Source organism: Zea mays, chromosome 2 (assembly GCF_902167145.1).
Source record: "Zea mays cultivar B73 chromosome 2, Zm-B73-REFERENCE-NAM-5.0, whole genome shotgun sequence".
NCBI classification, from domain to species: Eukaryota; Viridiplantae; Streptophyta; class Magnoliopsida; order Poales; family Poaceae; genus Zea; species Zea mays.
In genome coordinates, this window is record NC_050097.1 from 237,892,452 (window position 1) to 237,964,069 (window position 71,618).

The 71,618-nt window shown below is 45.5% G+C and overlaps 2 protein-coding genes across 2 annotated transcripts; both read right to left on the reverse strand.

Moving 5' to 3' along the window:
• Window positions 1-20,496: 20,496 nt before the first annotated feature.
• On the reverse strand, window positions 20,497-44,618 carry LOC114641099 (uncharacterized). The gene is made up of 4 exons (NM_001369810.1): window positions 44,531-44,618; window positions 22,108-22,712; window positions 21,466-22,013; window positions 20,497-21,376 (listed from the first exon to the last, which is right to left on the reverse strand). Exons 2-4 carry the CDS (start codon window positions 22,700-22,702, stop codon window positions 20,786-20,788), a joined length of 1,734 nt encoding a protein of 577 aa, NP_001356739.1. The 5' UTR covers window positions 22,703-22,712; window positions 44,531-44,618; the 3' UTR covers window positions 20,497-20,785.
• Window positions 42,132-48,578, reverse strand: LOC100304375 (uncharacterized). The gene is made up of 3 exons (NM_001165813.1): window positions 47,603-48,578; window positions 44,531-44,683; window positions 42,132-43,429 (listed from the first exon to the last, which is right to left on the reverse strand). Exons 1-3 carry the CDS (start codon window positions 48,543-48,545, stop codon window positions 42,330-42,332), a joined length of 2,196 nt encoding a protein of 731 aa, NP_001159285.1. The 5' UTR covers window positions 48,546-48,578; the 3' UTR covers window positions 42,132-42,329.
• Window positions 48,579-71,618: the final 23,040 nt, after the last annotated feature.

Below are 71,618 nucleotides of genomic sequence, written 5' to 3' on the forward strand. Positions count from 1 at the left end.
AAATGCTAAATTAGAAGTAGCAAACAAATCCAATCCTTGTGTAGAACATGTTGAAATTTGTACTAGGTGTAAAGACTTTGACATTAATGCTTGTAGTGAACACCTAGTTTCAATTTCCAAGCTTAATGATGAACTGGCTAGTCTTAATGCTCAACTTAAGACTAGCAAGAATGATGTCGATAAGCTAAAATTTGCAAGGGATGCCTACACAATTGGTAGACACCCCTTAATTAAGGATGGTCTTGGCTTCAAGAGAGAGGCCAAGAACTTAACAAGCCATAAGGCTCCCATCTTCGTCAAGGAGAAAGGGAAGGCCCCTATGGCTAGTAATGCTAAAAAGAACCATGCTTTTATGTATTATGATAGGAGAAATGCTAGAAATGCTTATAATGATTTTGATTCACATGTTTATGATTCTCATGCCATGTTTGCCTCTAGTTCTTCTTATAAGCATGATAGGGATATGCCTAGGAGAAATATTGCTCATGTGCCTAGAAAGAATGTTATTCATGCTCCTAGGAAAGTAGTGAATGAACCTTCTATAATTTATTGTGCTTTAAACACTTCCTTTGCTATTTGTAGAAAGGATAGGAAAATAGTTGCTAGGAAGTTAGGGGCAAAATGCAAGGGAGACAGGACTTGCATTTGGGTCCCTAAGGACATTTGTGCTAACCTTGCAGGACCCAACATGAGTTGGGTACCTAAGACCCAAGCCTAAATTTGCCTTGCAGGTTTATGCATCCGGGGGTTCAAGCTGGATTATTGACAGCGGATGCACAAACCATATGACGGGGGAGAAGAAGATGTTCACCTCCTACGTCAAAAATAAGGATTCCCAAGATTCAATTATATTCGGTGATGGGAATCAAGGCAAGGTAAAAGGGCTAGGTAAAATTGCAATTTCTAATGAGCATTCTATATCAAATGTATTCTTAGTGGAGAGTCTTGGATATAATTTGCTATCTGTCAGTCAGTTATGTCAAATGGGATATAATTGTTTATTTACAAATGTAGATGTGTCTGTCTTTAGAAGAAGTGATGGTTCACTAGCTTTTAAGGGTGTATTAGACGGCAAACTTTATTTAGTTGATTTTGCAAAAGAAGAGGCCGGTCTAGATGCATGCTTAATGGCTAAGACTTGCATGGGCTGGCTGTGGCATCGCCGCTTAGCACATGTGGGGATGAAGAACCTCCACAAGCTTCTAAAGGGAGAACATGTGATAGGTCTAACCAATGTTCATTTCGAAAAAGATAGACCTTGTGCAGCTTGTCAAGCAGGGAAACAGGTGGGAGGAGCGCATCACAGCAAGAATGTGATGACCACTTCAAGACCCCTGGAGATGCTGCATATGGATCTCTTCGGACCCGTCGCCTATCTAAGCATAGGGGGAAGTAAGTATGGTCTAGTTATTGTTGATGACTTTTCCCGCTTCACTTGGGTATTCTTTTTGCAGGATAAGTCTGAAACCCAAGGGACCCTCAAGCGCTTCCTCAGGAGGGCTCAAAATGAGTTTGAGCTCAAAGTGAAAAAGATAAGGAGCGACAACGGGTCCGAGTTCAAGAACCTTCAAGTGGAGGAGTTCCTTGAAGAAGAAGGGATCAAGCACGAGTTCTCCGCTCCCTACACACCACAGCAAAATGGTGTGGTAGAGAGGAAGAACAGGACGCTCATCGGCATGGCGAGGACGATGCTAGGAGAGTTCAAGACCCCCGAGTGCTTTTGGACGGAAGCCGTGAACACGGCTTGCCACGCCATCAACAGGGTCTACCTTCATCGCCTCCTCAAGAAGACTTCGTATGAGCTTCTAACCGGTAACAAACCCAATGTATCTTACTTTCGTGTATTTGGGAGCAAGTGCTACATTCTAGTGAAGAAAGGTAGAAATTCTAAGTTTGCTCCCAAAGCTGTAGAAGGGTTTTTGTTAGGTTATGACTCAAATACAAAGGCGTATAGAGTCTTCAACAAATCATCGGGTTTGGTTGAAGTCTCTAGCGACGTTGTATTTGATGAGACTAATGGCTCTCCAAGAGAGCAAGTTGTTGATTGTGATGATGTAGATGAAGAAGATGTTCCGACGGCCGCTTTACGGACCATGGCGATTGGAGAAGTACGGCCACAGGAACAAGATGAACGAGATCAACCTTCTTCCTCAACTATGGTGCAACCCCCAACCAAAGATGACGAACAGGTACCTCAAGTGGAGGCGCTTGATCAAGGAGGAGCACAAGATGATCAAGTGATAGAGGAAGAAGCGCAACCGGCACCTCCAACTCAAGTTCGAGCGATGATTCAAAGGGATCATCCCGTCGACCAAATTCTGGGTGACATTAGCAAGGGAGTAACTACTCGATCTCGATTAGTTAATTTTTGTGAGCATTACTCCTTTGTCTCTTCTATTGAGCCTTTCAGGGTAGAAGAGGCCTTGCTAGATCCGGACTGGGTGTTGGCCATGCAAGAGGAGTTAAACAACTTCAAGCGCAATGAAGTTTGGACACTGGTGCCTCGTCCGAAGCAAAATGTTGTGGGAACCAAGTGGGTGTTCCGCAACAAACAGGACGAGCACGGGGTGGTGACGAGAAAAAAGGCTCGACTTGTGGCAAAAGGTTATGCCCAAGTCGCAGGTTTGGATTTTGAGGAGACTTTTGCTCCTGTGGCTAGGCTAGAGTCAATTCGGATCTTGCTAGCATATGCCGCTCACCATTCTTTCAGGTTGTTTCAAATGGATGTGAAGAGCGCCTTCCTCAACGGGCCAATCAAGGAGGAGGTGTACGTGGAGCAACCCCCTGGCTTCGAGGATGAACGGTACCCCGACCATGTGTGTAAGCTCTCTAAGGCGCTCTATGGACTTAAGCAAGCCCCAAGAGCATGGTATGAATGCCTTAGAGATTTCTTAATTGCTAATGCTTTCAAGGTTGGGAAAGCCGATCCAACTCTTTTTACTAAGACCTGTAATGGTGATTTGTTTGTGTGCCAAATTTATGTCGATGACATAATATTTGGTTCTACTAACCAAAAGTCTTGTGAAGAGTTTAGCAGGGTGATGACGCAGAAATTCGAGATGTCGATGATGGGCGAGTTGAACTACTTCCTTGGGTTCCAAGTGAAGCAACTCAAGGACGGCACCTTCATCTCCCAAACGAAGTACACGCAAGATCTGCTAAAGCGGTTTGGGATGAAGGACGCCAAGCCCGCAAAGACTCCGATGGGGACCGACGGACACACCGACCTCAACAAAGGAGGTAAGTCCGTTGATCAAAAAGCATACCGGTCAATGATAGGTTCTTTGCTTTACTTATGTGCTAGTAGACCGGATATTATGCTTAGCGTATGCATGTGTGCTAGATTTCAATCCGATCCTAAGGAATGTCACTTAGTGGCGGTGAAGCGAATTCTTAGATATTTGGTTGCTACGCCTTGCTTCGGGCTCTGGTATCCAAAGGGGTCTACCTTTGACTTAGTTGGATACTCAGACTCCGACTATGCTGGATGTAAGGTCGATAGGAAGAGTACATCGGGGACGTGCCAATTCTTAGGAAGGTCCCTGGTGTCATGGAACTCTAAGAAACAAACTTCCGTTGCCCTATCCACCGCTGAGGCCGAGTATGTTGCCGCAGGACAGTGTTGCGCGCAACTACTTTGGATGAGGCAAACCCTCAGGGACTTTGGCTACAATCTGAGCAAAGTCCCACTCCTATGTGATAATGAGAGTGCTATCCGCATGGCGGAAAATCCTGTTGAACACAGCCGCACAAAGCACATAGACATCCGGCATCACTTTTTGAGAGACCACCAGCAAAAGGGAGATATCGAAGTGTTTCATGTTAGCACCGAGAACCAGCTAGCCGATATCTTTACCAAGCCTCTAGATGAGAAGACCTTTTGCAGGCTGCGTAGTGAGCTAAATGTCTTAGATTCGCGGAACTTGGATTGAATTGTAGCATACATGTGTTTATGCATTTGATCAGGTTCATTCTGCATTTTGTTGCTTATTGTGGTGCTCAAGTTGTACAAACCCTCCCTGGACCTCACAAGTCCGTTGCAAAGTGATGCACATGTTTAGGGGGAGATGTGTTACAACTTGATCCTTTGAGACTAACCATGTGCTTGAGTTTGATAATTTAGTCTCGAAGGAGGATTGAAAGGAAAAAGGTGGACTTGGACCATGAAAGACTTCCACTGCACTCCGATGAGAGGGTAACTAATTCCAAGTTCATCTCATGAAATCTTATTGCCATTTGCTCTTAATTGAAGACTTTGGTGAGGCAATGGGGTTAACGGGCCACGATTGATCCCGTTTTGGTGCTTGATGCCAAAGGGGGAGAAAATAAAGGCCAAAGTGATAAATGGATCAGCTACCACTTGAGAGATTTTGAAAATAGTAGAATAGAGTTTTTGTTGTGTCAAAAGCTTTTATTGTCTCTCTTGTCAAAAGTTGGCTTCTTGTGAGCTTTTATTGTCTCTCTTGTCAAAAGTTGGCTTCTTGTGGGGAGAAGTATTGATTATGGGAAATAGGGGGAGTTTTTGAAATCTTTGATCAATCTCTTTTGGAATGACTCTCTTTATACTTCAACATGTGTGTTTGACTTAGAGATAGAGATTTGAGTTTGATTTGCAAAAACAAACCAAGTGGTGGCAAAGGATGATCCATATATGCCAAAATTGAATAAAACCAATTTGAGTTTTTATTTGAAGTGATTTTGCACTTGTTCCACTTGCTTTATGTTGTGTTGGCATAAATCACCAAAAAGGGGGAGATTGAAAGGGAAATGTGCCCTTGGGCCATTTCTAAGTATTTTGGTGATTGAGTGCAAACACAAGGGCCTAAAAGTGAAAATATGCTCATGGATGAACAAAGTGCAAATCACAAGTTAAGGTATGTTTCTAAGCCTTAGTACATTGGTTTTGTGTACTAATATTCTTGTCTAAGTGTTAGAAACAGAAAGAAGAAGAGAAGAGAAGACTTGGCTGTGTACAGCCAAGAGGCTGTTTCGGTCTGGGGCACCGGACTGTCCGGTGGTGCACCGGACAGTGTCCGGTGGTGCACCGGACAGTGTCCGGTGCGCCAGGCTGCCCCATCCGAAGAGGCCGCTCTCGGGTTTTTCTCCGGCGACTTCGGCTAAAATTCACCGGACTGTCCGGTGTGCACCGGACTGTCCGGTGAGCCAACGGTCGGCCGGGCCAACGGTCGGCCGCGCGATCGGCGCGGGACACGTGGCCGAGCCAACGGTCGGAAGACGGCACCGGACTGTCCGGTGTGCACCGGACATGTCCGGTGCGCCAACAGCGCCAGATCTGCCAACGGTCTGCAACGGTCGTCTTCGCCGTTTAAGGAAACAAATCGGGCACCGGACAGTGTCCGGTGTGCACCGGACTGTCCGGTGCCCCCGACGACAGAAGGCAAGGATGGCCTTCCGGATTTGCTCTCAACGGCTCCTAGCTGCCTTGGGGCTATAAAAGGAGCCCCTAGGCGCATGGAGGAGATACACAAGCAACCTTTGAGCATTCTTGATCATCCACACTAAGTCTCTGCGCATTCGTTTGTGTTTCTAAGTGATTCGAGCTCTGTTCTAAGTGAGAACTCTAAGATAGTCTTGTGAGCTCGATTCTTGGCCGTGTGTGTGCGCTTTTGCTGTGGATTTGTGTGTGTTGCTTCCCTCCCTTACTCTGTGTTTCATTTGTGATCATATACTTGTAAGGGCAAGAGACTCCAATTTGTGGAGATTCCTTGCAAACGGGATAGTGAAAGGAAAACAAAACACCGTGGTATTCAAGTGGGTCTTTGGACCACTTGAGAGGGGTTGATTGCAACCCTCGTCCGTTGGGACGCCACAACGTGGAGTAGGCAAGCGTTGGTCTTGGCCGAACCACAGGATAAAACCACTGTGTCACTCTGTGCTTGATTCTCTTGTGGTACTGTGTTTTGTTGAGACTTCACCTTAGCCACTTGGCAATAATCGTGCTAACACTTAACAAGTTTTTGTGGCTCAAGTTTGAAGTTTTTACAGGATCACCTATTCACCCCCCCCTCTAGGTGCTCTCAGTCTGTCGCCTATAAGCTGGACCTGCCGGCTTCTTCTCACATCCATCTTGTTTTTCATGTTTCCTTGCTGAAGAAAGCATTGGGCCCCCAAGAACAGGTCAGCTCTGAGCTTCCTTTATTTTCAGATGCTTTACAGTATCCAGAATCTGTGTTGCAGCATAGAATGCTTCACCGTAAGGGCACTCAAGTTCCTCAACTCCTCATCAAGTGGTCCTCCAAGCCAGCTGATCTTGCCACTTAGGAAGATGAAGACGCCGTCAAGCATCAATTCCCCAACGCTCCGGCTTGGGGTCAAGTCGTGTCAAAAGGGGGAGAGAATGTCACAAGACCTGTTGGGAGCCTAGAACTGAGAAGGACCAAACGGTCATACAAGCCCAATAGAGCGGTGTATGGGCCGGACTGGACTCAGTAGGGGAGTATATTTAATCCTTTTGCCAGCTTCGTTAGGGTTAGGCGAGGCAGACAATTGGCTGGGCGAATCAGATAGACCGGCTGCTTCCGGATCTGGAGAGTGTTGAGAGTTTTTCTTTTCTAGTTGCTACCCTGGATTTCTATAAACAGAGAACTTCGTGAGAGGGAGAGTACCGGGAGCGGTGCTCATCGTCGCTAAATCCCTGTGAGTGATTACAGAAGGGTGGCTAACCACCAGCAGTGCAACATTTGTCAAATCAATGTGCTTAGTTTGTGTGTCCTGCAGTTTTTTATTCGATGTTGTTTTCACTCTCGATCCCTCTCTTCTTTCTTAGATTTTTTGAGGATCCATCGATTTCTTGAGTTGCGGTTTGTGTTGGAGATGCCTTGGGGTGAAGATTACTTCTTAGACCATTGCAAACTTTAGAATATGTCAATGATTTTTTGTTACATGAGAGGGGGAAACAATATCTGAAATAAGGATGAGCGGCTATAGGGAAATGTCAAGGGTAACATAGAATCTGTCAATGCATTTTTGTTACGTTAAAGGACAAAACAATATCTCGAATAAGGATGAACGACTATGGTGAAATGTCAAAGGTAACACATATAGAATATGTTAATGCATTTCTGTCACATGATAGGGTGTAAAGCAATTCAATGAGCGGATTAATTTGGTGAAATGTTCGTGAAGTCTAGGCCATGTCAAGGAAATCAGACCTACCCTATCGATGAAGTTATTTGGATCGCCAAATTTAAATCATTACAAAAAGTTATTTGGATCGCCAAATTTAAATCATTTCTCGTTAGATGAAGATACGCGTGATGACATCCCGCAAGTACAGATCGAGAATGAGTTGTTGATAGGGAGTTTCTCAGAAGCTGAGATAAAAAAGTGGTTTTCCAATTGGAACACAATAAGGCGCCAGGTCCAGATGGTTTTTGTAACACCCCTGGTGTTACGTGAACTAAAAGTCGGACATGTCATCATAAGCATTTGCATTAACTTGCTTGTTACACTTAGAATGCATTTACTAGGTTAAAACTTTCGATTCAAAAGTGTGATGTGGTGTGTTGAGTATAGGACTTAGGTTGGAAAACTTGCTTGGAATTATGGATAAACAAAATAATTCCTAAACCGAGGACTTGTTGGGAATTAGCTGCATATACTAAAGTTGGATCTTAGACTAGAGAGTAACTTTGTTTTTGATGGATGGATCAAAGGGATGAATCCCTGGAAGAAGCTGAAAAACAAATGAAACTCATTTGAAACCCTAAACTAACCCCAAATGTGAAATTTAAAATCTAGAAGGATTTAGCTAAAAGTCCATATACCAAGGTTGTAGAACTTGGAAAAGTGAACAAATTTCATATCTGGAGATTTCCAAGTTTTATAGACAAAATTGGAGTAATTCACAAAAATTCAGTTTTGGGTTCATTTTGGAACTTCTGAAAATCTATAAACTAGTCAAATTTGGACCCTTGTAACTTCTGATCTAGGACCATTTTGAAGATGATCATTATAACAAAGTCATAGAGCTACATGATAAGTATAATTTTGGTTAAGGGAGAGTGGTCTGTTGCTATGAATAATTGGGATATCAGGGGGGGCTGAACTAGGAGGAATAGAATGGAGCAGCAACACTGATAAGTTTGGTTCAGTGTCTGGTTTAGTAACTGAAGAAGAATCTCCTCTCGGTGCTGTGCTATAATGGTATTTTTAAGCTGTCATGTGGATGAAGTGCATGACTGATATTTAGAGGCCTCACTCTCCACTAAAAATACCCAGTTTGGACTGAAATATGGCTATTCATAGCTGCAGTGTTGTCTGTTTGACTGCTGACCACCATATGGGATCAAGATCAATGCCCTGTGCTGTTTCACACGACTACAGAGACAGAGGTATGGCTGGGGTACAAAGTGAAGGGTCCAGTGATCTCAGCTCTGCTGGAAGTATCCAAGGTTTGGACTGTTGTGTGACTATCTGCAAGGGCAGACTTATCTGCTTGCCCTTGCCTAAATAAATCAGTCCAGGTTCAAAGCTTTGGCTGTGTTTGTGTGCCGGCGTGGGTCAAGGGAGCTAAGCCACGTGTGTAGCCATGAGGTGTTGGCGCCTATAGTGGTATGGATAGGCTTTGGGCTTCAAATATCTGAGCCTAGTGAAGTATACAACTTGTCCCCTAATTGGACTAGCCTGCCTGCCTGTTTCCCTGTCAAGAGCTTCTGCTGTTTGATCTATGGATGCCCTACGGTGCTTCATATGATTATATAAATTGGAGTGAATATGCAGTGCATAGTTAAGGTCTAGAGGTCTCACTCTCCCCTGAAAATATCAAGTCGAGCTGTCAGTTTGGGGGAAAGGAAAAATATCTTTATCTCTCTGTTGTACTCCACTTTGTGCACACACTGAGATAAGTTTAGGGTGGGGTCTCGTGCTCCAGTTCCTGCTGCAGAAAATATCAACTTTGGATCCACTAGTGCCTGTATTCAGAGTTCTTATCTGGCCCTTTTCCCTGTCTATGTTACTGGACTAAGTTCAGTGTCTAGGAAAGCCAGTGTCCTGCGTGGTATGTGGGTTTGGGAGCCACGTTTGTGAGTCCCTGCTGTGTTGTCACCCTTGGAACCCTTCTCCACCAGTCTAGCTGAACTCGAGGACATCTGCCCTATCCTGGTTGCTTTAGCGCCTGGATCAGTGAATCCTCTTCCCTGTCCTTGAGCTCTAGCCCTGGTTTCTTTGCATGTGTGGGGGTGGTCTTCGCGCCTTCAGGTTTGTGTAGCTTCCCTCCCCAGCCCCTGGGTTTGCCCTATCCCAGCGCCTTGCATGCCATGTCCCTGCGCATGGTGACCAAATCCACCCGATTGTTCACCTCACCATGGCCAGGGATCCTCGACGGGTTTTTCAGCCGCGTTGTGCTCGTTCCATAATCTCCAGAGGTCAGTGATGCTCACCAGATTTCCCTTTTTAATGCTGTCGTTGTTTGCTGGATGGAACACGGTTGCGCCACTGTGTATTGGCGCCAGGGACAGCCTTCACATTGACCCGTTCACCCGCGCCATTTCCGGTCATGTTCACACGCGCACCATAGGTTTATGTGATCGCTGAAGCTCTCTGAGTCCTTAGTCGGAGCTCTACTGCACGGGTTCACGGGATCGGGCTTCCGGGCTGAGCTTGCCGCCACCGCCGTCGAAAGCTCGGTTTTAGGATCTCCATGGGACAAACATTATGGGGTGTCTAAATTGGTAAGCTCTCTGGTAAATATGTTTTTGGGATCTTTAGTGCAGTTTACAAATTTTAAGTAATTTAAGTGTGCTCTAAAAAGGATTAATTGAATATTTAGGGAGCAATTGTGAGCACCAAAATTGTGAAAACTTGTGGAGAGTCTTGTTATCAGAAGATAAACTCTTGGTAAAAGTTTGGGGCCGTTTGTAAGCCATTTGCCCAGAAATCCTTGTAGAGTCCCTAATTGAAATAATAAGGAGAACATAATCACATGTGGATTAGAACTTTGGAAGAAGGAACAAGTTTAATAAGTGAAACCTGATCTTTGGATAAAGAAGCAAGAGTGCCTAGTGGGATCTAGATTTTTGGCGTAGTTTGAAGATTGTTCTAATCCTCTAGATGTTCAAGTTGTAGGATTCAAGTCAAAGAAGTAAGTCCTTACTTAATGCAAGCATAGAGTGCTTGGTTTTGGAGGCAGAATTCCCTGGTGTGGTTCGAGAGCTTAGTGATGATATTAGAATGTTTAGCTCCCCTGTTGTTTGGTTAGTTTTGTATGCACCTTTAGTAAGGTGTAGTTTGTACTGCTTTAAAGTATCTTCTTTGTAGTTGCATAAGTATATGCATTCATGTTCATATCATTTCATGTAGAGCTCCCAAAATAAAGAGTGAAGATTCAAGATGAAGTGGTTGCTAAAGAGGAGTCTACTCCAGTGTCTTCTCATCAAGAGGATGGAGCTATCTAATTGATGGTTGGGTAGAGGGATCTAGAACCTCTTCACTTCAACAAAGGCAAGCCCCAGTGCATGCAACCCCTTCCTTGTGTTTATAAATAATTTTTACACACTTTAAGTCTAGCGAAATGTGCATTAGGTTTATAAGAGTTGCTTGGAAACCCTTTGATGCATTGCCTACCTTGATATCCATACCTTTATAGATACTTCTGATGAAGTATCAAAATATGATTTACAAAAATGCTTAGCCCTGCTTAGATCTTGTGGATAGAGGTTGTCTTTTGCATTAATGCCTAGCTCAGGGGTTATCCTGAGGAAGGACGCCTTCTACCTGCAAGAATATTTTCATTGGGAGCATGGTGGGATCTTACTGCAAAGTTCCCTATAATGTTCTTTTCATCCTAAGGAACACAAACAATCCTAAGGATGGAAGTACTTAAATCGGGACTTGGGCTATGAACAGGTGATGTTCTACCCAGGTTAATTAAGGATTGGATGCGTATGTAGGCCTGTATGATCAAGGACTATCTTAACTGGCCACATGCCCTGGATATGGGACAGGGTAAGCTTGAACCCGGCTATTCCATACATGAAAAGACAATCGCGCACTGGGAGTGGAGAGATGGCGAGAGTGGCACATACCCTCCTAGCAAAGGATCGCCTAAAAGGGTGGTGTGCTCTTGGGTGGCGCGGACCTATTCATGCAGTGGAGGATCCGTGGGAATGATTGACATATGCAAGGGTTAAGTGCTACATATGTCGTGTGGTTAGAGATCCTCAGCTGAGTAAATCGATTCGAATCGCCGTTATATCCCCGGAGAGTGGAGACTTGATCGCTGCCCTGCAACCTAAGTCAGGATGTAAACATTATGAGTAAAAATGATGTTGTATTGATTAGATGGTGAAATTAGACTAGGTGCAACCAGAGTCTATTAATATTTAATCTGGCGTTAAAATATTGAAAGTAAGGACTCACTTTAGTAAGCTATTTCTGCAAAAGTATCTAAGTTGATTCTTGCTAAAAGCCTCTCCTTGATTCCTAAATCCAGCATATCCTTGAGAGTCTTTTTCCTTAGTCGGGTAAGACTTGCGAAAGTACACTCCGTACTCTGGGTTTTCGAACCCATGTTGTTGTAGGTGATGAGGAGTACTCTAAGCGTTCCTGTGGCTGGAGGGTGTTTCCAGTTCTGGAGGAGGACTAGCTAGGTTTATGTATAAGCTTTGGAGGGTTTCTACCTTCCTGCTTTTGTAATAAGTTATGCACTTTGAGTATATCAGGACTTGTAATAAATGTAACTCTTCCTATGTAATAACCTTCAGTTTTAGAAATAAAAAGAACGTTTTGTAAAGTCTTCCGCTCTTATCTCCGAAGTGTGTGTATATCGAATGTGATTACTGTAATATGCATGAATGTGGGAGATCCTTGGGATGATGAGTTCAAATTATTGAACTCGTGATAGCCTTGTTAAGTTACCTGGTACACGTGCATAGCCATCTGAGGCCATCAAGGCAAGGATTGGTGCACGTGGGCCCGATAACTTGGGAGGGCTGCCACAGATTGGTATCGGAGCGATCCCCCATTATCATGGATAGTACAGTAATCCTTTGATAGACTTCAAAAGGATTTTGAGTCCAAATTATTTTGGAAAAAAAAACTTAGGAATGAATAAGCAAGTCCTAATAGTCAAAGTGCAAATAGTATATAGTTAAGTTAAGGACTATAAGGTGGTTTAGTTTAGGATGCTAACAACTAACCCACAACTATAATGCAATTTTCTGCAGGTACACTAACTAAACCCTAGGAAAGTGCGACTAGTATTTAATGATGGAGTGAGTAGGTATGCCACCGCCATAAAACGTGAAAGCCACTATATGTTGGCAAAAATTGTGAGGACAAATAGGACGAACATGCGTCATGACATACAATTTTAAGTTAAACCCCCTGTGTAGCTATTATAGTATGTGTTTCATCGACCCTATTCATGTTACCTATCTTTGCTTTTCTATACTATCTTTTCCTATTCGTGAAGCCTTGAAACTCAGTTCATTTGGTGGACCAGTAGTTTATAAGGTACAATTGCCAAAGAATTTGTCAACAGTGCACAACATGTTCCACGTGTCCCAGTTAAAGAAATGTCTTCGAGTCCCCGTGCATGTTATTAAGAATTTAGGTGTTAACCTTGGACCAGATTTAACCTACTTGGAATATCCCGTAAAGGTGTTGGATCTAAAGGATCAGGTCACTCGAAGAAAAGCTATCAAGTTTTACTAGATGCAGTGGAACCAACACCCGGAAGATAAACCATATTGGAATCAGAGGAGTATTTAGAAAAACATTTTCCTGAGTTCTTAGTTTCTTCTAAGCCCTAGGTTTTATGTAGTTTTTTTTGTGAACCAACAAGGGTACACCCCCTGTCTTGTAGGAGTAATGGGGAAAGAAACTGGTGACACATTTTCTTTTCCGTTACTAAGCCTAGAGTTTTAAATCTCGGGACGAGTTTTCTTTTTAGGGGGGAAGGCTGTAACACCCCTGGTGTTACGTGAACTAAAAGTCGGACATGTCATCATAAGCATTTGCATTAACTTGCTTGTTACACTTAGAATGCATTTACTAGGTTAAAATTTTCGATTCAAAAGTGTGATGTGGTGTGTTGAGTATAGGACTTAGGTTGGAAAACTTGCTTGGAATTATGGATAAACAAAATAATTCCTAAACCGAAGACTTGTTGGGAATTAGCTGCATATACTAAAGTTGGATCTTAGACTAGAGAGTAACTTTGTTTTTGATGGATGGATCAAAGGGATGAATCCCTGGAAGAAGCTGAAAAACAAATGAAACTCATTTGAAACCCTAAACTAACCCCAAATGTGAAATTTAAAATCTAGAAGGATTTAGCTAAAAGTCCATATACCAAGGTTGTAGAACTTGGAAAAGTGAACAAATTTCATATCTGGAGATTTCCAAGTTTTATAGACAAAATTGGAGTAATTCACAAAAATTCAGTTTTGGATTCATTTTGGAACTTGTGAAAATCTATAAACTAGTCAAATTTGGACCCTTGTAACTTCTGATCTAGGACCATTTTGAAGATGATCATTATAACAAAGTCATAGAGCTACATGAGAAGTATAATTTTGGTTAAGGGAGAGTGGTCTGGTGCTATGAATAATTGGGATATCAGGGGGGGCTGAACTAGGAGGAATAGAATGGAGCAGCAACACTGATAAGTTTGGTTCAGTGTCTGGTTTAGTAACTGAAGAAGAATCTCCTCTCGGTGCTGTGCTATAATGGTATTTTTAAGCTGTCATGTGGATGAAGTGCATGACTGATATTTAGAGGCCTCACTCTCCACTAAAAATACCCAGTTTGGACTGAAATATGGCTATTCATAGCTGTAGTGTTGTCTGTTTGACTGCTGACCACCATATGGGATCAAGATCAATGCCCTGTGCTGTTTCACACGACTACAGAGACAGAGGTATGGCTGGGGTACAAAGTGAAGGGTCCAGTGATCTCAGCTCTGCTGGAAGTATCCAAGGTTTGGACTGTTGTGTGACTATCTGCAAGGGCAGACTTATCTGCTTGCCCTTGCCTAAATAAATCAGTCCAGGTTCAAAGCTTTGGCTGTGTTTGTGTGCCGGCGTGGGTCAAGGGAGCTAAGCCACGTGTGTAGCCATGAGGTGTTGGCGCCTATAGTGGTATGGATAGGCTTTGGGCTTCAAATATCTGAGCCTAGTGAAGTATACAACTTGTCCCCTAATTGGACTAGGCTGCCTGCCTGTTTCCCTGTCAAGAGCTTCTGCTGTTTGATCTATGGATGCCCTATGGTGCTTCATATGATTATATAAATTGGAGTGAATATGCAGTGCATAGTTAAGGTCTAGAGGTCTCACTCTCCCCTGAAAATATCAAGTCGAGCTGTCAGTTTGGGGAAAGGAAAATATCTTTATCTCTCTGTTGTACTCCACTTTGTGCACACACTGAGATAAGTTTAGGGTGGAGGGTCTCGTGCTCCAGTTCCTGCTGTAGAAAATATCAACTTTGGATCCACTAGTGCCTGTATTCAGAGTTCTTATCTGGCCCTTTCCCTGTCTATGTTACTGGACTAAGTTCAGTGTCTAGGAAAGCCAGTGTCCTGCGTGGTATGTGGGTTTGGGAGCCACGTTTGTGAGTCCCTGCTGTGTTGTCACCCTTGGAACCCTTCTCCACCAGTCCAGCTGAACTCGAGGACATCTGCCCTATCCTGGTTGCTTTAGCGCCTGGATTAGTGAATCCTCTTCCCTGTCCTTGAGCTCTAGCCCTGGTTTCTTTGCATGTGTGGGGGTGGTCTTCGTGCCTTCAGGTTTGTGTAGCTTCCCTCCCCAGCCCCTGGGTTTGCCCTATCCCAGCGCCTTGCATGCCATGTCCCTGCGCATGGTGACCAAATCCACCCGATTGTTCACCTCACCATGGCCAGGGATCCTCGACGGGTTTTTCAGCTGCGTTGTGCTCGTTCCATAATCTCCAGAGGTCAGTGATGCTCACCAGATTTCCCTTTTTAATGCTGTCGTTGTTTGCTGGATGGAACACGGTTGCGCCACTGTGTATTGGCGCCAGGGACAGCCTTCACATTGACCCGTTCACCCGCGCCATTTCCGGTCATGTTCACACGCGCACCATAGGTTTATGTGATCGCTGAAGCTCTCTGAGTCCTTAGTCGGAGCTCTACCGCACGGGTTCACGGGATCGGGCTTCCGGGCTGAGCTTGCCGCCACCGCCGTCGAAAGCTCGGTTTTAGGATCTCCATGGGACAAACATTATGGGGGGTCTAAATTGGTAAGCTCTCTGGTAAATATGTTTTTGGGATCTTTAGTGCAGTTTACAAATTTTAAGTAATTTAAGTGTGCTCTAAAAAGGATTAATTGAATATTTAGGGAGCAATTGTGAGCACCAAAATTGTGAAAACTTGTGGAGAGTCTTGTTATCAGAAGATAAACTCTTGGTAAAAGTTTGGGGCCGTTTGTAAGCCATTTGCCCAGAAATCCTTGTAGAGTCCCTAATTGAAATAATAAGGAGAACATAATCACATGTGGATTAGAACTTTGGAAGAAGGAACAAGTTTAATAAGTGAAACCTGATCTTTGGATAAAGAAGCAAGAGTGCCTAGTGGGATCTAGATTTTTGGCGTAGTTTGAAGATTGTTCTAATCCTCTAGATGTTCAAGTTGTAGGATTCAAGTCAAAGAAGTAAGTCCTTACTTAATGCAAGCATAGAGTGCTTGGTTTTGGAGGCAGAATTCCCTGGTGTGGTTCGAGAGCTTAGTGATGATATTAGAATGTTTAGCTCCCCTGTTGTTTGGTTAGTTTTGTGTGCACCTTTAGTAAGGTGTAGTTTGTACTGCTTTAAAGTATCTTCTTTGTAGTTGCATAAGTATATGCATTCATGTTCATATCATTTCATGTAGAGCTCCCAAAATAAAGAGTGAAGATTCAAGATGAAGTGGTTGCTAAAGAGGAGTCTACTCCAGTGTCTTCTCATCAAGAGGATGGAGCTATCTAATTGATGGTTGGGTAGAGGGATCTAGAACCTCTTCACTTCAACAAAGGCAAGCCCCGGTGCATGCAACCCCTTCCTTGTGTTTATAAATAATTTTTACACACTTTAAGTCTAGCGAAATGTGCATTAGGTTTATAAGAGTTGCTTGGAAACCCTTTGATGCATTGCCTACCTTGATATCCATACCTTTATAGATACTTCTGATGAAGTATCAAAATATGATTTACAAAAATGCTTAGCCCTGCTTAGATCTTGTGGATAGAGGTTGTCTTTTGCATTAATGCCTAGCTCAGGGGTTATCCTGAGGAAGGACGCCTTCTACCTGCAAGAATATTTTCATTAGGAGCATGGTGGGATCTTACTGCAAAGTTTTCTATAATGCTCTTTTCATCCCAAGGAACACAAACAATCCTAAGGATGGAAGTACTTAAATCGGGACTTGGGCTATGAACAGGTGATGTTCTACCCAGGTTAATTAAGGATTGGATGCGTATGTAGGCCTGTATGATCAAGGACTATCTTAACTGGCCACATGCCCTGGATATGGGACAGGGTAAGCTTGAACCCGGCTATTCCATACATGAAAAGACAATCGCGCACTGGGAGTGGAGAGATGGCGAGAGTGGCACGTACCCTCCTGGCAAAGGATCGCCTAAAAGGGTGGTGTGCTCTCGGGTGGCGCGGACCTATTCATGCAGTGGAGGATCCGTGGGAATGATTGACATATGCAAGGGTTAAGTGCTACATATGTCGTGTGGTTAGAGATCCTCAGCTGAGTAAATCGATTCGGATCGCCGTTATATCCCCGGAGAGTGGAGACTTGATCGGTGCCCTGCAACCTAAGTCAGGATGTAAACATTATGAGTAAAAATGATGTTGTATTGATTAGATGGTGAAATTAGACTAGGTGCAACCAGAGTCTATTAATATTTAATCTGGCGTTAAAATATTGAAAGTAAGGACTCACTTTAGTAAGCTATTTCTGCAAAAGTATCTAAGTTGATTCTTGCTAAAAGCCTCTCCTTGATTCCTAAATCCAGCATATCCTTGAGAGTCTTTTTCCTTAGTCGGGTAAGACTTGCGAAAGTACACTCCGTACTCAGGGTTTCGAACCCATGTTGTTGTAGGTGATGAGGAGTACTCTAAGCGTTCCTGTGGCTGGAGGGCGTTTCCAGTTCTGGAGGAGGACTAGCTAGGTTTATGTATAAGCTTTGGAGGGTTTCTACCTTCCTGCTTTTGTAATAAGTTATGCACTTTGAGTATATCAGGACTTGTAATAAATGTAACAATTCCTATGTAATAACCTTCAGTTTTAGAAATAAAAAGAACGTTTTGTAAAGTCTTCCGCTCTTATCTCTGAAGTGTGTGTATATCGAATGTGATTACTGTAATATGCATGAATGTGGGAGATCCTTGGGATGATGAGTTCAAGTTATTGAACTCATGATAGCCTTGTTAAGTTACCTGGTACACGTGCATAGCCATCTGAGGCCATCAAGGCAAGGATTGGTGCACGTGGGCCCGATAACTTGGGAGGGCTGCCACAGTTTTCCGGCTGAGTTTTACCAAAACTTTTGGGAGGTTATAAAAAAGGACTTACTGGCACTTTTTGAGGATTTTCATAATGGGATTTTGCCACTCCATAGTCTCAACTTTGGAGTAGTTACTCTGGTGCCGAAAAAAGAGGCTATAAAAGTGGAAATTTTTAGACCGATTTGTCTTTTAAATGTAAGTTTTAAGATTTTTACTAAAGTCCTTACAAATAGAATACCAACGGTCGCCAAAAAGATAATCCAACCTACTCAAACAGCCTTCATCCCTAGTAGATATCTCTTGGAAGGAGTGGTTATCCTTCATGTGGCCATTCATGAGATGCACAAAAGAAAGAAAAATGGTGTAATCCTTAAGCTAGATTTCGAAAAGGCGTACGATAAAATAAAATGGCCATTTATACAACAAGTGTTACGGATGAAAGGTTTTTCTCAAACCTGGTGTAAGTGGATGCAACAAGTGGTGGAAAAAGGAAGTGTTTCAATAAAAGTTAACGATGATTATGGCCATTATTTTCAGACCAAAAAAGGAGTTCGACAGGGAGACCCTCTGTCACCTATTCTTTTTAATATAGTGGTCGACATGCTTGCCATTCTCATAAATCGAGCCAAGGACTTGGGGCAAGTTGTTGGTGTTATACCTTATACCACACCTGGTAGATGGAGGACTTTCAATACTCCAATACACAGATGATATGATTATCTTCATGGAAGATGATTTAGAAAGGGCTAACAACATGAAGCTAGTGCTATGTGCACTTGAGCAACTTTCAGGCCTAAAAATCATTTCCATAAAAGCGAACTTTTCTGCTATGGTGCTGCCAAAGGGTTAGAATTAGAATACTCTGACATCTTTGGGTGTGGCGTGGGGAGCTTTCCATTCAAATATCTAGGTATTCCGATACACCACAGAAAATTGAGTAATACAGAATGGAGGGTAGTCGAAGAAAGGTTTCAGAAAAAACTAAGTGGATGGAAAGGTAAACTTCTCTCAGTCGGCGGTCGCCTGGTGCTTATTAACTCGATACTTAGTAGCTTAGCTATGTTCATGTTCTCTTTTTTCGAAGTTCCACGGGAAGTCCTAAAACGTTTGGACCAGTTTAGGTCTCGTTTCTTCTGGGAAGGTGGGGGACTCAAAAAGAAATATAGGCTAACTAAATGGAGTGTTTTGTGCACACCCAAGGCTTTAGGGGGTCTTGGCATTCTAGATCTGAGGTTACAAAATAGATGTCTTCTAAGTAAATGGCTTTTTAGACTCATTAACGAACAAGGTATCTGGCAAAGTCTCCTTCAAAATAAGTACCTAAAAAATAAAACAATAACCCAAGTAGAACACAGGCCCGGTGATTCTCACTTTTGGTCCAGACTTATGGCGGTAAAACAGGACTTTATGAGAATGGGTCATTTTGTGTTAGGGGATGGTACACAGATTCAGTTCTGGGAAGATAAATGGTTGGGGTCTATCCCTTTGAAAGGCAAATTTCCAGATCTGTACAACATTGTGAGAAAGAAAAAGGCAACAGTAGCTAATGTTCTTCAACATAATCAACTTAATGTGGCTTTTCGTCGGTCACTTAATGTAAATAATCTAGCTGCTTTGAATCAGGTAGTAGCTAGAGTATTTACTATTAGTCTAGCTGATCGAAGAGACACGTTTGTTTGGGATCTTCTCCAGCAAGGTCAGTTTACGGTCAGCTCTATGTATAGGGCTTTAGTCGCCCCGAACATTGTTTCGAGAAACCACCCCATCTGGGATTTAAAGCTACCTTTGAAGATTAAAATTTTTATATGGTACTTAGTTAAAGGCATAGTTCTAACAAAGGATAATTTAGCAAAAAAACAGTGGAAAGGAAGTGTTAAATGTTGTGGATGTAACTTAGATGAATCCATTCAACACCTTTTCTTTGACTGTCATATGGCTAGATGTGTTTGGAGAGGTGTACAAATTTCATTTAACATTACTCCACCTTCGTGCATCCAACATATGTTTGGCACTTGGCTAAAAGGTTTAAATTCTAGACTTAAGAGCCTGATTTGGGTTGGAGCATGTGCCCTCTGTTGGGCTATATGGTTAAGTCGTAATGATGTGGTTTTTGATAATGCACAAGTTTCCACTCCCTTGCAGGTCACTTTCAGAGGAACACATTGGACAAGGTTCTAGACACTGTTGCAGAAGGAGGAGGACAGACCTCAAGTAAAATGGGGTTGTCGTGTGCTTAAAACAACAATGATGGAGATCTTTTCAAATAATGGATGGTCTTTTTTTCATAGATTGACAGCATAGTTTGAGAGCTTAAATTTATGAAACCTTTGTAGAATGTTAGATTTCGTTCCAATGTGGAACCCCATGTTTGTGAGTTTGACAGCCGAATGTATCAACCGATACAGAAGCTGGAATATTAATAATATTCCCTTTTCTAAAAAAAAATTGTCAAATCAATGTGCTCAGTTTGTGTGTGCTGCAATTTTTTATTCGATTTTGTTTTCACTCTCGATCCCTCTCTTCTCTCTTAGATTTTTTTGAAGATCCATCGATTTCTTGAGTTGCGGTTTGTGTTGGAGATGCCTTGGGGTGAGGATCACTTCTTAGAGCAACTCCAAAAGAAAATGGAAAAAAAAATCCCTAAAAACTGATTATGAGGGACATACGCAAACATTTACAGGTGCGAAACAAGGTGATCCTCCAACAATTCCCTCAAAATAAAAAACTAAAAACGAAACTAGGCCAAATTTTAAAAATTGTAGGGCCATTTTGCCTAAATTGTTGGTCCGTTTCATTTCATGCATGTCCCTGGTACTTTTATTTGTGTTGCATGTTGCACAGACTCTGCCGCTGCACAGGATTGGGGGAGAAATCTACTCACGCATATTTGCGGGATACTTAGCTTCGTTTCTGGGACGCGAAAAATTGTGGACAGTTATTGGAGTTCTGTTGGAGTAATAAAAACTGAGTTTCACCTTTAAACAAGGTTTTGGGGAGCTTTTGAGTCATTACTTGGAGATGCTCTTAGACCATTGCAAACTTTAGAATCTGTCAATGAATTTTTGTTACATGAGAGAGGGAAACAATATCTCAAATAAGGATGAGCGGCTATAGGGAAATGTTAAGGGTAACGTAGAATCTGTCAATGCATTTTTGTTACGTTAAAGGACAAAACAATATCTCGAATAAGGATGAACGGCTATGGTGAAATGTCAAGGGTAACACATATAGAATCTGTTAATGCATTTCTGTCACATGATAGGGTGTAAAGCAATTCAATGAGCGGATTAATTTGGTGAAATGTCCGTGAAGTCTAGACCATGTCAAGGAAATCAGACCTGCCGTATCGAATTCTGAGCTTCAATATGGGCCATTTGCCGACCAGCATCGTAAGAACGGGCAGCAGCACGGACAGAACGCAGATCGCAATGGCCAGCCAAGGAAGGCGATCTTCCAGAACCGTGTACAGACCAGTCGCAAATGCAAGGGTGGTTGCCATGTACGCGAACCACATGAGCTTCGTCGTGACGGACCTGTAGTGCAGCAAGAACTCAAAGTCCATCCACCTTGCTATGACGCATATGAAGGCAACGACGAGGGAGGCGCACATCGCCGAGGTGTCGAAGATCAAGAACGCCTGGAACGCGACCTTCCTAGCCATGATTGGGAGCCCCTCGCTTCCAGCATCACTGCTGTACCCTCCTGGCAATGTGAAAGCCGCAGCGAAGGTAATCGTCGCTATGAGGATAGCCACTAAGGACGTGTTGCTTGTGTATGTTTGGATCAGAGACTTGGCATCTTTCCTTGTTGTATCGATTACTTTGTTCCTGATCTCCTCTTGGAAATTGTAGATGTCAGTTTCAGCTCTACGATCTGCATTCAGTATGAGGCAGCAGATTTTGTTCTGCATATATGCATGGATTCAATCAAAAAAAGTTAGGCACCATCTGAATTAATGAAGCAATCTCATACATTACATACAGAAATACATACCCAGTTTATAGTCTTGACGTAGTCCCCATCATGGTACAGATTCCAGATCGCTGTGCAATTACGCTGGTTGACAACGGTGATGTCGATGTCAGGGTGATCCAGCAAAGCACGGACCATCCTCGGGTTGTTCTTCTGAACCGCGAGATGCAGAGCACTGTCATCAACGCTATCTAGCATGTTGACAAGTTTCCGGAGCTTGGAGTTGTCGTCAAGGATGAACTCAACAAACTCCGCCCGGTCCTTGTCTACAGCTTCGTGGAGACATGTCCTGCCCTGCTCGTCGTGGTAGGGCGCATCTGGACAGTGCTCCAGAAGCGCTCGAGCAAAAGCTACGTGGCCTCGGTCTGCGGCGACGGAAAGAAGAGGCGTGGAGTGTTCCTCGTGCAGCTCGTACCCCAAGGACCGATCACATCTCAGCATCAGCGTTAGAATCCTATCCCTGTTGAAATGCGCAGTGAGATGCATTGGAGTGTCCCTTTTACTGTCCGCTTGTCTCGCCAGCACTTTGGCCTTCTCGGGATGCTTGTCCACAAGTTGTTCTACGAAATCTGAAAAAACAAGTTAGTTTCGCGGTTTTGGCTTTTAAGCAAGAGACGAAGAGGGGGGAAAAATGCATGAAGAGCAAGCATCTGCAGCAGGTACCTTGGTCTCCGTACTTGACAGCAGCGTGCAAGGCGTTGGAGCCATTGGCCCCGCTGTATTGCGACCTCTCGTTGCTCAGCAGCGCCATGTAGACGCTCCTGAAACCTTTGAGAACCGCGATGAACATGGGCGACTCGCCGCGCCCGTTGCGGGACTCCGAGAGCGCAGGCTGCCGGCCGATCAGTCGCAGCGCGAGGCCCTCGTAGCCGTTGCGGATGGCGTGGTGCAGGACGTTGCATCCGTGCCTGTCTCGCTTCAGAAGGTGCTCGTCCAGCAGCTCGTGCCTCGAGTGCTGCTCGAGCAGGTCAAGAGCCAGGGAGACGCGGCCGCTCTTCACGGCGACGAGCAGCGGCGTCTCCCCGTCGACGTTGGCGGTGGAGAGCAGAGACGACGGGAGACTCGGCTCCTGCGTCAGGCGGAGGGCGAGGACCTTGCTGCAGAAATCCCCGTGGCCGCAGAGAGCGGCGATGTGGAGGCAGGTGTTCCCTGCTTCAGTTGTTTGGTATAGCACCTCCGGCTTGTCTTGCACCAGCTGCTCCAGTTCTTGGGCTCTGCCTTTGATGGCCGCCTGCAGTAGCATCTCGAATTCATCCATCTAGCTAACACTGCCACAGAGAGACTAGAGAAATGATCAAATGAAACCTAGACACTCACTTATTCAAATATACTATGAAGGAAAATTAAACTGGACACTGCTGATTGCAATGGTGAATCTGGTGACCCAACTGAAAGATGGATGTTTCTCCTGGAAGCAGCAACTCTGGGGAGAGAGTTTCAAAACCACCCCAACCGTTCCCCTTGTGCGCATTAAAAAATACACAAGCTTATGAGGTTTCGCTAGTGAGCTTTTGGTTTTAGTAATGATTATTACTCTCTTTGAGTTTTTGTTTAAAACAGCGACACGGTCTTGAAAATATAATTTTAACCAATATTTTTTTAAATATAAATAAACTTTTAATATATTTATATTTTTTAAAAAAACTTGTTAGACTAATGTAAGCATTTGACTTGGGTCCAACGGCTAGTGCCGCAGACGGATGCAGAGAGGATCTTTTTTATAGTTGCCACATGTATACATTCATGTTTGATGGTATTAGTTGGTATGGGGTGACGTTCTTATATCATAACAAATAAATCATTCCCACAAAAAAACATCATAACAAAAAAATTTAATATCAAAACGAACATACCATATACTAAATCGATTAAAACAAATATTACACAAAAAGTCACTAATCTATTCTTTTCCTCCTGTCGCCCTTGAACGTTTTCTTGGGCTCTGCCTTTGATGGCCGCCTGCAGGCTGCAGTAGCCTCTCGAATTCGTCGTCCGTCTACACACAAAGGAAATGCTACTTGAACACCAATAAAGCTCGCATATATATAAGCATTGACGAGAATAATATATAAGCATTATTAAGTCTTGCATTCCAACGGCTAGTGCGGCAGACCGCAGACGGACACATACGAGTTTCGGTTGGACACTAAAAAAAAGCCATCCAGTCATTTGAAGCCCTTTGTTTATTACACTCGGGGTGAAAGAGTTCATGTCCATTCTTGCCTGGACTTTTTTTGTTAAGAGTTTATTTCACCATTCATTCTAGGGTTATAAAGGTTAGCAACTTCATCATCTCATTTTTTATTGCTAGTATAGCTCCTTTCCTGCTGGTTTATAAATAGAGAATTTCGTGGTTCTTAAAAATGGGAATAATAGTGTAGTCTTTTTTTTATTCATATACATCATATGAGCGTAAAAATACTTGATAATTAGTAAATGCCGCGTACGTGCCCTGCATGCGTGCGTTATCAAAATTCGTTTGTGACCATAAATATAAGTATGTTCTTTTAGTGTACTGATAATATGACTCTTGCAGAACTGTAGTGACGGTCAAAAAAATAAGAGCATAAAAAATTATGATAACAGTGTTCGTAAACATTTATGCGGCTCCCGTTAAGCCGTTTGTTTTAGTAGTCTAAAAGATTGACCTATATGGCGGCTATCAGAGATCTGCAACGAGATAAACAAGATGTCTAGCGTGGTGCGGGCGCCCCGCGGCGGCGGCAGCCCCGTCGTCGCGCAGGCCGCTCCGGCGGGCGATGTGGCCTACTCCGACGGAGGTCTGGACGCGAAGGTACGCCTGAGCATTGGCAAGCCGCGCCGCCGTGGGGTGGGCCGCCGGCTTACGCTGGCTCCAGCTCCGGCTGGGCATGATGTTCCCGGAGTCGATTTCGGCTTTGGGACTTCGGTTGGTTCGTGTAGAGCTTGTGCTCATCCGTTAGCTGGCCTCTCGAACCTATGGTTTGAAATTCTGGGCATTAGCAGATGAGTTAAGCTCTGACGAAGAGGATAAAGATGGGGGGATGGTGACGGTGAGCACCTCTTGGGCGTTTCTGAGTTGGATCGGACTAGGACCGCGCTCAACTATAGAACGAACGAGGCCTCGGTTGTGCTGCCCTCAGTGGCAGATTCAATGCCTAACGTTCGCTTGAGCCCTCTTTCTACAGGTTCGTCGGCGGCGTGGATGGGGACTGGTGTCCGGAAGATGGCGGCGCGGCGGCCATGGCGAGGGCCGCTTCCGCCGGCTAGGGTGTCCCCACACCTCACTTTGGCGGACGTTCTGGCCAGGGCGCGGACTTTCCATGGTCATGGTGGTCGTGGCCATGCCCCTGGTGTCTTGTCGGCACACGCCTCGGCTTTCTCTCCGGCGCCGTCAGGCGTTTCTGCTGGGAGACGGTCGGACTCGTCGTTCCTCGCGTCGCGGCCAGGCACACGGGATCTCGGAGACCGGTCTGTCTGTCAGGCTGTTGGGCCGGGCCGAGTCATTCTACTATGCGTTGAGGGAAGAAAAGCCCATTTCACCTTCATGGACGGTCTTTGCGGCTTGTTTGCGAACGCGGGGCGTCCGAGGTGTTTGTCATCTCCTGCACGCGCGCCGCCGGGCGGTGTCCATTCACTTGCCTCGGCCATTCAAGTCGCGGCATCCTCGACACTGGAGCCGGTTGTCGTACAGGCGGTGTTCGAGGCGAAGACGAAGGCCGTTGTTGCCATGGATCGCCGCGGTGCTGGAGGCCATGGTCGTTGCTCAGACCGCGACGTTGCCGGTCAGGGTCGTGGCGGGGGTCACGGCGTGGATCCTGGTCTGCTCCATGGCGGTGGCGGCGGCGAGTTTCAAGGAAGCAATCTTGGATTCGATCCAGGGTACGGAGGTGATGATCGTGACCGTGGCTGGCAGCGGGGTGGTTTCCGACCGCGTGGCTCCCGTGGCTTAGCTCCTCGTCGCGGGGGTTTCGCTGGCCGGCGATGGCACGACGCTCGGGCTGGCCACCATGGTCATCTGTCCAGGGACCCGGCAACGGCGGGCAGGGGCTACCGTCCTGTTCAGACTGTCCAGGCGGCTGTTAGGCCCCCGCCTGCTCCTGTGCCAGGGATGGATGATGCTGCAGCAGCTGCTGCTGTCACCGAGCTGGCTTTCGTTGTCGGCTCTGATGCTGCTGCAAGTGCTTGGAACCAGGAGTTAGTGGCGGGAGATAGGGAGGTGCACAGGACAGGGAAAAAGGAGAAGAACTGTAGCCGCTGCGGTTTGAAGGGGCACTTGGTTGCTAAGTGCTCTACCAAGTTGTATTGTGTCATATGTGATGGCCATGATCATGTCAACCACCGTTGCCATTTGCTCAAGCAACCTCGACCCGTGGCACATGTTGTTGGATATGCGGTGTCTGGCTTGGGTTTATACCATATACCTCATTCGCCACTCTCCAGGAAAAAGGATTCCAAAACAGCACTTGTTACGGTTGTTGGTAGTACTCTTTCGGGTGATCAGTTGGTGGCGCAATTGCAACGTGTTGTTTCAAGTAAGTGGAATTGGGAACCTGTTGTTCATGAGCAGAACTCTTTCATTGTCACGTTTCCATCTAAGAATGAGCTACAGAGGACCATTGCCTTTGGGGGTGCGGATGCCCGTGATAAAAATGTGCCCATGGGGACAAGGATGCAATTTGAGGAATGGCATGAGGAGGAGGAAGGTTTTCTGTTACCTAAGGTTTGGATTCGGGTCACTGGAATCAGGAAGAAATTGAGAGAATTTTTGAATCTCTGGGCCATTAGGTCTATGCTTGGGTCTACACAAACGGTTGATATGGAAACTACTCGCAAGAACAATTTTGGTCGGGTGTTGGTTGCTGTGTTGGATCCCAAGTTGTTGCCGACAAAGTTGGATGCTGTTATCGGCGACCACTACTTTGAATTAAGATTCGAGGTCGAATCGGTGGGTTTTGATGAAAACGGTGATGAAGTAAACCAGAACTTTGGGGATGGAAATGATGGAGACAATGAGGACATGGAGGAAGACAATCCCAATGATAGCAGTAGCTTGGACAGAGAGGGTAAGCGCTCTAAGAAGGACCTCTCTGGCTGCCAAAATGAAAGTGACACTTCTATGGGAATGGGTGGGGCTGCCCCTGGTGGCACCTCTACAGCCCCTGTTTTGGCACTTGAGCATGGAGTAAATACGGAGGAAAAAATCAGGAAAATGGCAAATGAAATTATGGATATGGTCGTGGATATGACGCTTGACTTTTGTGTTGATAAAGTTATCGCGGAGGAAGATGGTGAACACTTGGAAGGAGCAGCTGATGGCATTTCTATTGACATGGTGGTTGAATCTCCTACTGATTGTCCCATGAAGGTTGTGAATGGTGGCTCACTAGATGGTGTGCTGGTGGACAAATTGCCTGCTGCGTTTTCTGTGGTTGGAGGGGTATCTGATGATGGTGTGTGCGGTGGTGGATCTCCTTCTGAGGCCATGTTGATGGCTGATGCAGAAGCCACAATGGTGGCTGCTGATCTGGTGCAGGAATCGTGTCCTGGTCGTCTGCGGGAATGCCTTGCGTTTTATGCGCGCCGTGGGGCTGTCTCTGCGCCGCCTTGTTCTAGGAGGGGGCTGCAGTAGCCTGGACTTGGTGCCCTCTCATCAGATATGCTGGTGGCCGCTGCGGGGATCAAGGAGGTGGCGTCGCAGCCCAAACGTTCAAGCCCAAGGCTTGCGGGCGGGGCTGATCACCACATTTTGGAGAAGGCCAAGTTGAGGGCTGCATGGAGGAATCTTGACGGTCCAGGTAACTCCATATCCTCTTGCCCTTTCTCTTTTCCTAATGATGTTATCTCTACTAAGGTTAGCAATCTAGGGGTATCTCTAGGCTCTAATCACAAACAAGTCTCAAATTCAGTTTCTCTTTTAAATAGACTTGAGCTCCACATTTCTGAACCCCAATTAGATAGTAGCACGTTTTTTTCTGGTTCAGAGTTTGAACATTTTGATAATGACGAGGTGGACAAGTATGAATCTGAAAATCTCGCTCTTGGACACTTAGGTGGTGACTTTCTGGAGGAGGTTATGGATGAGGACAATGATCACCTAAGTTGTGATTTCCACACTGCCTTTAAGAAAAATAAATCAAAAGGCTCCTCAAGAAGCAAAGGTAGTACAAAAATAAAGTTTGTTAAGAAACATAAAAGGTGTACAAAATGAAAGGATTTTTTTGGAATAGCAGAGGTCTTGGTGACTTGGCTAAATTTAGGTTCCTTTCCGATACTAGTAAAGAAGAGAAGCTAGACTTCATTGCGTTACTCGAAACAGGAAAAACGATTTCACACAAAGTACATTGAATAATATTTGTGCTGGTCGGGACTTCTTATGGCACTGGTCGAAACCTCACGGTAGGTCCGGAGGCATCCTACTAGGTGTTAATCTGGAAGTTTTTGACATCAGTAGTATTGATGAGGGTGACTTCTATGTGAAGTTCCATCTATGAAACAAGGATGATGGCTTTAGTTGGGTTCTGGTGGCGGTCTACGGGGCTGCACAAGATGAATTCAAGGAATCTTTTCTGGCTGAACTGGTGCAAACTTGTGCCAAAGAAAACCTACCTCTTTTTGTTGGTGGTGATTTTAATATCATTAGAAACCAACATGAAAAAAATAATGACAACTACAATGATAGATGGCCTTTCCTTTTTAATGCAGTCATTGATAGCTTGGATCTCCGGGAATTGGGATTGTCAAATCGAAAATTCACTTGGGCTAACTCTAGAAGCGTACCCACCTTTGAGACTCTTGACCGTATCTTGGTTACTACCGAGTGGGAGTCAAAGTATCCTTTGACAACGGTTCAAGCTTTGACGAGAGAAATTTCTGACCACACTCCACTGCTCATGAACACGGGAAGTGGAACCCACTCAAACAATCAGCCTCCTTTTAAATTTGAGCTCGGCTGGTTTCCGAGAGAAGGTTTCTCGGATATGGTGACACAGGTTTGGAAAAATGAGAATAGAGGCTGGACCCCACTACAAAAATGGCAGTTCAAAATTCAAAGACTACTCCAATTCCTAAGGGGTTGGGCGAAAAATACCAGTGGTGCATATAAAAAAGAGAAAGAGCAAATTATTAAGAAGGCTGATGATTTAGACAAAAAGGCCGAAACACAGATGCTTACTGCTCAAGAACTTGACTTAAAGCAGTGTCTAGCTCATATGCTAAGAGAGGAAGAAATTAAATGGTACCAAAGAGCCAAAACAACTAAGTTGTTACAGGGTGACTGTAATACTAAGTACTTCCAACTGGTAGCAAATGGGAAACATAAAAAAACGAGGATATTCCGGTTAGAACAAGAGAACTGCACTATTGAGGGTGATGAAAATCTTAAAAGATTTATCACTAACTATTACAAGGACCTCTTTGGTGCATCAGAACCCAACCATTTTCCATGGTTGAATCGGTTAGAGACGATATCCCACAGGTAACGGACCTGGAAAATGAAATTCTTACTTCACCATTTATGATGGATGAAGTCAAGAAGGCAATCTTCAAAATGGAACATAATAAGGCACCAGGACCTGATGGTTTCCCAGCTGAATTTTATCAAGTCTTCTGGGAGGTAATCAAAGACGATTTACTATGCCTCTTTCTTGAGTTCCATAAGAGAAATCTGCCCCTGTACTGTCTCAACTTTGGTATAATTACTTTACTCCCCAAGCAAAAAGAGGCCAAACAAATTCAACAATTTAGACCTATATGCCTGCTTAATGTGAGCTTTAAGATTTTCACCAAGGTAATGACGAACCGTGTGGCTCTAGTAGCACAGAAAGTCATTAAGCCTTCTCAAACCGCTTTCATGTCAGGAAGAAACATTATGGAGGGAGTCGTTATTTTACACGAGACGATCCACGAGTTACACAGGAAGAAGCTTGATGGCGTCGTCCTAAAACTCGACTTTGAGAAGGCCTACGACAAGGTCAATTGGTCCTTTCTCCAACAAGCTTTGCGCATGAAAGGCTTTTCCCCCCAGTGGTGCAATTGGATCAACCAAATTGTCAAGGGAGGTAGTGTCGGTATCAAAGTCAATGACGAGATAGGACACTATTTTCAAACGAAGAAAGGACTTAGACAAGGTGATCCTCTGTCTCCGATCCTCTTTAATATCGTTGCGGACATGTTGGCTATTTTAATTGAGAGAGCAAAGAATAATGTTGACTTAGTAGGAATAGTACCACACTTAGTGGATGGAGGACTCTCTATACTACAATATGCTGATGATACTATCCTATTTATGGAACATGACCTCGATAAGGCCAAAAATCTTAAACTAGTGTTAAGTACTTTTGAGCAGCTATCGGGTCTTAAAATAAACTTCCATAAGAGCGAGCTATATTGCTATGGCGAGGCTAAAGAATTTGACCATGAATATGCAAATCTTTTTGGGTGCAAAACTGGTTGCGTTCCCTTTAAATACCTTGGAATCCCCATGCACCATAGGAAGTTATCAAACAACGAATGGAAGATAATTGAGGAAAAATTTCAGAAAAAACTCAGTAGTTGGAAAGGAAAATTGTTGTCAGTAGGTGGTAGGCTAGTTCTGATTAATTCTGTGCTTACTAGCCTTGCCATGTATATGTTGTCTTTCTTTGAGATACCAAAAGGTGTGCTTAAAAAACTCAACTACTATCGCTCACGTTTTTATTGGCAATGTGATGAACACAAGAAGAAGTACAGGCTCACTAAGTGGAGCATCTTGTGTAGGCCTATAGACTGTGGGGGTTTAGGCATCCAGAATTTGGAAACCCAAAACAAATGTCTTTTGAGTAAGTGGCTCTTTAAGTTAATTAATGAGGAAGGCATTTGGTAAAATCTTCTAAGAAGGAAATATTTGTCACATAAAAACCTTTCCCAAGCTCAAAGACAACCCGGAGATTCCCATTTCTGGTCTGGACTCATGAAAGTGAAAGACCAATTCTTACATTACGGACGTTTCAAAGTTCATAATGGAAAGGAAACTAGATTATGGGAGGACAACTGGGTTGGTGATAGGCGTCTTAAAATCGCCTATCCCAACCTCTATCAGATTGTGCGCAAAAAGTCCGCAACGGTTGCCGAGGTGCTAAGCACCACGCCGCTAAATGTGACCTTTCGAAGGGCGTTAACGGGCATTAACTTGGAGTCATGGTACAAATTGGTGGCATGTGTCCTCAACACTAGCCTTACATCTGATAGGGACATTTTCATTTAGAATTTACACAAAAGCGGGGTATTCTCAACACGCTCTCTCTATAGGGTATTGATTTGTGATGGTATTGTTCCACGTAAGTACCCAATCTAGAAGATTAAGATACCACTTAAAATTAAAATTTTCCTGTGGTACATAAAAAATGGAGTTACTCTCACTAAGGATAACCTTGCAAAACGGAATTGGAAAGGAAATCTAAGCTGTTGTTCGTGTAGTTCTCTAGAGACTAATTGAAAGGGAATTAGGCTTACACCTTTTCCTAATTGATTTTGGTGGTTGAATTGCCCAACACAAATTATTGGACTAACTAGTTTGCTCTAGTCTATAAGTTCTACAGGTGCCAAAGGTTCACAATAAGACCAAGAAAGGGGTCAAACAAAGAGAGCAAAAGACAACCCAAATGCACCCTGGTCTGGGGCACCGGACAGTGTCCGGTGTGCCACCGGACAGTGTCCGGTGCACCAGGGCACTCGAGGCTGAACTCTTCACCTTCGGGAAATTCAGAGGGCACTCCGCTATAATTCACCGGACTGTCCGGTGTGCCAGCGGAACAACGACTACTTCGCGCGCAACGGTCGTCTGCAACCGCATTTAATGCACTACAGTGCGCGCCAGAGTCAGAGCACGCGCAGTTGGCGCACCGGACAGTCTACAAGACCTGTCCGGTGCACCACCGGATAGCCTAGAGGCCCCACAAGTCAGAGCTCCAACGGTCGAACCCCAACGGTCTGCTGACGTGGCTGGCGCACCGGACAGTGTCCGGTAGCGCACCGGACTGTCCGGTGCGCCATGGGACAACACACTTCCAACGGCCATTTTTGGTGGTTGGGGCTATAAATACCCCAACCACCCCACATTCAATGGCATCCAAGTTTTCCACTCTTCTACAACTTACAAGAGCTAGCATTCAATACAAGACACACCAAAGAGATCAAATCCTCTCCCAACTCCACACAAAGCTTTAGTGATTAGAGAGAGTGATTTGTCATGTTCATTTGAGCTCTTGCGCTTGGATCGCTTCTTTTCTTCCTTCATTCTTGTGATCAAACTCAATTGTAACCAAGGCAAGAGACACCAATTGTGTGGTGGTCCTTGCGGGAACTTAGTGTTCCGTTTGATTGAGAAGAGAAGCTCACTCGGTCTAAGTGACTGTTTGAGAGAGGGAAAGGGTTGAAAGAGATCCGGTCTTCATGACCACCTCAACGGGGAGTAGGTTTGCAAGAACCGAACCTCGGTAAAACAAATCATCGTGTCTCGCTCTTTATTCGCTCACGATTTGTTTTGCGCCCTCTCTCTCTCTCGGACTCGTTTCTATTTCTAACGCTAACCCGGCTTGAAGTTGTGCTTAAGTTTGTAAATTTCAGATTCGCCCTATTCACCCCCCCTCTAGGCGACTTTCAATTGGTATCAAAACCCGGTGCTTCATTAGAGCCTAACCGCTCGAAGTGATGTCGGGAGATCACGCCAAGAAGGAGATGATGACCGGCGAGAAGCCCGCTACAAGCCATGGGAAAGCTCCATCGGGAGAGTCCCGCAACAAGGGGAAGGAAAAGGAATCCCCTTCGCACAAGTCGCGTCGGAGCGGCGACAAGAAGAAGAAGATGAGGAAGGTGGTCTACTACGAGACCGACTCCTCGTCGCCATCCACCTCCGGCTCCGACACGCCGTCTGTAACTTCTAAGCGCCATGAGCGCAAGAAGTTTAGTAAGATCCCCCTACGCTACCCTCGCATTCCTAAACATACGCCATTACTTTCCGTCCCATTGGGCAAACCACCAACGTTTGATGGTGAAGATTATGCTAGGTGGAGTGATATGATGAGATATCACCTAACCTCACTCCACAAAAGTATATGGGATGTTGTTGAGTTTGGTGTATATGTACCATCCGTAGGGGATGAAGACTATGATGAGGACGAAGTGGCCCAAATTGTGCACTTCAACTCCCAAGCCACCACTATACTCCTCGCCTCTCTAAGTCGAGAGGAGTATAATAAGGTGCAAGGGTTGAAGAGCGCAAAGGAGATTTGGGACGTGCTAAAGACCGCGCACGAAGGAGACGAGGTGACCAAGATCACCAAGCGGGAGACGATCGAGGGGAGCTCGGTCGCTTCCGACTTCGCCAAGTGGAGGAGCCACAAGACATGTACAACCGGCTCAAAACTTTGGTGAACCAAGTGCACAACCTCGGGAGCAAAAAATGGGATGACCACGAAATGGTTAAGGTTATTCTTAGATCACTTGTTTTCCTTAACCCTACTCAAGTTCAATTAATTCGTGGTAATCCTAGATATACACTAATGACTCACGAGGAAGTAATAGGGAATTTTGTAAGCTTTGAGCTAATGATCAAAGGCTCAAAGAAAATCAACGAGCTTGATGGCCCCTCCACGTCCGAAGCACAACCGGTCGCATTCAAGGCGACGGAAGAAAAGAAGGAGGAATCTACATCAAGTAGAACACCCATCGACGCCTCCAAGCTCAACAACGAGGAAATGACGCTCATCATCAAGAGCTTCCGCCAAATCCTCAAGCAAAGGAGGGGGAAGGATTACAAGCCCCGCTCCAAGAAAGTATGCTACAAGTGTGGTAAGCCCGGTCATTTCATTGCTAAATGTCCGTTATCTAGTGATAGTGACAGGGGCGACGATAAGAAGGGGAGAAGAAAGGAGAAGTACTACAAGAAGGGCGGCGATGCCCATGTTTGCCGGGAATGGGACTCCGACGAGAACTCCACCGACTCCTCCTCCGACGAGGACGCCGCAAACATCGCCATCACCAAGGGTCTTCTCTTCCCCAACGTCAGCCACAAGTGCCTCATGGCAAAGGACGGCAAAAAGAAGAAGGTAAAATCAAGATCCTCCACTAAATATGAAACCTCTAGTGATGAGGATAATTGTAGTGATGAGGAGGATAACTTGCGCATTCTTTTTGCCAACCTAAACATGCAACAAAAGGAAAAATTAAATGAATTAATTAGTGCTATCCATGAAAAGGATGAACTCTTGGACACCCAAGAGGACTTCCTAATTAAGGAAAATAAGAAGCATGTTAAGGTTAAAAATGCTTACGCTCTAGAAGTAGAAAAATGTGAAAAATTATCTAGTGAGCTAAGCACTTGCCATGATGTTATTACCAACCTTAGAAATGAGAATGCTAATTTAATTGCTAAGGTTGATTCAAATGTCTGTGATGTTTCAATTCCCAATCTTAGAAATGATAATGCTGATTTGCTTGCTAAGATTGAAGAATTGAATATCTCTCTTGCTAGCCTTAGAAATGAAAATGAAAAATTGATTGCTAAGGCTAAAGATTTTGATGTTTGCAGTGTCACTATTTCTAACCTTAGAAGTGAAAATGATATATTACATGCTAAGGTTGTAGAATTAAAATCTTGCAAACCCTCTACATCTACCGTTGAGCATACTTCCATTTGTACTAGATGTAGAGACATTAATGTTGATGCTATCCATGATCACCTAGCTTTAATTAAAGAACAAAATGATCACATAGCTCAACTTAATGCTAAGATCAATGAGCATGACTTAGAAAATAAAAAATTTAAATTTGCTAGAAGCATGCTCTATAGTGGGAGATGCCCTGGCATCAAGGATGGCATTGGCTTCCAAAAGGGAGACAATGCCAAACTTAGTGCCCCTCCTAAAAGATTGTCTAGCTTTGTTAAGGGCAAGGCTCCCATGCCTCAGGATAACGAGGGTTACATTTTGTACCCTGCCGGTTATCCCGAGAGTAAAATTAGGAGAATTCATTCTAGGAAGTCTCACTCTGGCCCTAATCATGCTTTTATGTATAAGGGTGAGACATCTAGTTCTAGGCAATCAACCTGTGCAAAATTGCCTAAGAAGAAAACTCCAACTGCATCAAATGATCATGACATTTCATTTAAATTTTTTGATGCATCTTATGTTTTAACTAACAAATCCGGCAAGGTAGTTGCCAAGTATGTTGGGGGCAAACACAAGGGATCAAGGACTTGTGTTTGGATACCCAAAGTTCTTGTATCTAATTCCAAAGGACCCAAAACCATTTGGGTACCTAAAATCAAGAACTAAACTTGTTTTGTAGGTTTATGCATCCGGAGGCTCAAGCTGGATCATCGATAGCGGGTGCACAAACCACATGACAGGGGAGAAGAAGATGTTCTCCTCCTACGAGAAAAACCAAGATCCCCAACGAGCTATCACTTTCGGGGATGGAAACCAAGGTTTGGTCAAAGGATTGGGTAAAATTGTTATATCTCCTGACCATTCCATTTCCAATGTTTTTCTTGTAGATTCTTTAGATTTCAATTTGCTTTCCGTTTCTCAATTATGTAAGATGGGCTACAACTGTCTTTTTACGGATGTAGGTGTTACTGTCTTTAGAAGAAGTGATGATTCAATAGCATTTAAGGGAGTGTTAGAGGGTCAGCTGTACTTAGTAGATTTTGATAGAGCTGAACTCGATACTTGCTTAATTGCTAAAACTAACATGGGTTGGCTCTGGCATCGCCGACTAGCACATGTTGGAATGAAGAATCTTCACAAGCTTCTAAAGGGAGAACACATTTTGGGACTAACAAATGTTCATTTTGAGAAAGACAGGATTTGTAGCGCATGTCAGGCAGGGAAGCAAGTTGGAGTACACCATCCACACAAGAACATTATGACGACTGACAGACCACTCGAGCTCCTACACATGGACCTATTCGACCCGATTGCTTATATAAGCATCGGCGGGAGTAAGTACTGTCTAGTTATTGTGGATGATTATTCTCGCTTCACTTGGGTATTCTTTTTACATGAAAAATCTCATACCCAAGAGACCTTAAAGGGATTCTTGAGACGGGCTCAAAATGAGTCCGGCTTAAGGATCAAGAAAATTAGAAGCGACAACGGGACGGAGTTCAAGAACTCTCAAATTGAAGGCTTCCTTGACGAGGAGGGCATCAAGCATGAGTTCTCTTCTCCCTACACGCCACAACAAAATGGTGTAGTGGAGAGGAAGAATCAAACTCTATTGGACATAGCAAGAACCATGCTTGATGAGTACAAGACTTTGGATCGGTTTTGGGCCGAGGCGGTCAACACCGCCTGCTACGCCATCAACCGGTTGTATCTACACCGAATCCTCAAGAAGACATCATACGAACTCCTAACCGGTAAAAAGCCCAATATTTCATATTTTAGAGTCTTTGGTAGCAAATGCTTTATTCTTGTTAAAAGATGTAGGAAATCTAAATTTGCTCCTAATACTGTAGAAGGCTTTTTACTAGGATATGATTCAAACACAAGGGCATATAGAGTCTTTAACAAGTCCTCAGGACTAGTTGAAGTTTCTTGTGACGTTGTGTTTGATGAGACTAACGGCTCTCAAGTAGAGCAAGTTGATCTTGATGAGATAGGAGATGAAGAGGCTCCGTGCGTCGCGTTAAGGAACATGTCCATTGGGGATGTGTGTCCTAAGAAATCCGAAGAGCCTCCAAATGCACAAGATCAACCATCCTCCTCCATGCAAGCATCTCCACCAACTCAAGATGAGGATGAGGCTCAAAATGATGAAGGTGAAGATCAAGGAGTTGAGCCACCTCAAGAGGAGAGCAATGATCAAGGGGGAGATGCCCATGATCAAGATGAGGAGGATGAAGAACCAAGACCGCCACACCCAAGAGTCCACCAAGCAATCCAACGAGATCACCCCGTCGACACCATTCTCGGCGACATTCATAAGGGGGTTACCACTAGATCTCGTGTTGCACATTTTTGTGAGCATTACTCTTTTGTTTCCTCTATTGAGCCACACAGGGTAGAGGAAGCACTACAAGATTTGGATTGGGTGGTGGCGATGCAAGAGGAGCTCAACAACTTCACTAGGAATGAGGTATGGCATTTAGTTCCACGTCCTAATCAAAATGTTGTAGGAACCAAGTGGGTCTTTCGCAACAAGCAGGATGAGCATGGTGTGGTGACAAGGAATAAATCCCGACTTGTGGCCAAGGGATACTCACAAGTCGAAGGTTTGGATTTCGGTGAAACCTATGCACCCGTAGCTAGGCTTGAATCAATTCGCATATTACTTGCCTATGCTACTTACCATGGCTTTAAGCTTTATCAAATGGACATAAAAAGTGCCTTCCTCAATGGACCTATCAAGGAAGAGGTCTATGTTGAGCAACCTCCTGGCTTTGAAGATAGTGAGTATCCTAACTATGTTTACAAACTCTCTAAGGCGCTTTATGGGCTCAAGCAAGCCCCAATATGAATGTCTAAGAGATTTTCTTATCACTAATGGCTTCAAAGTCGAAAAAGCCGATCCTACTCTATTTACTAAAACTCTTGACAATGATTTGTTTGTATGCCAAATTTATGTTGATGATATCATATTTGGGTCTACTAACGAATCTACATGTGAGGAATTTAGTAGGATCATGACACAAAAATTTGAGATGTCGATGATGGGGGAGTTGAAGTACTTCTTGGGATTTCAAGTGAAGCAACTCCAAGAGGGCACCTTCATTAGCCAAACGAAGTATACTCAAGACATTCTAAACAAGTTTGGGATGAAGGATGCCAAGCCCATCAAGACACCCATGGGAACCGATGGGCATCTCGACCTCGACACGGGTGTAAATCCGTAGATCAAAAGGTATACCGGTCGATGATAGGTTCTTTACTCTACTTATGTGCATCTCGACCGAATATTATGCTTTTCGTATGCATGTGTGCAAGATTCCAAGCCGACCCTAAGGAAGCTCACCTTACGACCGTAAAATGAATCTTGAGATATTTAGTTAATACTCCTAAGTTTGGGCTTTGGTACCCTCGGGGATCCACATTTGATTTAATTGGTTATTCGGATGCCGATTGGGCGGGGTGTAAAATTAATAGAAAGAGCACATCGAGGACTTGCCAGTTCTTGGGAAGATCCTTGGTGTCTTGGGCTTCAAAGAAGCAAAATTCCGTAGCTCTTTCTACCGCCAAAGCCGAGTATATTGCCGCAGGTCATTGTTGCGCGCAATTGCTTTGGATGAGGCAAACCCTTAGGGACTATGGTTTCAAATTAACCAAAGTTCCTCTTCTATGTGATAATGAGAGTGCAATCCGCATGGCGGATAATCCCGTTGAGCACAGCCGCACTAAACACATAGCCATTCGGTATCATTTCTTAAGGGATACCAACAAAAAGGGGATATCGAGATTGATTACATTAACACTAAAGAACAATTAGCCGATATCTTTACCAAGCCACTAGATGAACAAACTTTTAACAAACTTAGGCATGAGCTAAATATTCTTGATTCTAGGAATTTCTTTTGATGTTTTGCACACATAGCTCATTAATATACCTTTGATCATGTCTCTTTTATATGCTATGACTAATGTGTTTTCAAGTATATTTCAAACCAAGTCATAGGTGTATTAAAAGGGAATTGGAGCCTTCGGCGAAGACAAAGGCTTCCACTCCACTCCATCAACTCATCCTTCGCCGTCGCTCCGCGCAACTCTCCAACTTTGGTATAATCTTCACTCATATTTTGTTTACCAAAGGGGGAGAAAGTAGTTTACCGAGGGCTTATATTTCACTCAAGTATCCGTTTTTGGCGATTCATGCCAAAGGGGGAGAAAGTATTAGCCCAAAGCAAAAGGACCGCACCACCACCTAATTTTAAGATTTTCAAATTGGTATCTCATTGTGTTCAAAAGGGGGAGAAAGTAGTATTTTCAAAATTGGTGTATTAAAACCCTCTTGAACACTAAGAGGAGAATTTTATTGAAGGGGAGTTTTGTTTAGTCAAAGGGAACGCATTTGAAACAGGGGAGAAAATTTCAAATCTTGAAAATGCTTCTCAAAATCTTATTCATTTACTTTTGACTATTTGCAAAAGAACTTACAAAAGAATTTGCAAAAACGAAACATGTGGTGCAAGCGTGGTCCAAAATGTTAAAAATATAAAGAAACAATCCTTGCATATCTTATGTGAATTAATATTGGCTCAATTCTAAGTAACCTTTGCACTTACATTTATGCAAACTAGTTAATTATGCACTTATATATTTGCTTTGGTTTGTGTTAGCATCAATCACCAAAAAGGGGGAGATTGAAAGGGAATTAGGCTTACACCTTTTTCCTAATTGATTTTGGTGGTTGAATTGCCCAACACAAATTATTGGACTAACTAGTTTGCTCTAGTCTACTAGTTCTACAGGTGCCAAAGGTTCACAATAAGCCAATAAAAAGACCAAGAAAGGGGTCAAACAAAGAGAGCAAAAGACAACCCAAAGGCACCCTGGTCTGGGGCACCGGACTGTCCGGTGTGCCACCGGACAGTGTCCGGTGCACCAGGGCACTCGAGGCTGAACTCTTCACCTTCGGGAAATTCAGAGGGCACTACGCTATAATTCACCGGACTGTCCGGTGAGTCACTGGACAGTGTCCGGTGCACACCAGACTGTCCGGTGTGCCAGCGGAGCAACGACTACTTCGCGCGCAATGGTCGTCTGCAACCGCATTTAATGCGCTACAGTGCGCGCCAGAGTCAGAGCACGCGCAGTTGGCGCACCAGACAGTCTACAGGACCTGTCCGGTGCACCACCGGACAGCCCAGAGACCCCACAAGTCAGAGCTCCAACGGTCGAACCCCAACAGTCTGCTGACGTGGCTGGCGCACCGGACAGTGTCTGGTGGCGCACCGGACTGTCCGGTGCGCCATGCGACAGCACACTTCCAACGACCATTTTTGGTGGTTGGGGCTATAAATACCCCAACCACCCACATTCAATGGCATCCAAGTTTTCCACTCTTCTACAACTTACAAGAGCTAGCATTCAATACAAGACACATCAAAGAGATCAAATCCTCTCCCAACTCCACACAAAGCTTTAGTGATTAGAGAGAGTGATGTCGTGTTCATTTGAGCTCTTGCGCTTGGATCACTTCTTTTCTTCCTTCATTCTTGTGATCAAACTCAATTGTAACCAAGGCAAGAGACACCAATTGTGTGGTGGTCCTTGCGGGAACTTAGTGTTCCGTTTGATTGAGAAGAGAAGCTCACTCGGTCTAAGTGATAGTTTGAGAGAGGGAAAGGGTTGAAAGAGACCCGGTCTTCGTGACCACCTCAACGGGGAGTAGGTTTGCAAGAACCGAACCTCGGTAAAACAAATCATCGTGTCTCGCTCTTTATTCGCTCACGATTTGTTTTGCGCCCTCTCTCTCGGACTCGTTTCTATTTCTAACGCTAACCCCGCTTGAAGTTGTGCTTAAGTTTGTAAATTTTAGATTCGCCCTATTCACCCCCCTCTAGGCGACTTTCACTATTGAACATCTTTTCATCCAATGTCACTTCGCCCGCTTTATTTGGAATACAATACATATCACCTTTGGAATTCAACCTCCCTCTAGCATCTCCGACATGTTTGGTTCTTGGCTTGCTGGTATTCGGCCAGCATTTAGAAATCAGATTTGTGTAGGTTTATCTGCTATTTGTTGGGCTATATGGTTGAATAGAAATGATATGGTGTTTAATTGCGCCAAGGCTAACACTTTCATGCAGGTTATTTTCAGGGCGACATATTGGGCACGTTCTTGGTCGCTGCTGCTTAGAGACGAGGACGCGAGGATCGATCTGAACAAGGCATGCCGCTTATTGGAGTCGGTCGTTATGGAGGTGTTCGCTAAGTTTGGGTGGAAGTTCTCAAATAGAATTGCGGCCTAGTCGTCTAGCTGTCTTTGGTAAACTAGGTTTATGAGTCTGTTTGTGAGCCTAAGCGCTTTTTGGATGTATCGATACGCTGTGTACGCTGTCTTGGATGGCGTAGAGGTTGGGACCTTATTTTTGTTCCATTATCTAAAAAAAGATTGACCTATATATACATATAAAAGGGGTTCATGCTTACATGTGTCTAAGGTGCATATGACATCTAAAAGTGGAACACGGCAAAAGAAACGTAACACCCTAGTTTTTAAATCAACAAAATTTATCAAGATCTAGTTTAATTATTCAGTGAGATTTGAGTAGTTTAGAATCACGAATTATAGTTTTAAGTATTTTCTTTTTATAAATCAATTGACAAAATGAATTATAAAGTTAAATGAAAAGGTCCTTATGTGAGTAAAATCATTTCTTTGTTGAATAATATATTTAGAATATTCTCTAAAATATGGAAAAAACTAGAATTTGGGTTTTTGAAATGAATAGAAAGATTTTCCCTTCTTTAATTAAGGTAATTGTTGTTTTATGAATTACGTGTTTAGAAGCATTCATCTAAACGGATAAAATAATAAATAAATATAAATAACCTTGCATCTGATGCTCAAGTTTTATTTGCTTGAGCATTTCAAATTGTGTGAGTGAATTTCAAACCAAATTCGAATTTAATCGGAAAACTGAAATTAGAAAAAAAAACAAGATTTATGCTGGAGTTTTATCTAGAAACATGCATGTGCATGTGTACATTGCGCTACGCTAGAAAATGGGGCTATTTTAAGACTAGTTAATATACAAGAGCTTGAATACCGCATGGTGATGCCTACACGTGTGTGTGGAATGAATAAAATACTTATCCTAGTACTCAAGAATATGCCTACCCGTACACACGTATGTAATGTGTCTGTTGACGCCGATCTAGGCTGCGCCAATCACTAGGGGTGTACCGCCTGGCGGTGCTCTCTGCGGAGACGCGAACAGCCTACGGCTCTGGGCCGGACGGTTCGCGACCTCGGTGCAGGAGCGACGTCTTCCATGCGTTGCACCGAACGGTCCGCGCACAGGGCCGGACAGTACGCGATGGCGCAGGGTCGTCTTGCTCCTCGCTGGAATCTAGATCTCGCACCTGGGGGAGAGATCTTAGGACGCTCCGGGTCGACAGGTCACTCGGGGCGTCCCAAGACGACGTGGAGTTGTCTAAAAATTAAGAGGCAGTCGAGATATAGTATTTTGAATGAACAACTAGATTTTGCCCCCCGGGAGGGGTAAGATCCTAGGGTCGGCAGACCACCCAAGATGGATCTAGACGACGTAGAGTCGAATAGAGGTGGAGGTGGATATGCGGAAGGCTATAAACTAGAAGTACGCTACATCTACTCCTAAGAGAAGAAAGGTAAATAAAGTAGATATATTCGATTGGAATGTGTTCGTGGGTTCTCAATCGGTCGTGAGTTGATCTGATTGCGGAGATATACTTCTTTATATTTATAGTAGAGGAGGTATGGACTTGTTCCTAGAAGATAGCTAACAACTCACACGTGATTAGATAGATCACCACGCACGAGATAAGGATGATCAACTGAGTTGATCTAATCGCGGGGCCGCGGACCGTTCGGGCTCTAAGGCCGGACCGTCCGTCACTTTTGGTGCTCGATATATAGTGTCCGTCACTTTTGGTGCTCGATATATAGTGTCAATTATTTGTATGGACATACATCAAATTAAGAAGTATAAAGCGAAGCAATTCATGCGAATTACTATGTTTACAGATAGACATTGCTGTTTTATTGGAAGAGAATAAATCATGTATATTTATTTGAGTTGAGGAACCCTTATTATTGCTTGTATCAGTACCGCCGCCATGTTCAGCGCTTCACATGTGCTGACCGACCATTCTTATTGCTTGCTTCGCTTCCATTCATCTGCGTGCTTCGAACTCGCTTGATTGCTGCAGGCCATTATTTTATATATGTGTACCCAGCAGTAGTACCTTCACTCGCTTAAGCTCCTCGACAACCTCTGCCATGGTTGGCCTCTCCCTCTTGTCTTCCTTGAGGCATCGGACGGCCAACATGCCAATCATGTCGAGGCAACGCTTGTTGCATCGAGATTGAGCATCCTCGCCAGCTGAGAAATCAAGTCTGCTATCATACATCGCACATCCGCTACCGTGGTCCTTGAAGCACTTGACGAACTCGATGGGGAGGATCTTGTTCCCTTGGTGATCTTGTTCATACCAGCTGGCCCTTCTCCTCGTGATGAGCTCCAGAAGCACCACGCCGAAGCTGTAGACATCGCACTCCAATGTGAAGTGCTCGGTCTTCATATATAATGGGTCCATGTAGCCTATATCTGCAGCCACTGCCCTAACGTAGTAGCTATGGATTGCCAGGAGCTTGGAGGAACCAAAGTCAGAGACTTTTGGATTGAGGTCATCGTCAAGGAGGATGTTGGAAGGCTTGATGTCTCCATGGACACGCTTTTGATTGTCAAGGGAGTGCATGTAGGCGATAGCTTCCGCGGAGCCAATGGCGATGTCCAGCCGCTCCGGCAGCGAGAGGGTACATGGTTTCTTGGCACTATGAAGTATGTCCTCCAGGCTTCCATTGGCGACAAACTCGAAGACTAGGATCGGAATGTCGGTCTCTAGGCAGCATCCCAGGAGCTGGACCAAGTTCTTGTGACGACTGACTTCGAACTGGAACCTGATCTCGTTCATGAACGACCCATCTTCCTCCACCCTCTGTTGCGGTAGCGGTACACGGCGAGGTCGAATCAAATTCTTCCAATGGCAGCGGTGCGACGACACCCTTGTCCGCAAAGGACATTTGACGGCGACCTTTCTGCCGTCGACGATGGTGCCCTCGTAAACATTGCCAAAGTGCCCTCCTCCAAGGCGTTTGCTGTAGCCATTAGTTATCTTCTTCAGCTCCCTTTTGGTGTAGGTGGTTATGCCCTGGGCATTCAGTAGTTTACCTCCATTTCTGTTGAATCTTTTCCTGTTGTTTAGAGTCTGAAGCAAAACAATTGCGACACATCCAAGGACGACGGCAGCAAATGTTGCTGCAGACAGAATTCGAGAAAGATACATGCATGTTCAACCATTCAACTAACAGAACATAGCATGAATCTTATTGCATATCTATCCCCGTGAATCTATATTTGAGTTTTTCAAATTTTGATCTAGTCGGTTGCTGCTATCTTTTTTTTTGCTAACTCAAAATCATAATGATTCTTGTTTCTTTTATTCATTTTTAGAATTTTTTAAGGCCTAGGCAACGCTCTTAGGGGGTGTTTGGTTTAAGGAATCACTGTATCCAAATTGAGGTGATGCATCATAGGTTCATTACACAAATTTGGTGGGATGACCCTATTCCTCACATTAGTACTAACTAACTAACTATGAGGAATGAGGTAATGATGGATCAACTCATTCCATTCTACAAGCCAAACATAAATATCGAGGAGTGAGAAGATGATAGACTAGCTCAATCCTCAAACCAAACACGCTATTAGTTCTTCTATTTGTGTAATTGAATGTTTAAGAAATTATCAGGACACTACACAAAAGACTTTTACCTACGGTAGAAAACTGATCTTTAGGGCTAGTTTGGAAACCTAATTTTTCCAATGGATTTTCATTTTTCCAAAGGAAATTAGTTCATTTTACAATGGAAAAATAGAAATTCCATGAGAAAATGGAGTTCTCAAACTAGCCCTTATTGATGGTTTCTTTAACCGCCCGTACGTGTGCAAGGCCAGACATTGGTAAAAAACCGCCACTATAAATATTTACATTCTCAGACACTAGGTTTACAATAATAGCAGTTTTATTAATAAAACTACCACTATAAATGATTTTTTTAAATTATAAACCAGGCTAACATCACCAAAAAAATCATGGAGAAACCTCGCTAGTCGCTAGATAGGCTCACGCCCGTGTTGTCGCAAATCACAACTCAAGGCGACTCATAGCCTTACATTTTTCTCCCTTGGCCACTTTATCCCGGTAGCTAAAGGTCCAAATACAAAGAGCTAAAAATGACTAAAATGGTGCAAAAGTTTTGTCGTTTTAGTCACTTTTAGGACGAAACAGAACAAGCTAAGTGCAAATTAAAGAGAATGATGTAATGTAACAAGGTGTTAATAGAATTTTGTGCTTACTTAACAGTGCAACGGCAGCCATAGGAATTAAGGGATCACATTGCTGCCCTCTTCGGAAGAAATTGCATTGACAATAATAGCCTCCGTCTGTGTCAATGCATTTGCTGCCACTTGAACAATTATGTGACTTTGGATCTTGGCACTCGTTGATATCTGTATATAATTAATTATTAATTTTGTGAGCATTCAAATAGTCACAAAAGAGAGTCAGTCGTTTGCCAATAATTTATGAAAGCAAGGAGCGATCTTTTGAGATGTGAGAACTCAAAAGAATTCAACACACGGTTCGGAAAATTAATCTTAATAAACAGATTCCTGCTCTTTTGTTTTTTTAAAGGCACCTTTTTTTAAAAGGTTGAAGTCATTGCTACTTTGTCGCTTTTGTGCGTTTGGATATATACCTTCATTTTAGTGGAACTGGAATTCAGTCAATAAAGTAACACATTTACCTTGGAATTTAACATTCTACCACTTTTTAAGGTTCAGATATAAGTCTATCTCAAATTCATGAGATGGAAGATTGGAAATGATTTTATGTATCAATAGAATTTGTTTCGACTCTCTAACTTACAAGACGATTTTCAACTCACTTCTCGATAGTAAAAATGTAGCACATATAAATATCTCCGATACCTTGTTAATAACAGTATACAAATATATTTTGCATAAAATCGAATTAGTTAATTAGTATATACCTAATTACTGTTATTAGAATGGAATTCAATTCCAATGATCTAAACGGGACATAACAATAATGCGAGTGCTATCACAATTTCTTGTCAACGAATAGGAAGTAGACAAAGGAATCTGTATGGATGTGATGTGTGGCCATACAAATTTGTCGTTGATAATAATTCCATGATCATATGGATTTCTGGACAGTGACATCAGACCAACTATCTCCGTTATTATCAACGACACTAGTCCGACAACTTGTGCCCTCTCACCGACTGGATGGCTTAGCCCATTTCCAAACCACTATTTCTTGTCAAAGTATTCAAAGTTGTCGTCTCATATGTTATTATTGAAGATTCTATATAGTTATCCCGTGTATATTACCATACGTTGTTTCATAGTCCATACTACCGGACTCACGTTCTTTGCCGAGTGTCTAAGACACTCGGCTCGGCAAAGGCCATTTTACACTTGACAAATATTTTATCGGTGAAGGGTTTTTTGTCGAGTATATTTTTTCGGACACTCAACAAAGACTTTGTCGAGTGTCGAAAAACACTCGGTAAATTAGGAATCGCAAAAAAAACCCCAAAAAATAGCAAAACATTTTCTAAATTATATGAACAACTCTCCAACCACTACCCAATACCATACCCCATTATCCTATCATTTTTCACTATTATTTTGAATAAAATTTACATGTTTTATGAATAGTGAGATTCGAACTTGCAACCTCTCTCGCGCACTACACTACTACATCAATTATGTCTATATTACGTTTTCATTCCCATGTACTATAACAACCCGAGAATAATCTGATTATTTGAGACACTAAATGAATTCATTTGAAAATGTGAACAACTATAAAGTTGTATAACTTTTCAAGATCTACAAGTTCTATTTTGATAGTTTCTACATACGAGATTGTTTACAAAACTTTAATTTCAAATTTTAAAACTTCACACGAAATTTTAAATGGTAAGATGATTTAAAATAAAAAATTTGTCAATTACAAAGTTTTATTATATTTCAAGACCTACAACTTTTATTTTGGTGGTTTTTCCATTCGAGGTAGTTTCAAAAATTCAAATTTTAAAATTCAATCATAGTTTTGCATGACAAGATGATTTCAAACCAAAATATTGTCAACTACAAAGTTTCATAACCCTTCAATACCTACAATTTTCATGTTGGTGGTTTTTTTTCGAGGTCGTTTTCAAAATTCAAATTTTAAATTTTTAAAATTCAGACGTAGTTTTAGTTGACAAGATGACTTCAAATGAAAAAGTTGCCAACTATAAACTTCTATAACTTCTCAAGATCTACAAAGTTTATTTCGGTGGTTTGGTCACTTGTTAATCTCACATGATGGTTCTAACAATATGCACAAATCTAATACATCTCTCTCGTAGTTTTATAAACTACGAGAGAGATATAGATTTTATGAATAAATTTACTTATATTTTGTCATATGAAGAAATGTTCAAAATATAAATTGTACATCATGATGAGTTATACAAATTTGTAGTTAAAATTTTTTCATTTGAATTAATTTACTGCTTTAAAATATGATTTTAAATTGTCTTTGCCGAGTGTCAAAAATAAAACACTCGACAAAGATCTTGTTTGCCTAGTGTTTTATTTACCGAGGCTTTTTTGTCTGGCACTCGGTAAAAAACTTCTTTGACGAGTGCCTGAAAGAAAACACTCGGCAAAATATTTGGCACCCGGCAAAAAGGCGAATTCCGATAGTGCCACACATAAGACAATTTAACGATAATTGTGTATGAGAGAATGAATTGTGGTCATTTAGTTGTTTTAGGTTTCAATGCCTATGATCTCGTGTCTAAGTGGCATCTCCCTCAAGATATTGTTTTATTTTCTTCCTTCTTTACTCAAATGTCACATCAGCTTTCTATCCTACATGGTATATATTAAATAATGAGTATAGTATGGCACCGTGCCTTGAGAATATACACCAGTCCTGCTCCAAATAATGCCAATTTAGTTTTTCTAGATGCATTACTAGATATATAGAGAAAATTCTACGTATGTCACCGCAATTTTGTCCAGTACATCCTAATCTCTTCTATGTCACTCGGATGCAATTTCTTACCTTTTTCATGCCCTCGTCAGTGGCGTAAAAGGGTAAGAAAATCACATGTACTTATCCTTTTGTGCCACTGACGATAGCATGAAAGGATAGAAAAATTACATCTGAAAGACATATAGAAGTGATTAGGACATTTGCCATCACAAACAAGGTACGGGCAAAATTGCAATGAGGTAGATATATATATCGGGATACATATAGTTAATAATAAAAGTGATGTATTTAAAATAACCAAATAAAACCACTTATAGATTGAGAAGAAGGGGATTATATATACTACTTACTCGTGCATTCACCATCACTCTGGACATAGGGGTTTCCGTCGTAGCCATGGGCACACTTGCAGAAGTAGCCAGGGCCATTGGTTGAATTAGTGCACTCGCTATGCTTGCTGCGGCAGCCATAGTCAGGTTCGTTGGGTGCCTGGGCGCAGGAGATGGAAGTCATGGAGTCGCCGTTGTTGTCGCGGATGGCCCAGTCGAGACGCAGTGGCATGGTCCACCAGTCCAAAGGCAGACGGTTGTCGGGTGTGTGCGACACAAGGTCGGATGCCTTGAAGGTGTAGTTGCCCTTCTCCACGATGAAGGCGTAGTCGCAGGGGCAGAAGGTCTGGTTGGCACGCGTCCAGGTAGACGAGAAGGTCATGCTGGTGTCCGTGATGCCTGGCGGGATGTCGACGCGGCAGCAGCCGAGGCCCGCGCAGGCACCGTCGCGCGGGTCCTTGTCGTCTACACTGACGGTGATACACCCCGTGAAGTATCTGTAAGGGAAGCGTGCGTTAACGTTGTGCACCCTCACGCCTTTGGTGAACGCATAGGTGTCGCAGCCGAGGACGAAGAGCTCGTTCTGTGTGTTGGAGATGCGGTATACGCCCTCTGGGTTGAAGTCCACATCTCCCGAGTAGATCCCAGTGACGCCCCCGGTGGCGTTGAAGCACTGCCATGCCACCGGAAGAAGCACTCGAGCCTCCGGCAACGGCGACACGGACAGGTTCAGCACCCGGATGTTCTGGTAGCGCGTAGTAGGTAGCAGCACTGGAATCTCCTCGCCCGCGCTGCCGTTGATGCACTTGATCCGGAACCCTTTGCGGGAGCAGTTGGTGCCGACGCCGAATGGATAGGGTATCTCTACGCCTCCACATTGCGTTAGGCAGCCTGGAATCGCGGCGGAGAGGCACTCCACTGCTGCAAGCTGGATGAGCAGCACTCGCAACAGGAGTGATGACATCGGTGGCTTTATTTGCTCACTAGTATAGTGTGTTCGCTGGATTATTAATTTGCTACTAGTTTGATGCGTGATATATATGTACGCCCCCCAGGGTTTATATAGGAAAAACTAGCTAGGGTTTGAAGGACAAGATGGTCCTTTCACTGTAACTTTAATTTCTTATTAGGTATGTGCTCGTACGATGTCACAGAACATAAATTGACGAGTCTCCAACGACTTAGGGCCCTATCGACGGGCGATGTGACTCGTGAGTACATCAAAATCCATGATTAAACATAGACATAGAACCATATAAATACGTAATAAAAAATGACGTTTTGTTCTCTTATGTGTTGTGCATAGGATACAAAGATTTTTTTGGAGGAACTTTGTTATCAATCTATTAAGTTATGATGATAATTCTTGTTGATATGCTATCCTTGCAAACATACATCAGAGACTTATCCATTCACATTTGATTTGAATGTGTCTTGGAATGAAGTGCTTGATTTTGTATTGAATGAGAATGAATGAGATGCTAGAATAATGTGAATGGAGGTGGTTGTGGTTGTATTTATAGCCACCAACCACTTTCTAGTCGTTGCCCACTTTCTGCCAACCGTGGACGGTACGCGCTCCTGGCCCAGACGGTCCACCACTGCACATCAATGACTGAAATCGCAATGATCAGCAGTAACGGCTATATCAACGGCTATAAATACATTAAATATGTCGTTAGATATCAGATAAAGCAGTCGCGCACGGTCCGGTCGTGCACCCCGAACAGTCTCCGAAGACGCTAAAAATGTATTTTACTGAACCCGTCACCTTCGGGTTTCTCTGGTTTTCAATGGCCAGACGGTCTAAGCTTGATCCCGGACAGTGTTCTTCTCACTTTCGGACAGTCCATAGTAGAAATGTGAGTTTTGCATAGTTCTTGTCCAACGCTCACCGAGGTGTCGTGAACGGTCCGCGCACAGGTGAATTTTCCAAAAGCTTCTCCTGCTTGGAATAATCTATGGTATTTCGGACAGTCAATTTAGAATTTGAGATGGTTGGACTTATGCAGCTGAGAATTCATCAACTAGAAAAACTAGTTAAACTAGTTAGTCCATTAAGTTATGATAGTCGTCAATCATCAAAATTAATTTAGAGAAAATGGTAAAGGCCATTTACCTTTTACATTTTTACTGGCGCTTTTCTTAAGAAATTCGCGAGTAAAAATGCACGATTTCTACTAGAGGTTTTGTAAAAAAACCGGCAGTAGAAATAATTTGAAATCGATTTGTTTATTTTTCAAATGACCTTGTATGAAAAACCATCCGAATAAAAGTTGTAGATCTCTAAAAGTTATAAAATTGTGTAGATGTCAACCTTTTCATTTGAAATCATTTGTACTCTCAAAATTTTACTTGAATCTATCAAATTTAAACTATATTTTTTTTGTAAACGACCTCGGACGGGAAAAAGTACTAAAATAGAAGTTGTAGAACTTAAAATATTATTCAACTTTGTATTTGACAACCTTTTCATTTGAATTCATTTGAAGTCTCAAATAATCAGTTTACTTTTGGTTTGTTCTAATATATGGACAACAAAACCCCTATTTTAAAATAAGGCACATTATAGGTGGAGTGGAAGAGAGTGCATTGCCTGAGGGTGAGGTTGTGAGTTTGATTCCTAGCTGCTTGTTGCCTAGCGTTGCGATATCTGCGTGAAAAAGCCATGACTTTATTAAAATATTTTTTTGCTATTTTTAAAACTTATTTATCGTTTCTGGAAAAGACTGGTAGTTTTATTATTTCAACCGTTAGTGTAAATCGATTTCCACTTGCGGTTTTTTAGCTCGGCCGCTAGTGGAAATCGATTTCCACTAACGGTTCTCATTTACCCGTTTATACACTGGATCCATTTCTACAAGCCTCCAGCACTAACAGTTCAAAAAAACGTTTGTAGAAATAGGTTTTAAACCGACTCTATAGAAGTTAGAACGGAGCGATTTAAAGGTTGGAGTAGTCATTGCTACTTTCTCGCTCTTCGCTAACGCCTGGTTTGGATCCTTGGAATTGAATTTCATTTTAATAATAGTAATTTAAGCACATGTCAATTAAGCTAATTAGATTTTATACAAAATGTATTTGTATAATATTATTAGTAAGATGTCGAAGATATTTATGTGCTACATTTTTATTATATAGAGGAGTGAGCCGAAGAGGGTTCTATAAGTTATAGAATAGAAACAAATTCTATTGATATATAAAATTATTTCCATTATCCACCCATGAATTCGAGATAGACTTATATCTGAACTTTATAGAGAGGTGAAAGTTAAATTGCAAACTAAATAGGTACTTTATTAAGTAAATTTTAATTTCTTCAAAAATGAATAATGGATGCAAACGCCCCGTAACAGTAATGCGAGCGCTATCACAATTTCTAGTCACCTTAGCATGAGTAGGAAGTAGACAAGGAAATCTGTATGGATATGATGTGACCATACAAATTTGTCCTTCTTAATAATTCCATGATCATATGGATTTCTGGACAGTAACCACCTCCATTATTATCAGCTAGTTCGTCAACTTGTGCTCTCTGACGTGCTGATATCTTATGCTATTCACAACTAATTGTTTCTTGTCACATTATTTAAAGTTATCATCTTATATATTACTATAAAAAATACAGTTGTCCAATGTATATTATCATGCGTTGTTTTATAGTCCCCACAAGACAATTAAATGCTAAATATGTATGAGAGTATATGAATTATGGGTCATTTAGATAACTTAAGTTTCAGTGCCTATGATCTCGTGTCTAATAAGTTGTATCTCCCTCAAGATAATGCTTTATTAAATGCTAAATATTCTTTTACCTCTTTACTCATATGCCACATCAGCTTTCTATTCTAAATGGCATATATTAAATGAGTATGATTATAGGCCAATTTATTTTTCTAGGTGGATATGTAACTAAATATAAAGAAAATTCTACTTATGTCATTGTAATTTTGTCTAGTACGTCCTAATTAGGGATGGCAATGGGTACGCATATGGGTAAATAACTGCAGATAATTATCTATTTGTCGGCGTTTTGACCCCGGAGGGTCCCTGGACCGACGAGTAAATTGTCGCTGCGTGTCCCAGCCCAGATGGGTCGGCGCGAGACGGAACACAAGGGGAGAGAGCACTAGGGGGAAACCGCGACCTCGTGTTGTCCTGCGCCCAGGGCGGATGCGCTTGCAGTAGGGGGTTACAAGCGTGCGCGTGGGAGAGTGAGAGAGAGCCTAGTTCGTCGGCCCTGTTCTCCCGCGCGGCCACCTTTCGTTGCCACTTGCGGCTACCCTTTCTCGCTACCTCGCTCTCCCCCGCACGGGGGCCCTGATCCTTCCTTTTATAGATGTAAGGAGGAGGCCCAGGTGTACAATGGGGAGCATAGCAACGTGCTACGTGTCTAGTAGAGAGGAGCCGGAGCCCTAAGTATAGGCTGACGTTGCTGTTGGAGAGGTGTCGCTGCCCTGTTCATGTGGTGTCGTGGCCGTCGGAGGAGTGCTTGAGCCCTGTGGAAGTACAGCTGTCGGGGCTGTCGGATCCTTGCTGACGTCTCCTTGCTTCCGTAAGAGGCTGAGAGCCGCCGTTGTCATGGAGCATACGGGGCACCATCATTACTTGTTTACCGGGGCGAGCCAGATGGGACGCCGGTCTTGCTCCCCGTAGCCTGAGCTAGCTAGGGGTAGGGTAATGATGGCCTCCTTGTGACGTGGTTAATCCGAGCCCGTGGTCGGGCGAGGCGGTGACTCCTCCGAGGTCGAGGTTGAGTCCGAGCCCTGGGGTCGGGCGAGGCGGAGTCCGTCGTCTTTCGGAGTCGAGGCTGAGTCAGAGCCCTGAGGTCGGGCGAGACGGAGCCTGTCGTCTTCCAGAATCGAGGCTAAGTCCGAGCCCTAGGGTTGGGCGAGGCGGAGTCCGTCGTCTTCCGGAGTCGAGGCTGAGTCCGAGCCCTGGGGTCGGGCGAGGCGGAGTCCGTCGTCTTCCGGAGTCGAGGCTGAGTCCGAGCCCTGGGGTCGGGCGAGGCAGAGTCCGTCGTCTTCCGGAGTCGAGGCTGAGTCCGAGCCCTGGGGTCGGGCGAGGCGGAGTCTGTCGTTTTCTGGAATCGAGACGGGGGCCGAGCCCTGGGTCGGGCGAGGCGAAGCTTCCTATGGCGCCCGAGGCTGGACTCAGCTAGTGTTGGCCTCATTCTGGTGAGTGGCACAGCAGTCGGAGCAGGGTAGGCGGCGCTGTTTTCCTGTCAGGCTGGTCAGTGGAGCGACGAAGTGACTGCGGTCACTTCGGCTCTGTCGACTGAGCGCGCGTCAGGATACGGTGTCAGGCGACCCTTGCATTAAATGCTCCTGCGATACGGTCGGTTGGCGTGGCGATCTGGCCAAGGTTGCTTCTCCGCGAAGCATGTCCGAGTTGGGCCTCAGGCGAGTCGAAGGTGCGCCCATTGCTTGAAGGGACCCTCGGGCGAGATGTGAATCCTCCGGGGTCGGCTGTCTTTGCCCGAGGCTGGGCTCGGGCGAGGCGGGATCGTGTCCGGTGGGCGGAGCCTTGGCCCGAATCGCCCCCATCAGGCCTTCGTAGCTTTGTGCTGATGGGGTTTACCAACTGAGATTTAGGAGTCTTGGGGGTACCCCTAATTATGGTCCCCGATAGTAGCCCCCGAGCCTCGAAGGGAGTGTTAATACTCGCTTGGAGGCTTTTGTTCGCACTTTTTTGCGAGGGGACCGGCCTTTTTCGGTTGCATTTCATTCCGGTGGGTGCGCGCGAGCGCACCCGCCGGGTGTAGCCCCCGAGGCCTCGGAGGAGTGGTTTGACTCCTTCGAGGTCTTAATGCCTTTCGCGATGGCTCGGCCAGTCTGGTTGTTCCCTCATGCGAATCGGACGTTGCCCGGGTGCTTAGTCAGGTTCCAAGTTCTTGGGCTGGTATGTTGACGCTGTCAGCGGTTTGGCCGGAGCCGGGTTTGCGAGAGCAGCCCCCGAGCCTCCACACAGAGCGAGAGGATGGTCAAGGACAGACTCGGCTTTTTTCATACGCCCCTACGTCGCCTTTTCGCAAGGAGGAGGGGGGAAAGCGCCATGTTGCCCTCGGAGGGCGCCGAACATGGTGTCTCCAGTGAGTTGCTAACGGGTGATCCGAGTGGACGCCCGTGCCCCGTTCGTTGGGGGTCGGCTAGTGGCCCAGAGGCGCGCTCCAAAAGTACATGCGGGTGATTCGCCAGACTTGGTCCTCTTTTGACGGGGTCCGAGGGCTCGATGCCTCCCTCTGGTGGGATTCCGTTACAAATCGTTCCCGCCGGTCTCAGAAATGTCTTAGGGTACCTCGGGAGTGTAGCCCGAGCCTTGGTTATGTATCGAACGTACCCAGAGTCATCCCTCGCTCTGCGTGCTCTGAGGCGGCTGTGAACCCTTCGGGGGGCCAGCCTGCGAACCCCTGATCAGTAATGGGCGCGGAGCCCGAGTGGCCTGAGGCGGCTGTGGAACCCTTCTGAGGGGCCAGCCTTCGAACCTCTGACCAGTAATGGGTGCGGAGCCCGAGTGCTCTGAGGCGGCTGTCGAACCCTTCCGAGGGGCCAGCCTTCGAACCTCTGATCAGTAGGAGGGCTCGGGGCCCGTTTCCTTCGCGGAGAAGGATCCCTTTCGGAGCATCCCCTTTCCCGGTCCCTGTAGCAAGAGAGAGAAAGGGGAAGAGGAAAAGGATATGAAATTGAACGACGTGGCGCACCTTTTTTTGACGCGGTCATTATGGCGGAGGTGAAGCGTCGCCTGCTTCGCCTGCCGAAGGTGTCGCCTACCCTGCCGCAGTGTTAATGCGACGGGACGAGTGGTTCGCGGGGCAGTCGTCGTGCGTGCGGGAGCCGTTCGAGGAACGGAACACGGGTGCGTCGTCCTCACGCCGTGGGAGAGGGCTCTCCTGCTACTCCATGAGGGGACGTGAGCTTGCAGACGATTCGACCGCTGCCTCCGCTCGCCTGCTACCGCCATTACTACCGGCCCACTTTTGGCCATGTCGACCGTCGCGCCTTCTCCCGCAGCTGTCTGACCTGTGACCGATCTGCTCGGTTGTCACTGTTGGGCCATGCGCAGGGTTGCCTTGAGTCGTGGTATTGGTTCCGCAGTCGAGAAGGCGCGGTACTGGCGTGAGTAGCGGTGTAGCTTCTTGCACATAGTAACCGGCGCGTCGGTTATATGACGTGTGGGACTGGGCCTCCATGCTGGACGCGTCGAAGTCGAAAGGGTGCGCCCCCTGGGTGTGGTTGCATGTTGCCTGCATGGCGGTCCGCCCTTTCACCCGCTGGTCTGGGCGAAAGTGGAGGAGCGCTTGTAACCGCCGGGCGGTTACGCGCTCCGCGCGCGGCGGTTTGGCTCCTTCTGCCCTGGGCCAGCCTGCATGACGCGTGGGACCCAGCCCCCGTGTCGTAGGGGGAGGACCTTGGAGCGTGTTGGTTAAGACTCAGTCCGCGACGGTTGAGGACGCAAGTGGGGAGAGTCGCCTTTAAAAGGAGGGCGACCCCCTTGGATGGCAGCCATGCCTTCGCACTCCCTCATGCACTGCGCCCTTCCACCTTCCGAGCCCCCGAATGGGGGGCGCCCGTGTTGCTTTCGTATTGCTATCATTGGAGGAACGCAACTTCACGGAAGTTGGTACCTTTCAGCCATCGCTCGGCTTCAAGGATTTTCATCAGGTAGCCCAGCTGCATCCCCTCGCCGATGGTCACCCAAGACGGTGACCACCAGCTCGATGGTGGGGAGAAGCAAGCCGGGCTGCGGCCTCCGCCCCGCCCTTAGCTTCAAGGATCTTCATCATCCTTGCTGGGGCGGAGGGCGGGCTGAGCCGGAGCTCCACCTCCCGCACGGGCTCGTGGGCGACCTTCTCCTTCAGCTTCCGGGGGTGGAAACCATCCCCCAGCTCTGTGGAGGAGGCGTCCTCCAGCCATGCCGGGGAAGGCAAACTGTTGCTGCCCAGCTAGGGTGCAACATTCCGTCCTCTGTCCTCGTTTTCGTGGCGAGGACGAGAGGGAGGACCTGCCGGTGCGCTTTGAGGCGGCCGGCGCTCGTTGGTGCGGTGCTGGTGGACAGGTGGAAGCTACTGTCGGTGCTGAGGTGGTGGCAGCGGGAGAAAGCTTCTCCGCCGACGAGACTGTCAGCGCCACCTGTGGACCGACCTCCGGCTCTTTGGCTTTGATATATGGTTCGCGCCCCTTGAGCGGGGACATGAACGAGAGTCTTCCGGAGGTCGCGTCTGCCCGGGGACCATCGCTGCTGTTGGGGACTTGTTCTCAAATGCTACGAATTAAGAACAAGGCAACATAAAATGTTAAATGTTAATGCCCTTCGTCCAACGAAACATTATTCCTTTAAGGACTAATGAACTTTGGACGAAGGTAAAAGTCAATACAATCACGAAGGTTAAGTCTTCGTAATTGAATTCAAGTAGATTGTGCAAAATAATATGAAATGTCAAAGGAAGACAAATTATAAACGAGCAACATTATTTTCACACTATCTATATTTAATGTATTATAACATTGGATACAATTATACCTCTGCCTTGACAAAGATCGTTTCCCGAATGATGCGATTGCAATTACAGGAATGCGTGAACAGTAAAGGAATACTGTTCACTATTTATAGGCATGGGACACAGCCTGTGAAAAATTACAATTATGCCCCTCATAAGGGATTACAACAGTGACTCAAACATTTATAGACTAAAAGGTCATTCTACTCTTAAGTCGGTTTGCGATGCCGAAGCTTCATGAAGAGGAACCTTCGGTCATCACATGCGGACAACTTCAGCCGAAGCCGTTTCTCCCTGCAAGACCTTCAGCGACGAAGCATAATCCCAACAGTAGCCCCTTCACGGTGCTAGATCGTTTTTCGTAACGAGCTTGATCCGTGAAAAAAGTCTCTTAGGCTTCGGGAGGCCGAAGGTCCGAAAAACACCTTCCCTGAGCTCGTTGTCGAGAAACGATTTAGTTTCCGAGCACGTAGCGGTCCCACCTTGCAGCGAGTGCAAACAGCTGTTCGCCTGGTGTAAAAAATCCTGGCGATTCACCTCCTTACCTGCATCACTATATAAACAGATGGGTAGATGTGAAGTTACCACAGCATTCATTGCTATTTGCACTGTTTTGCTGCCAAAATCTTTAACCATAGCCGAAGGTTAACTCTCGGAATCAAACGAAACTCCAGCCTGAAGCCTACTTCGTCAGAAGAAAAAGCTTCGGAAGAAAAAGTATTTAGTTCCCACAAAATTCAGAATTAAATGGCCAGAGTGCGCTATACCGCTAGAGTTGAGCGTGAGGAAGGCAAAGCTGAAGGATCGGATACTGTTCCCATCTTCGAAGCGATGCAACGATCCGGGCTGGTGACCTCGGAAGGAATCCGTACCGCCGAGATAGAGCAGACTGCTCCCATCTCCGAAGCTGCTGCCGAAGCGGAAGAAGGAAATATTGAAGAAATTGATCTCGAAGATGATTATCATATTGCCGTGCCAAGTAAGCCCAGTCACTTGGACTTCGGCAAGTCGACTGTCTCTAAAGCTGATCTCTCCAAGATGGTGAAGTCGGGCTATTTCAGCGAGAGTCAGAAGAAGCTACTTCGCTTCGGGGGGGAAGAAACCACCCCGAAGCCAGAGAAGGATGAAATAGTCATTTTCAAGAGTTTTCTAAAGGCTGGGTTACGATTCCCCCTCCATGGGATTATTGCAGATGTATTGAAGGAGTTTGGGATCTACTTTCATCAGCTGACTCCTAACGCTATCGTTAGACTTAGTGTTTATATCTGGGCCCTCCGAAGCCAGGCGGTTGAGCCGTTTGCTGACAGCTTTTGTCGAGTTCATGAACTACACTACCAGACGAAGGCTAGAAAAGATGGATTACATGATAACTTTGGTTGCTATAATTTTGCCTATCAGAAAACCACAAAGTTTCCTGTAATCAGCTACCGAAGCAAATGGCCGGCAGGCTGGAAGTCAGAGTGGTTTTATGTTAAAGTTGACGAAGACAAAGAGAAGCTGGTACAAAGCCCACTTGAATTGATCTTCGGAGAAACAAGACCGCGATGCCACATGACATTAGAAGGTCCCACTTGGGCTGCACTAGGTGAGTTTAAAATTATTTCAGAGCATATCAGCACTAGGGACCTGGTTCAAGAGTTCTTGGCCTTCAGGGTTTTCCCTACTTTAAAAGAATGGGAAATGCCGAAGCTAGAGGGGGAGAAGAAGAAAGGGGAGCTTGTGCGGCTACCTTACTATTACAAGTTTAAGAAATACTTTAAAACACCTTGCCAAGAGTGGCTGGACACAATTGAAGTAATGTGCAATGAAATACTTGGTAATTACTCCAAAAAAGAAGATCAGTTGATGACTGCGGCCTTCGGTACCCGTCCGAAGCGAAGACTGAATCGAGTGCTGGACGCCTTGGGTTTTGAATACCCTGACTACGAACAACTGAATAAAATTGTTAAAGGCCGAAAAAGAAGGGTAGCCGAAGCTTTAAATGAAGATGAGAAAGAACCGCCAAAAAAGAAAAATATTCTGAAGAAAAGAAAAGTAACATCTCCGAAGCGAAAAGCATCTGACGAAGAAGAGACTGCCGCATCACGCTCTGCCACTGACGTGGAAGAGATTTTGAAGGTAATGACTGAATCCCTGCCTGTGAAGCTAAGTCCATTAGGGCCTCAACTGACGAAGTTTTTCAGAAGGAAAAGGAGCCCGAAAAAACGAAGAAAACAACAAAGAGACAGAGAATCATCGCAGTGACCGAAGTCATTGACAAGACACCACCGAGAGCTTCAGCTCGGAAGATAGCAGCGGCTGAGGAAATATCAAATGTTGAAGTCGCACCTTCGGAAATCACAGCTACCGAAGCTACCTCAGCCGAAGATTTGAACTTGGAAACTACGATTGAACATATCGACAAAATACTACTAGAGATGGCCACAGAAGAAGGTACTATTGCCGCCGAAGAGACCATGGCCGCAGTGTCTGGGAAAGGAAAAGAAATAGCTGACGATACTTCAGAGGACGAAACCTTCATGTTTCAAAATTTAGCTGGACAAGAATTGTCAAAAACCGAGATAGAAGAGCTTAAAGAATATGCCAAATCTTGTGGATATAAACCAGGAGCACTCCTCTTCGGAGGTATTGACGATGAAAAATTAGGCTGTATCCGGGATCAGACTGGAGCTAAGGTTATCGGTACTCTATCAAAGAGTATCGGTTTTCCGAAGCTAGAAACAGATATTAGCCGCTACCGACGACAACATATTGTTGGTAGTTTATTTTATTCCAATTTCAAGGTGAATCACTTTTCCCTTGACATTTATTGTTTTTTAATAATGAAAACATTTCTAACAAAGGTTGTTTATGTGCAGAGTATGCTGTTGAGTAAGGCTTTGAAAATACAACAGGATCTGGAAGACAAAAAACAGGAGGTTATGATTGGAAATTTAGAGAACAAAATAAAAGAGCAATCAGCTGCTATTGAAAAGAAAGACTTCGAGCTTCAGTCAACTGAAGGCTTATTGGCAGAAGCCGAAACTAAAATAGCAGAATTGAATACGAAGCTTCTCTGCCAATCTGAACAATTTGTTCAAGAAAAGCAAGAACTTAATGCGAAACTTGAAGCCGAAGTCCAACAAAATTCAAAGTTGAAAAAATCATTGGCAAGCCTTCAAGACAAATGTTTGGAGTTTAGCAATAAATGTATTGAGCGACTGAGAAAGATCTTTCACTCAGTTGGGGCTAGCAGCGAGAAATTCACTCCGTCAACTGAAGATTTACAAAAGACCTTCGAACATATTGAGGGTGAAATTGATGAGCTTGACGAAGTTATAGCCGGGCATGGTGACTTCTGTGCCTGGGTAGCTTCTCGGGGCACTGCTGCAGCTTTTCTGAAAGCTGGCTGCGACCATGGAAAAATTGTTAACATGCCCAATTTCACCATATCACCATCAATTTTAGATGACATTCCTGACCTCGCCCGAAGCATTTCTAATAGATTTGTAAAGATGATATGGACAAAAGGCGGGCGAGAAAAGGCTGGAAACGAAGCTCGGAGTCATCTTGAATCAGTAAGAAATCATACCTTGTGTTTTACCTTTTCCTTCAAACTCGGTTTTGACTCACAACTTAATTCATGTAGGGTGATGAAGCCGCCGAGACCGACGCTTGAAGAGTATGACGCCGAAGCTGAGGCCCCATGAAGATTAGTAGAAATAGACTGTGGAAAAACTCAAGAAACTTTTGAAATGACTTTTGTAAATATGGCTAAACTGTTCTTAATGAATTTTGTTCATACCTTGTAACACGCTCTTACCCTTCCATTAATGTGTGGGGTGCTTTGATGTGGACGAAATTATCTTTTTGAGCCTAAGGCGAAAAAAACACCTTCCCTTCTTTTCGTACACAGCGAAGCATAAAAACAGGTTTTCCTTTCCGCCGAAGCTCTTCTTTTCGTATATGACGAAGTACAAAAGACAGTTTTTTCCTTTTTGCCGAAACAGCCTACTTATGCTATGATGATGGTTAACCTACATATGCCTGGATGAATGTTTATGAATGCAAATGTTATGATGTAATGTGGTGTGCAAATGAATGTTCAATCACATATCCGAAGCCGTAATCACAACCATTATTTCCTTAGAAACAATCACATATCAGCGTTGACTTTTCGCTGAAAGCCTCCCTTAGGAGCTTCTTCGCCTTTTACTTTCGGCGGTATCAGCGTTGATTTTTCGCTGTAAGCCTCCCTTAGGAGCTTCTTCGCCTTTTACTTTCAGCGGTATCAGCGTTGATTTTTCGCTGTAAGCTCTGCATTCCCTTTGGAACGACTTCTGAGCAGAAAACTTACACTGCGCCCCCTTTGGAGCGACTTCTTTAGTAGCTTCGTCGTGCTCCGCATCCCCTTAGGGACGACTTTCGATCCTCTTTCCTGTTTCTTCTCCTTTTTTTTCTCTTTTTCGGCACTCGATGGTGCGTTCTCAGTTTTTACATTTACATCTCTTGGGGGATTTTGCTCTTATAGAGGTAAAAATAAAAAAGAAATTACATGTGATGGCCCCATTAAAAACCTTTCTCCCCCTTTAGAAAGGAAAAGGGTGCCATAAAAGAAAAATAAAAATATAAAAAATTACATCGAGTTATACATAAAATCGCCGAAGCTCATCCGCATTCCAAGATCTAGGAATGTCGTTGCCGTCCATATCCTTCAATCTGTATGAACCGGGTCTTGACGAAGATGCTACCAAAAAAGGTCCCTCCCATTTCAACTGCAACTTGCCTACTGTATCTGGGTTTGCCACTCTCCGAAGCACCAAATGTCCTGGCTCAATATTCTTTAGCCGAACCTTTCTATCACGCCATTTGATTGTTTCGGCTTGATATTTATTGATGTTCTCCATAGCTTGAAGCCTGATCCCTTCTATAGCATCTTTTTCTACAGATTGATCAGCTTTGAAATCTGATTCTGCCGAAGCTACTACTCTTATTGATCCGGTTTTAGCTTCCTCCGGAGTTATTGCTTCGTCACCAAACAATAATTTGAATGGAGTAAAGCCTGTTGACCTTGATGTTGTTGTATTGTGGCTCCACACCACTTTGATTAATTGATCTAGCCACTTTCCCCTGGGTTGATTGAAGATTAACTTCATTATTCCTGTCATTATAATGCCATTGGCTCTTTCAACAAGTCCATTTGACTCCGGATGTCTAACTGATGCAAAATGGATCTTCGTGCCAATTTGGTCACAAAATTGTCTGAAATCTTCGGAGTCGAACTGTGTTCCATTATCTACAGTGATGGCCTTTGGTACTCCGAAACGACAGACAATATTCTGCCAGAAAAACTTTTGAATGGTGGCCGAAGTTATTGTGGCTAAAGGCTTTGCCTCAATCCATTTAGAAAAATATTCCACGGCCACAACAACATATCTTAAGTTTCCTTGGGCCGGTGGTAACGGACCTAACAAGTCAAGGCCCCACCTTCGCAATGGCCAGATGGGTTGTATCAGTTGAGTTAGAGACGAAGGCTGTTTTTGATCTCTTGCACATTTCTGACAACCTTCACACTTTTGAACTAATTCCGCTGCATCCGAAGCTGCCTTCGGCCAATAAAACCCTTGACGAAAAACTTTTCCAAGTAACGGCCTAGATTCAATGTGAGATCCACACAGGCCTGCATGTATTTCTTTCATCAATTCTATGCCTTCAGCTCTGGACAAACACTTGAGTAATGGAGCACAAACTCCATGCTTGTACAACTCCCCTTTTATGATGACATATGGATGAGCTCTTGCCTCTATCCTTTTGTTATAAACTTCGTCATCTGAAAGGAAGTTACCCTGAAGGTAAGAGATGATCTCGGTTCTCCAGTCTTCACTATTAACAGGAGATATATTGAGAACTGCTCTTTCAAGAAGCTCCACCGAAGGTGCTTTGATTGTTTCGAAGAACACATCTGAAGGTAAGGGCAACCCCTGTGCCGCTGACTTACCTAGCAAATCAGCATGCTCATTTTCTCCTTGAGGAATATTTTTGACAGAAAATCCTTCGAAGGAGGCTTCAATCCTTCGGACCGTGTCTAGATATTTTTCGAGCTTCGGATCTTTGGCCTTACAACTCTTGTCAATATGACCGGAAACAACCTGGGAATCAGTTTTAAGAATGGCCCTTATGATTCCCATTGCTTTTAACTTCCGAAGACCCAAAAGCAGGGCTTTCGTATTCAGTAATATTGTTTGTGCAACTAAACTCAAGTCTTGCCGCATAACAAGTTTTAACTTTGGATGGTGAGACCAACACAGCAGCTGCTCCTGCTCCGAAGGTTCCCCACGACCCATCGCAAAACACTGTCCATACTTCAGTATCTTTATTTGTTTCTTCATCCTGAGCTCCTGGCGTCCAGTCGGCAATGAAATCTGCCAATGCTTGAGACTGGATCGAAGATCTATGTACATAATCAATGCAAAATTCATTGAGCTCCGCAGCCCATTTTCCAATCCGTCCAGTAGCTTCTCTATTTCGCATAATATCCTTCAACGGTTGCGAAGAAGGAACAACAATATTATATGCTTGAAAGTAATGCCGAAGCTTTCTGGATGCCATCAAAACAGCATATAACACCTTCTCCAATTCTGTATAGTTTTTCTTTGATACATTAAGAACTTCAGATACAAAATATACTGGAACCTGCTTCTTAACTTGGCCATCAAGCTTTTCCTGGACAAGTGCTGCACTTACCGCTGAGTGCGAAGCTGCCACATATAATAACAAAGGAGCCCCTGGCGTTGGTGGCGTTAATGTTGTTAGATCCATCAAATATTGCTTCAGTTCCTCGAAGGCTTTTTGTTGGCTTGGTCCCCATTGGAAGACTTCGGCTGATTTCAGTACTTCAAAGAATGGTAAATTTCTCTCTGCTGATCTGGATATGAATCTATTAAGAGATGCCAGCCTACCCGTCAATCTTTGGGCCCCCTTTTTTGTATTTGGTGGCTCCATTCGGAGTATAGCTTCAATTTTGCTTGGATTAGCTTCAATTCCCTTTGTTGAAACCAAGCATCCAAGAAATTTCCCCTTCTTTACTCCGAAGACACATTTTTCTGGATTCAGCTTTAGACCAGCTTGTCTAAAATTGGCAAAGGTCTCCTGCAGATCAGCAATGTGATTTTCTTGCTTCGTGCTTTTAATAATGATATCATCAACATAAGTTAGCACATTTCTGCCTATCTGAGACTGAAGAACCTTCGAAGTCATTCTGCTGAAACTTCCTCCAGCGTTCTTGAGCCCCTCAGGCATCCGAAGGTAACAATATGTTCCACTAGGGGTTATGAAACTGGTCTTCGGCTCATCCTCCTTCTTCATCCAAATTTGATGATAGCCTGAATAACAGTCCAAAAGACTCATAAGCTCTGACGAAGCTGCTGCATCAACTAAGGAGTCTATCCTTGGCAATGGGAATTCGTCCTTCGGACAGGCCTTGTTGAGATCCGTAAAATCGATGCACATTCGCCATTTGCCATTGGCCTTTTTTACCATAACAGTGTTAGCTAGCCATTCTGGGTACTTTACTTCTCTGATAACTCCTGCACTGAGGAGTCTTTTGACTTCGTTCCGAGCTCCTTCAGCCTTGTCATCAGACATTTTCCGAAGCCTCTGCTTTCTGGGTCTGAAGGATGGATCAACATTGAGCGAATGTTCAATAACATCCCTATTAACTCCGCAAAGGTCATTAGCTGACCATGCAAAAACATCTTTGTTGTTGAACAAAAACCTTATCAAGGTTTTCTCCTGTTCTTCGGATAATTGGGAGCCCAACAACACCTTCTGCTCTGCTATGTCCTCACATAAGAGCATGGGCTTCGGCTGATCTACCGAAGCTGCTTTCTCCCTTCTGAATTTGTACTGTTCACAAGCTTCAGCTCCATCTATATTATGGATTGCTTTTGAGTCAGTCCAGTTTCCTTCGGCCCTTCTGGCAGCTTCCTGACTTCCATGAATAGCAATGGGTCCTTGATCTGAAGGTATCTTCATACAAAGATAAGCAGGATGAAGAATTGCTTCAAAAGCATTGAGGGTGCCACGACCAATAATTGCATTGTAGGGGTATTCCATATCAACAATATCAAACACAACTTGCTCAGTTCTGGTGTTGTTGATGAAACCGAAGGTCACTGGCATGGTGATCTTGCCCAGTGCTACAATTTGTCTTCCTTCGAAGCCACAGAGAGGGTGTGTAGCATCATTAATCTTGTCTTCGGGCTCTTGCATTTGTCTGAAAGCTTTGGCAAATATGATATCAGCTGCGCTGCCTGTGTCAACCAAGACATTATGGACTAGAAACCCTTTGATCACACAAGAGATAACCATAGCATCATTGTGTGGATAATCCTTGAGTTGAAGATCTTCTTGGGAGAAGGTAATTGGAATGTGGGACCATCTTGACTTGATGAAGGGTCCTTGCACCCCAACATGTTGTACCCTTCTCTGTGCTTCTTTCTTCTGCTTTTTGTTGGCTGGCTCTGAGCATGAACCACCTGTTATCGGGAGCACCAACTTCGGGGCCGAAGCAGCTCCAACTTGATCGTTGAACGAAGCCATCAGCTCAAAAAGTGGAAGTGAGTTGACCGGAGGTGGGCGCCAATGTTGGGGACTTGTTCTCAAATGCTACGAATTAAGAACAAGGCAACATAAAATGTTAAATGTTAATGCCCTTCGTCCAACGAAACATTATTCCTTTAAGGACTAATGAACTTTGGACGAAGGTAAAAGTCAATACAATCACGAAGGTTAAGTCTTCGTAATTGAATTCAAGTAGATTGTGCAAAATAATATGAAATGTCAAAGGAAGACAAATTATAAACGAGCAACATTATTTTCACACTATCTATATTTAATGTATTATAACATTGGATACAATTATACCTCTGCCTTGACAAAGATCGTTTCCCGAATGATGCGATTGCAATTACAGGAATGCGTGAACAGTAAAGGAATACTGTTCACTATTTATAGGCATGGGACACAGCCTGTGAAAAATTACAATTATGCCCCTCATAAGGGATTACAACAGCGACTCAAACATTTATAGACTAAAAGGTCATTCTACTCTTATGTCGGTTTGCGATGCCGAAGCTTCATGAAGAGGAACCTTCGGTCATCACATGCGGACAACTTCAGCCGAAGCCGTTTCTCCCTGCAAGACCTTCGGCGACGAAGCATAATCCCAACAGCTGCTGCTGCAGAGGCCGCTGGCGAGTCACCCGGAGTTCGTCGTCCCGCAGGCTCTCCGATGTGGAGGTTGTTCATACCCGCGGGAGTGGAACCGGAGTTCCGTTTGTAATGGCACCTTGAGTGCCGGTGTTTGTTCATTGTGGCTTTCGGGGCCTGAACATGTAGGTATTTTTGGATGTAATACCATGTTTCTTCCTCATTTCGAGCACTAGAACTCGCCTGTCGGCTAGCCAAACCGCTTAACCAAATGTGAGTTGCTCTGTGCGAAAGGTAACAAGTGAGGTATTCGTATCCCGGAGGCGTAGGAGTCCCTCGGCTCCGTCGGCCTTGCCGCTCGAGGCTTCACTTGCTTAGTTAAAGGAAAACCCTCGGCCGCTCTGCGGTGAGCCAGAGCCGAGGGCAGCGGTGTCAGCATGGACAGAGGCGGAGTTGGCTCGAAAAGAAGCTTCGTTGTCCGGAGCCTGGCCGGGTCGTCCTCTGGCGGGACCGACGCCGGAGTCGAGTTGCCGAGGCCATGAGCCGGGTGGATGTCCTCGGGGGACAGCTGGCTGAGGCTTCGGGGCGGCCGGCCGAGCCGTCTGCTTGGGCCGGGTTCCTGGAGGAGTCCCTGGCGGCGATGGCCCGGGTGCGATGCTGACGTCTTCCTTCGGAGTGGAGGTCCTCCGACCATGTTGCCGTCCGAGGCCGGGTCGGATTCCGCCGAAGGTGGAGTCGATGCCGAGGGTGCCGCTGCTCCCCCCATTGACGTCTGAACCTACAGGATCAGTTCGTCTGTAGTACATGTATGTTTTTTGCGGCCGCCGAGGCCCAAACATACCGTCGTCGTGTTGTAAAGCTGCACTTCTTTTCCCTTTGTTCCGAGTATCAAGACTTGTTCGTCGGTAGCAGAGTCGTTTGTCCGAGCGAGAGTTACTTCTCACGGAAGGTGATGAGTGAGGTATCCATATCTCGGAGGCGTAGGAGTCCCTCGGCTCGGTCGGCCTTGCCGCTTACGTGTACTCTTACTCGACCGCAGGATTATGCTTTCGATGTAGTCGAGAAGGCCCAAAAAATCGTTTTGGCAGAAGAGTCTACGAGCGTTAAGACTTGTTCGGTCAGCGGAATCGCTTATCCGAACTTGAGTTACTTATCGCAGAAGGTGATGAGTGAGGTATCCATATCCCAGAGGCATAGGAGTCCCTCGGCTCGGTCAGCCTTGCCTGCTTACGTGTACTCCGTCGTTTTCAGGATCCCACCATCGAAGTAGTCGAAAAGCACGAAAGATGCTCTGGCAGAAAGACTTTTTCCGAGGAAAATTTTGACGCAGAGGGGGTTCCCCCCTTCTAGCCCTCGAGGGAGGGTCGGGCTTTGCCGAGGCAAGGCTGACCCTTCCTTGATGGTTAGACTTTATTTGCGTATTTAAACGAGGTGTATGAACGACTTGAAAACATCAAGGGTATAAGCGACGTAACTGTTGGATGTTCCAAGCGTTGCTGTAGACCTCGCCTTGATTGTTGGCCAGCTTGTATGGTCCGGGCTTCAAAATCTTGGCGATGATGAATAGCCCTTCCCAGGGAGGTGTGAGCTTGTGCCGCCCTTGGGCGTCTTGTCGTAGCCGAAGTACCAAGTCGCCCACCTGGAGGTCTCGGGACCGAACCCCTCGGGCGTGGTAGCGTCGCAGGGACTGCTGATACCGCGCCGAGTGTAGTAAGGCCATGTCCCGAGCTTCTCCCAGCTGGTCCAGTGAGTCTTCTCGGTTGCTCCGGTTGCTTCAGTCGTCGTACGCCCTCGCCCTCGGGGAGCCGTATTCTAAGTCTGTGGGCAAGATAGCCTCGGCCCCATAGACCAGAAAGAACGGCGTGAAGCCCGTGGCTCGGCTTGACGTCGTCCTCAGACTCCAAACCACCAAGGGGAGTTCCTTCATCCATCGCCTGCCGAATTTGTTGAGGTTGTTGTAGATCCTCGGCTTGAGTCCTTGTAGAATCATGTCGTTGGCACGCTCTACCTGCCCATTCGTCATGGGGTGAGCTACGGCGGCCCAGTCCACTCGGATGTGGTGGTCCTCGCAGAAGTCCAGGAAGTTTCTACCAGTGAACTGGGTGCCGTTGTCGGTGATGATGGAGTTCGGGACCCCGAAGCGATGGATGATGTTGGTGAAGAACGCCACCGCCTGTTCGGACCTGATGCTGTTGAGGGGTCGGACCTCGATCCACTTGGAGAACTTGTCGATGGCGACCAACAGGTGTGTGAAGCCCCCGGGTGCCTTTTGCAAGGGACCAACTAGGTCTAGACCCCATACAGCAAACGACCAGGTGATGGGTATCGTTTGCAGGGCCTGAGCGGGCAGATGCGTCTGCCTTGCGTAGAATTGGCACCCTTGGCAGGTGCGGACAATTCTAGTGGCGTCAGCCACCACGGTCGGTCAGTAGAAACCCTGTCGAAAGGCGTTTCCAACGAGGGCCTGAGGCGCTGCGTGGTGGCCACAAGCCCCCGAGTGTATTTCTTGCAAGAGTTCCTGACCTTTGGCGATGGATATGTATCGCTGGAGGATGCCGGAGGGGCTGCGGTGGTAGAGCTCCTTTCCGTCGCCCAGCAAGACGAACGACTTTGCACGCCGCGCCAGTCGCCGAGCCTCGGCTCGTTCGAGGGGTTCCTCTCCTCGGTGAAGATATTGCAGGTACGGGGCCTGCCAGTTTCGATTTGGCGTGACCCCATCCCGCTCTTCCTTGACGCGTAGAGCCTCACCCTCGGGGGCCGAGGGTGCCTCGGGCTGAGCCGAGGGCGCCTCGGGCAGGGCCGAGGCCTTCTCGGGCTCGGGCGTGTCGTCGGTCTTGACTGAGGGTTGATGCAGGTCTCAGGAGAAGACGTCCGTGGGAACCGTTGTTCGCCCCGAAGCTATCTTCGCCAGCTCGTCCGCAGTCTCATTGTATCATCGGGCGACGTGGTTGAGCTCGAGTCCGTAGAACTTGTCCTCCAGGCGCCGAACCTCGTCGTAGTAGGCTTCCATATTTGGGTCGCGGCAGTGGGAGTTCTTCATGACTCGGTCGATGACAAGCTGCGAGTCGCCACAAGCGTCGAGGCGCCGGACCCCTAGCTCGATGGCGATGCGCAACCCATTAACCAGAGCCTCGTACTCAGCCACGTTGTTGGACGCCGGGAAATGGAGGCGCAGCACGTAGCGGAGGTGCTTTCCGAGGGGCGAGATGAAGAGCAGGCCCGCGCCCGCTCCTGTTTTCATCAGTGACCCGTCGAAAAACATGGTCCAGAGTTCCGGTTGGATCGGAGCTGCTGGAAGCTGGGTGTCGACCCATTCAGTCACAAAGTCTGCCAAGACTTGAGACTTGATGGCCTTCCGAGGAGCGAACGAGATTGTCTCACCCATGATCTCCACTGCCCACTTTGCGATCCTACCTGAGGCCTCTCGGCACTGGATGATCTCCCCCAGGGGAAAGGATGACACCACAGTCACCGGATGAGACTCAAAATAGTGTCGCAACTTTCGCCGCGTCAGAATTACCGCATACAGTAGCTTCTGAATTTGTGGGTAGCGGATCTTGGTCTCGGACAGTACCTCACTGATGAAGTAGACCGGCCTCTGGACGGGCAATGCGTGCCCTTCTTCTCGTCTCTCAACCACGATCGCAGCGCTGACCACCTGAGTGGTAGCGGCGACGTATATCAAGAGGGCTTCTCCGGTAGCGGGGGGCACCAAGATGGGTGCGCTTGTTAGGAGCGCCTTTAGGTTCCCGAGGGCTTCCTCGGCCTCGAGGGTCCAAGTGAAGCGCTCGGGCTTCCTTAAGAGGCGGTACAGAGGTAGGCCTCTTTCGCCGAGGCGCGAGATGAAGCGGCTCAGGGCCGCAAGGCATCCCATGACCCTCTGTACGCCTTTCAAGTCCTTGATGGGTCCCATGTTGGTGATGGCCGCAATTTTCTCCGGGTTGGCCTCGATGCCCCGCTCGGAGACGATGAACCCTAGGAGCATGCCTCGGGGGACTCCGAAGACACACTTCTCAGGGTTGAGTTTTACGCCATTCGCCTTGAGACACTTGAATGTCGTCTCGAGATCAGAGAGGAGGTCGGAGGCTTTTCTCGTCTTGACTACGATGTCATCGACGTAAGCCTCGACGGTTCGACCAATGTGTTGGCCGAACACGTGGTTCATGCACTTTTGGTATGTCGCACCCGCATTCCTCAAACCAAATGGCATGGTAATGTAGCAGTACATGCCAAAGGGTGTGATGAAAGAAGTCGCGAGCTAGTCGGACTCTTTCATCCTGATCTGGTGATACCCTGAGTAGGCATCGAGGAATGACAGCGTTTCACACCCAGTAGTGGAATCCACGATTTGATCAATGCGAGGCAGAGGGTAGGGAACCTTCGGACATGCTTTGTTTAGACCAGTATAGTCTACACACATCCGCCATTTCCCTCCTTTCTTTCTCACAAGCACAGGGTTGGCAAGCCATTCAGGATGGAATACCTCTTTGATGAACCCTGCAGCCATCAGCTCGTGGATCTCCTCTCCTATGGCTATGCACTTTTCTTCGTCGAATCGGCGCACAGACTGCTTCACGGGTCGGGCTCCTGCTCGAATATCCAGCGAGTGCTCGGCGACATCCCTCGGTATGCCAGGCATGTCCGAGGGACTCCACGCGAAAATGTCAGCGTTTGCGCAGAGAAAGTTGACGAGCACTGCTTCTTATTTGGAGTTGAGCTCGGAGCCGATCCGAACTTGCTTGGAGCCGTCGTTGCTGGGGTCGAGTGGGACGGACTTAACCGCCTCAGCTGGCTCGAAGTTGTCGGCGTGGCGCTTCACGTCGGGTGCCTCCTTGGAGAGGCTCTCCAGGTCGGCGATGAGGGCCTCGGATTCGGCGAGGGCCTCGGCGTACTCCAGCACTCCACGTCGCATTCGTACGCGTGTCTGTACGTGGGGCAGACGGTGATGACCCCGTTGGGGCCCGGCATCTTGAGCTTGAGGTAGGTGTAGTTGGGGACGACCATGAACTTGGCGTAGCATGGTCTTCCCAGCACTGTGTGGTATGTTCCTCAGAACCCGACCACCTCGAACGTGAGGGTTTCCTTTCGGAAGTTGGAGGGAGTCCCGAAGCAGACGGGCAGATCGAGTTGTCCGAGGGGTTGGACGCGTTTCTCGGGGATGATCCCGTGAAAAGGCGCCGCGCCGACCCGGATCGAGGACAGATCGATCCGCAGGACCCCGAGGGTCTCGACGTAGATGATGTTTAGGCTGCTGCCTCCGTCCATGAGGACCTTGGTGAGCCTGACGTTGCCGATGACGGGGTCGACAACGAGCGGGTACTTCCCCGGGCTCGGCATGCGGTCAGGGTGGTCGCCTTGGTCGAAGGTGATGGGCTTGTCGAACCAGTTTAGGTAGACTGGCGCCACCACCTTCACCGAGCAGACCTCCCGGCGTTCTTGCTTGCGGTGCCGAGCCGAGGCGTTCGCCACTTGCCCACCGTAGATCATGAAGCAGTCGTGGACCTCGAGGAACTCCTCTGCCTTGTGATCCTCCTTCTTGTTGTTGTTGTGGGCTCTGTCACCTTCCGTCGGGGGCCCGGCCTTGTGGAAGTAGCGCCGAAGCATGACGCAGTCCTCAAGGGTGTGCTTGACGGGACCCTGATGATAGGGGCACGACTCCTTGAGCATCTTGTCGAAAAGGTTGGCGCCTCTGGGAGGCTTCCGAGGGTTCTTGTACTCGGCGGCGGCGACAAGATCCGCATCGGTGGCATCGCGTTTCGCTTGCGACTTCTTCTTGCCCTTCTTCTTTGCGCCGCGCTGAGCGGACGCCTCGGGGACGTCTTCCAGCTGGCGCCCCTAAGGCTGCTTGTCCTTCCGAAAAATAGCCTCGACCGCCTCCTGGCCAGAGGCGAACTTGGTGGCGATGTCCATCAGCTCGCTCGCCCTGCTGGGGGTCTTGCGACCCAGCTTGCTCACCAGTTCGCGGCACGTGGTGCCGGCGAGGAACGCGCCGATGACATCCGAGTCGGTGATGTTGGGCAGCTCGGTGCGCTGCTTCGAAAATCGCCGGATGTAGTCCCGGAGAGATTCTCCCGGCTGCTGGCGGCAGCTCCGGAGATCAATGCAGTTCCTAGAGCGCACGTATGTGCCCTGGAAGTTTCCAGCGAAGGCTTGGACCAGGTCGTCCCAGTTGGAGATCTGTCCCGGAGCCAGATGCTCCAGCCAGGCCCGGGCGGTGTCGGAGAGGAATAGGGGGAGGTTGCGGATGATGAGGTTGTCATCGTCCGTTCCACCCAGTTGGCAGGCCAGTCGGTAGTCTGCGAGCCACAGTTCCGGCCTTGTTTCCCCCGAGTAATTGGTGATGGTAGTCGG

Excerpts from the sequence above, each read along its gene's own strand:
- LOC100304375 (NM_001165813.1), bottom strand. The coding sequence starts at position 48,545 with ATGTCATCACTCCTGTTGCGAGTGCTGCTCATCCAGCTTGCAGCAGTG. Across the intron at positions 44,684-47,602 it reads GAGTGATGGTGAATGCACGA|ATATCAACGAGTGCCAAGAT; the intron begins GTAAGTAGTATA and ends AATTATATACAG. Across the intron at positions 43,430-44,530 it reads GGCTGCCGTTGCACTGTTAA|CAACATTTGCTGCCGTCGTC; the intron begins GTAAGCACAAAA and ends TTCTGTCTGCAG.
- LOC114641099 (NM_001369810.1), bottom strand. The coding sequence starts at position 22,702 with ATGGATGAATTCGAGATGCTACTGCAGGCGGCCATCAAAGGCAGAGCC. Across the intron at positions 22,014-22,107 it reads TGTCAAGTACGGAGACCAAG|ATTTCGTAGAACAACTTGTG; the intron begins GTACCTGCTGCA and ends TTGTTTTTTCAG. Across the intron at positions 21,377-21,465 it reads ACGTCAAGACTATAAACTGG|AACAAAATCTGCTGCCTCAT; the intron begins GTATGTATTTCT and ends GCATATATGCAG.